The 67,501-nt window shown below is 48.5% G+C and overlaps 1 protein-coding gene across 6 annotated transcripts; it reads right to left on the bottom strand.

Annotated features, from left to right (window-relative positions):
* Nucleotides 1-10,585: 10,585 nt before the first annotated feature.
* On the bottom strand, nt 10,586-57,220 carry NSMF (NMDA receptor synaptonuclear signaling and neuronal migration factor). 6 transcript variants are annotated; one of them, XM_050908077.1, is made up of 16 exons: nt 57,114-57,220; nt 48,146-48,207; nt 36,288-36,767; nt 31,621-31,696; nt 29,407-29,412; nt 28,753-28,821; nt 24,391-24,443; nt 22,245-22,334; nt 20,461-20,582; nt 18,120-18,203; nt 17,011-17,044; nt 16,376-16,446; nt 15,128-15,207; nt 13,340-13,442; nt 12,864-12,939; nt 10,586-11,005 (listed from the first exon to the last, which is right to left on the bottom strand). In XM_050908077.1, exons 1-16 carry the CDS (start codon nt 57,218-57,220, stop codon nt 10,908-10,910), a joined length of 1,611 nt encoding a protein of 536 aa, XP_050764034.1. In that variant the 3' UTR covers nt 10,586-10,907. The 6 variants fall into 6 exon arrangements, with proteins under 6 accessions (XP_050764034.1, XP_050764036.1, XP_050764038.1 ...); XM_050908079.1 differs by lacking the exon at nt 28,753-28,821; XM_050908081.1 differs by lacking the exon at nt 22,245-22,334 and having other exon boundaries at nt 57,114-57,212.
* Between the last annotated feature and the right edge of the window lie 10,281 nt (nt 57,221-67,501).

Here is a 67,501-nt window from a genome sequence, read left to right as displayed (position 1 = left end):
GACATGGCTGCGGGCAGGCCCTGCGGGGCCTCCAGCCTGCCAGGAGCCACCGTGACCGACCCTGCCCAAAAACCCCTCATCTGCTCTTTCCCCTCATCCTGGACTGGCCCGCGTGGTGCCAGCCAAGGAGGACAGGAGCGAAAAACACCTTTCAGGGTCACCCAACGTTAGCTCGACCGCAGTCCGAGGAAGAGCAGGTGTCCGGGCGTGAGTAGCCATGGCAAGCAAGGAACAAGCCATTGGCACTGGACGAGTGTCTTATCGGGCCCGTCAGAGGTGCGTTTTAAGGAGACCTCTGGAGGAGACAAGTGGGGGTTTCCACGGCACATGGCAGTGAAGTGGAAAAGCAATTTTCCTGCCGGCTTCACTCTTTGGCGACGGCTGCTTGTTGGGCACAAATGCACGGGGAAAAGTGCCGCCGCAGCGTTATTTCCAGGCAGTGCCTGTTATCAAACACTGGCAGGTTTCTTTGGGAAGTCTGTGCAATCAGGAAACGATCGCACAACAGCTCAGGACTTTCCACGCCTCTGATAACGCTGTGTGCCGAAATCCTCAGCCCGGGAGGCGCGGGGGACGTGGCACGCCGTGATGTAAGTAACCTTTGGCCAGAACTTGCCATGGTCCCGGCCTGCCCGGGAGCTGTGGAACCGCGCCCCGGCATGCTGGGCTGCTTCGATGTGAGCGACTTCACCCCGCTCCAGCCGGGCTGCTGAAAACACAGGTGTGTTTACAGGAAGGAGCACCGTTTCCTGCTGATAAGGCTCTTACCTTTGCACTCCCGTGCCAGGACAGAGCAACTGCACCTTCTTCAAATGATACCTGGAAACGGTACTACTGAAAATAGTATTTTGTTGCCAAAGCTGCCCGCGTGCCAGGAGCTGTGCGATGCCCAGATGTGCTGTGCGCCCCGAGGAGCTGCTCGGCTGCGAGCCGGCAAACCAGAGCTAAATGGAAGGAGGCAGCTCTTTGTGATTCGGCTTAAATAACACGGGTGATTTAAGGTTTACACATGACCCGCTCTACTCGGCTGAAGCACAGGTCCACAATGCACCGTCCCGGATCGTCGCCCTCACTGGGGCCCGCAGCGGGTGCCCGGGGTTGAGGATAAAGACTGGGCAAGCGGGTAGTGACATTTCCCCGCCTCTGGTGACTCATGGCTCAGGCACGTACAGAGCCAACAATGGGCCTTTGTACTCAGGAGATCTCAATGGATTTCTCTTTCATGGTCTTGTCTGGTTGGCTTTTGAGCCCGTGGAAAGCCCATAAATCCTGAAATAACGAATCCCACAGTTTTATCTGCACCTGGTGCAAAGAAAACGCCTCCCTTTGTGGGGATTGAACCTGACATCTGCTAGTTTCGCTGCATGCCCGCCTGCCTTTATAACAAAAGAATAAATCCAGCCATTATTCATCTCCTCCCCTGCCAGTCAAGATTTGAGAGCCTTCTATCGTTTCTGTCAACTATTTCTTTCCTAGGCTGAGTCAGTGAAACAGCGTTAAGGACTGGACAGTGAAGCTTGGCTGGCAAGTGGGCACTTCAGAGCTAATCGCCTGCGTCGCTGTATTTACACCCATGGTTAATCCCAGAGTAGTGCCCGAGTGCTGTTGCTAAGAGGCTCCCGGGAATGCCGCTCAGCGCTCATATTTTGGCACAAAACCGAATGCTCGATTACAAAACCCAGGTGTGACAATGGCAGGGGACAGGACCCGGAAGGTGTGATGGCAGAGTGCCACCGTGTAGCACAGGCAGGAGTTCCCAGTGTCCCAGCAGCGCCAGGGCACAGCTGATGTGGCTGCGGAGCTGGCAACGGGGTGCGGCGTATACGACATGTCAGTACCAGACGTGGCACATACCGCTTGCGAGGGAGGTAGGGCTGGCAACGGTAGGGTCTGCTGGGAACCCCAAGTACAGCCAGGTGACAAGGGAACAGGGAAAAAGCAGGGCCCAGCAGGACTTGGAGATGCATAGTTTCACCTTAAACCCCCGTGAGACATCTCAGTTCCTCGCCCCTTTTACAGGGTAGGGCAAAACTCCGCCTGCACAGCTCCCGCTCTGGGTTTGTGTCCATCACACCACCATGTGTAACAGAGCCCAAAGACAGAGGGAAGAAGGCGATAGGTAAAAATAATCCGTTGTAACTGGGCTTCTGCAGCAAATTTGACTTTGTACCCTACAACTCTGATTTAAAAACAGGACAGTGCCAACATGGAATGGTTCCAGGATAAAGAACAAAGACCGTCTTTCCGGCCACCAGGTACTCCAGGCATCAATGATGCTGCAAAGGCCTTAGGGAGAACAGTGGCCAGGTCTCTGGCCAGAAGCTGGCTGTGCAGTTGGTGGTAAGGGATTAAAAGCGATTTCTGTCATCTGTCACACTGCTCAGATGGATACGGCATGTCCCACCCCGCTGTGGTGGTGGCACATGGAGAAGAATGTCTCCAAACAGGGAGGATGCAGAAATAAAGGCTGAGAGATCCCAGTGCTGAAGAAAAATGCCTTAAATGACAGAGTTGTCCAGCCTGTTTATCTCTGCCTCTGCTCAGAGGGGCTGCAGTTACCACATTTAACAGAAGATGAACACGCAGGTGACTGTCAGCATTGCAGATAAAGGGGAAAATTGCAGCTGGGAGTTCAAGCCAGACCTGCTCACTTTGGCAATTAAGTCAAACAGACCTACGACAAAGCAAGCGGCTTACCGGAATTCGATGCCTTCTGCCCTCCTGGGGATGTGCTTTATTTTGGAGCTGACCTGTTTTCCCCGGAGGGATTATCAAGCCTTTAGCCTCCCTTGAATTTCTCCAGGGCTCCGTTTCTCAGTGTCTAGGATGCTGCTCAGAGATCGGCCTTCCTCCCAGGAAAAGGAACGATGCTTAATGCTCTGTAAGTTCCTTAGCGATCCGGTCCATGCTCGCTAAGCCGCAGATACTGCTGGAACTGTGAATCACTCCGTACTATCCCGGTCACTGGATTTGCACCTCTCAGATGGTCCCTTGTTTAAAGCATCAGGAGTTTTTACCTTCCTCCCCTTTTAACTGCATCTGGGCCTCCTGCACCTCTGGAGCTCTGCTCTTGAGCTTTCAGCATTTCCCTCGCTGCTGCCGTTCAGAGATACCCGGTGCCTGTATTTCCCTCACCTGACAGCACAGCAAAGCATCTGCCAAGTGGCATTGCCTGGGTCTATAAACTCAGCCAGAGAACAACAAAAAAAAAACCAAACGAGAAAACCTGCTTTCCCAGAAACATCTCTTTTTATTAAATCACGTCTTAAAACCTAGAAACATTCATGTATTTGAAACCTGGTTATCATACACGAAGCAGCAGATAGTCTCAGAGAAACATGTTAGCGGCGGCAGCAGAGATGGCAGATGTCTCCTGCCTCTCGGCCAGGTTTGCCCCACGCCTGGGCAGCAGGCAGCCAGCCAGAAACCGCCTCAAAAACCGGGGAGAGTGCTTTGGAGTAACTTTCTTCTGACTTTTCCAAGGAGCCAACCTGCTGGTCCAGGGCCCACCGAGACCTCGGAGCTTACAATCTTTGTTTCCAAAACTCTCCGTTAACTTTAAGACAGTTTTGGCCCCACACCAGCATGTCTGAGGTTGAGCTCTCTAACCCAGAGGCTCTCTTGGGGCCAATGTTTCAAGCTCCTTATGTCCATCTGTTCTGCCTTCAGCTTCCCGCTGAGATGGGATGAGCAGAAGAGGACCCGAGTGCTCCGGCACACCGCGGGCAGGTACATGTGGACCCAGCCTCGCCTGAGCAGCATGGAGCAGCACAGGTGGATGCCGCCATGCTACCCTGCACTTGAGTTTGATTTTGAAAGGAGCAGGATGCTCTCAACTCCCTCTGAACTCAGCGGAGAGTAGAGGCAGAATCAGACCAGAGTGCTTTATCTTCACGTGGTTTGTCAAATGGTCGATTACTACTCACACTTGGGTGGTTTGAGGTTTTTTCCCCCCATTATTTTGACAACTATGCTTCTTTCTTTTTCTCATTTGGATGCAAGTAACTTGCTCAAATATCTCAGAGTTTAGGAACATTACCAGATATAACCTATCCTTCTCCACATTACCAGATCCATTTTCAAAGCCTGCACCGTTACCTTTTCCACTTGGTAACTCACGCGTTTGGTTTTCTTTTCAGAAAACCGATGATGCCCCCCTCACTAGCCGTTCTGCAGTAGCAAAGGGAGGGCTGAGCAAAGGAGCTGGAAATGAAAACTGGTGCCTGAACTCCGAGGGGAAACAGTAAAGATCCCAAAAGCGCATTGACTCCCAGCCCTGAGAACTCAGTTTTTGCTGTTGCTTGGTATCACAACTGAAGTCACCCCAGTTCCAGGAATAGTGTTGTTAAAGAACAACAGGAAACACACAGCGGAAAAACTACAGCCCCTTCTTGCTCATTCGGGTACGACTCCAGCCTGGCTTGCTGGGATGGGGAACACCAAACTCGCTCGGCTTCTTCAGTCATCCCCATCTTTACACCTAGCAAAATAATGTCTCATTTAGCATAGGGGGCATAGCATGTGCAGGGGAGCAGGATCCATACTCAAAGGGCCTGCCTTGGCTGTATGTATTTGTGATGTTTTTAGGGCATTTCAAATGTAAGGGCAAAGATACCCATCCTTGAATTCCCAGCTCTGCACCAGCTCTGAGTTAACAAGACCTTGTAGTGCAGACTATATCACTACAACTGAGTTTTAGCACTAAAAAAATAAATTAAAAAAAAAAAAATCAATCTAATAACCCCACACTTTCTATTGAAGCTGTTTGAATACCACTGACGTGCATCCGTGCTGGTCCTGAGCCAGAGGCCAGGGTGACCGTGGCAGTGCCCAGTCCCTGGCTGGCTGCCGCAGCCTCCTCAGCACCCCTGCAGTTCAGTCTCCCCAGGTAAGAAACATTCCCCAAGTACAACTCAACACATCCCCTGCACAACCACGGGAGGAAAATGCCACTCAACCAACCAGAACCCCCACGGACACCAGGGAGCCGGGCAGGGGCTGTGCCCGTGGGTTATTGCTGTACGTACTCGGTGATCACAGGAGGGGCCACCCCATGACACGGGATGAAAGCTTGGCTCCGTCGGCTGCTTGAGGGTCTCTGCGAATACTTTGCTCAAGGCTTAGCAATGCAGGTGGAGAGGCTCCTCTCGCTGCAGGTTTATAGGGCCATTACTGCTGTGATTAATCACCTGTTTATTTGGATGCTGAGATGAGGAAGAAAGTCTGGAGTGCCCAGTTAACTAACTAAATATAGCCTGCCTCCTCACTATCGTAATGTCAGACAACCCTAGATGGGGCTTCTCTGTCCTGACAGATGTCAGTTTTAAGGATACTCTAAAAGCAATATAATAACGTGAAAAATTATTAGGTTGTATTAGTTCTTTAAAATTTACCAAACGTTTATGGAAAAATGCAACTTAGCTTCCCTTCAGATGGATTCTTTACATTTAATATCCATAATGTTTATTCCTTCCAGTCTTTTAAGTTTTTCACGCTGATTGGCAGTATCTTGGGCTGAATTTATTTCTGAATCAAAGGAGCTACCGGTTCCTGTCACTCTTCGATAGCCACGGATACTCTGTGATCAGTGGGACAAAATACAGGATCACAAACAACTTTTTACAGATGGCATGGAAAATGATATTGCCGCTCGATATCCCTTGGGAGGATATCTACGTGGCATCCTTCAGGAAGGGCTGTCTGTATCATCAGCTCCAGGGACTGTCACAGCAAAACCCAGAGCACAGAGCGATTCAGCTTTACGTGTACCTGCAAATCTGTGTCCTGGTATTGGCAGCGTGGCCCAATCGCTCGAGGAAGGATGACACAACCCAGCACATCCTGATGCGTGGTTCCGGCAACACATGCCAGTTCCCAAGGGCCCTGGAAGGATTTTTTTTAAATCATACAGTAACATACCTTATCCTCGACAAATACACGAATAATATATAAAAGTGTGACTCTTACACTGGGTTTTGATGGGTTGAATGTTTACACTTAGACCAAGAGAGCAGAGCGAGCCTGTCGTTCCACCTCCTGTCTGGGCCGGGATTAAGGACACGCTCCCATTTCCAGATCCCACCAGGCTGACTATTTAAAAATCAGCATTTTCCATTCTTTCAACTAACCCCACTTTTGTTGCCTGGAGGTGACGAAGCGGTGTTTGCAGTCACTCTGCCAGCAGATCCTTGGGAACAGGAACTCCCAGCCACAGGTCACTAACACAGTCACATCCCGAACCAACAGCAGCTATTTGGGAAATGGATGCGTGCCAGGAGCCGGAGAGATGCTCACACAGCATGAACGACAATGATAACGCTGCTGCACACTTTACCGCACATCTCAAAATAAGCAGGGGCAATCAAGGGGGACCATCTCCCCGAGACCACAGGAAAAAGCCTGTGTGTGGAGAGACAACATGAACACACATACACACGCACTCCAGAAGCCCCTGGAGCAGGAAACCTGTGCTGAGCTCCAGGCAACAAGTCCAAGCTGAGAAATGAAGAACAAATTCATTTCCAGAGTCCCCTCCGCAGAGGCAGAGCGGAGCCCTGCCACAGGCTGTGGCTCGGGTGGCTCCAGAGGCACTCGGAGGCAGAAGCAGGTGGGATCCCACGGGTGCACACAGCAGAGTCCTTGCACGGGGCAGGATGAGTTGGCTGGTTGCCTTTTGCAGACAGATGTTTTGCTACAGCTACAAGGATTTTTCTGGTTTTGGTTTTTTTTTTTTTTTTAATGCAGGAAGGGATAATCTGCTAACTCATCCGTTTCCCACCCCAGGCCTGGAGGTCAGCTGCAAAGGGAAGTTGGTGGCTGCAGCATGAGGAGAGGTGCAAAAAGCTGTATCTCAGTTTTCTACATCCCTCAGGTAACTTGAATTTTCTTCTTCCCTTTCCTTCCCAGCCAAATGAGAGGAAAAGAGAAAAGCCTCTCTGGAAAACCCTGTATAAGACAAGTGCCACATCCAAGAAGATGAGCCCCCCCAAGCCTCTACAGCTGAGTGAATACTCTCTGCAGGCACCAGAGAATGTGGTCGGGGGCTGCTCCCAGTGCGCGAGCCAGGCTGAGGAGCAGCAGACTGGACAGCTGATGCACTTGCTGCCCACCCTTCTCCTCTCCTGGAGGTGACAGTCCCAGCCCAGGCCATAACGCAACCAAGCAGACTCTCTGCTGACATTCGTCAGGTCAGGCAAGGGGTTGGAGGTCACATCCAATACTGCCTCATAGCAGGAGCAGCAGAAACTCCCACACATGGCTGGGGTGAACGGCCAGGGTTGACACTCAATTTAGCTATCCCAGTTTAATCTGCTTCTCTCCAGGGTTAACCAAGTGCCCGCATTTCTCCAGCCCTTGCTAAAAGCAAATCCAGACCACACAGGAGCTGCAGCAGCAGTTCCCTGTGGTGGGGCTGAGCGTAACAGTACGAAAGGGCTGCTGATCCTCTAACAGAGCAGGCGGGGATGGGAGCTCAACCGCACCGTAAACTGCTCGCTCCAATTACCCTTATGAGAGGTGAGCTCCACCAAGCTAATTCCGACGGCAATTACGGACTCTGCGCGAACAAAACTGGTTTCAGGGCTTCAGACAGGCACACCCCAAGAGCAGGCAGTTGAAGGCTGGAAGAAGCAGGCAGAAGTGGAACGACAAATTGTCCCGCGTACTCAGCAGCCACAGCTCCCGCAGGCAGAGCGCCCTGCGGCGAGCCGTGCCCCGCGGGCACTGCCCCGGCCTGTCCTCAACACGCCCCGGAGAAGATGCTGCGGAGGCACTCGGGGTGCGAGGAACGGGCGCTCAGCCTCTGTGGAGGGGACGTCCTGGCTGTGACCATGCCGTGCGCTGGCGGCGAGCGCACACCCAGAGGTCATCCTTTACAGCCTGGTCCAACTGAGGAAGTTACAGGCTCTATTTTTAACTCTAAAGTTTAAATAATCACAATTTTTTTTTTTCATCCTATCCTCTGCTGATCCCTTCCTTTCCCAGCAGCCACTTGAAAAATTCAACCAGTTAAAAAGTGGAAGAAATTTGTTTTCCTCTCTCAGAAATGGTTAACCAATGACGCTGTTTGCACAAAGGACTTTAAACATCAAAATTCTATTGTCTTTCCAGTCACAGCTTTTAGAGTATTTCATCTCTTTAGTCAAATGAACGCTACAAAGGAAATAATATGCTCATGTCGTAAACATCACAAACTATGAGGAATATAGATCTTTGGAAAAGAGAGAAACGCATTCATTGTTTATCATTATACTATACTATAGTCAACTGCACCAGTAAAACAGTCCGTAATGTTCATTCAAACATACATCTTCCTATAGAAGTTATGCAACTGTACAACCTACCTTTCTACTTTGCACCCCTAGTTCTACGAGTGGTCAATGAGGATAGATATACAATAGTTCTACAGAGAAATCACTGAAGTGGATACATAAACGGGCCCTTTCGGAGTTAAATAAGATTTTCAATAGTTCCACAATGCTACATTCATGCTACCAAGTTCACTGAATTGGGATTTTACTTTAGAAAAGAGAAAGGAAGAACAGTTTGTCTGTCTCCGGTTAGGAGCACAACCACAGGAGGTAAAAGGGTCAGAAAGGGAGAGAGTTTTGTGTCAGCATTTTAATCCTGCTACTACCATTTCCTTCTCCCAATAACACGTGACTTGGTGCTTTCATCGCACCTACAGCTCCCACCTCTCACAAGCACAGCTGGCGGAAGCTACCATGCTAAATAATAGAGAATTGGCATAATTTTTGTTTTCTTTTTTATATCTGGCATTTTCTTCCAAAAGCTACAGACCAGCACCTATTATCCCCTTCACTACGAGTCTGGAAAACATGACTGAGTCAAGAGGATAAGAGTCCAGCCAGGAGTGAGACGTAGCCACCAAACCTCCCGAGGTCAGGCCAGCTCAGCAGGGCGGCTTCCCGACAGCTCTGAACCAGAGGGGAAGGCAACAGCCCACACCTATTTGGTTCAATATGTTGCTTTCAACGACTTTAAACCATCTCTCTCCACCTATTCCTCTCCTTACTTACTATATGTACATTATTTCTTCAAAAGTTTTGCTATAAAACTGCTATAAATGTACAGGGTTCAGCAGTTCTAGCCAGAGGCCTGCTCCCCAAAACTACGACGACAGGTATGTCACGGGGGAAGGAGTACTCTACAGATCAGAACAACTAGTTCTTTTTGTAAGTATTTAAAAGAAGATTTGTACATATATTTTCCTTCACTTCACAATCAACTAATTTTAGATACCAGGAAATCAGGAAACCAAGGTAATCCTTCCCAGTTATTCTCCAGTATATTTTACTTATAAAAGAAATAACTTGTATCACCTCCCAGAATTGCCAGAGTGACCCACGCAGACTGTAAGTAGTATTTATCCTTTGAACAGGAGAGTAGAAGATAAAAAAAAAAAAACCTTCCCAAAACAAAAAGCAACCCCCTGACCTAAACAAAAAAAAAGTAAATATATTCCAAAATATATCCTCAAATATCAAGTACAAATCTGGGTTCTCAAACCACAGCTGCTCTGACAAAGCTCTGGGTTTACTCTGTCCTACACAGGAAGGGACGTGAGCAGCTCAGACCAATAAACAGGTCTTTTTAGCAGGGGAAAAAGAGGTGGTTTATGCACAAACAACTGGCAATCAAGTGAACATAGGGAAGATTCAAACTCATGCTACAAACCCGTGCTGCACTCCTCCAGAAGCATTTCTTCCAAATGCCTCAGTGAACAGTCTCCTTGGAGGGTTTCTGATGGTCGTGTAACCGCGCTGCTCCACACAGCAGACTAGAAAGAGAACTCTTCTCTCAACACATAGCAAAACACTGGCATGAACAAGTAATTACCATGGCTATTAATTTCTAATTCATTTTTATACCATAGTGAACCTGACGGAGAGTTCTCAGCCAGGTACCATATTTCTAACCTAAAGTATTTCAGCAAAACTAAAGTCCCATAGTTTTGCAAGCAGCAAAATAGAAAATAACAAAGTTGTGTCTAATTGGAGGAGAAATATACATTCGTGAGAGCACATACAATTAGTGCAACACAGCTACTCTGAAAGTATCGAACCAAACCGGATTAATCAATCAATGCAGCAGACATGCAGGGTCTGCTAAGTTATGTTAAAACCATGTTTGCTGGTGATTAAATATGTCTACAGAAGATATATTACCATTTTGAATATATTTTCAAGCAGACCAAAAATACCTCATCTATTGGTTACTGGTGTGTTATTTTTAACTAATTAAATATTGGGAGGGATTTTACCCCTCTCGCTATAAAAATTGCACTTATTTTCTATTAAACAAAACAAAAAAAAGTTAGATTTCAATTCTATATTCCAGTATATATTCACATTGAAACTGGATCGTCTTGATCTAAGCTTGCAGGAGTAGGTGTAGCAGTCCTTGCTCTCCGAGATTCCCCAGCACAGAAGGTCCCATCAGTACAAATCCCTCCTTCCTCTGTGCTCTGGTCACTTCTTCATTGTAGTGCATGGGTAATTGATTTTATTTTTTTTTTTTTTTTTTAAGAAAACCTGAGCTTCAAAAGTCTTTAAAAGGACCTGGAATCAAATCTGGCCCATTCTGACCCAAAACAGCTCAGTTCTGCAAGGAACTCCATCCTGTCCTCGTTTCACACAGCTCCTCCTGAGACACCACGGCTCTGACCTGAGGCGAGTGAGGTGTCAAACCCTTTCCCTCCAGTCTCTCTTGACCCAGGAGACTTTCCTCCCAACACACTTCCGAGGGCTCCTTCTTCCCTCCCTTTAGCACTGCTGCCTCCTATAGGGCTTTGAAGGGCTCCCTGTGCCAATAAAAAAGTCTCTCTGCAATAAGCATGACTTCTTGGACACCGGTGATCAACTTCCTCTTGCAAAGTCTTCTCCAGCTCATAAAATGTCATCGTAATCCAATAGTTTAGAGTGCTGGCGGGTCTTCCAGAGGCGGTAAAGGCGGAAGTCAAAGTAAGTCTCAATCATTTGCTTACCTAGGAGAAGTGAAACGAAGCAGAGGGGTTACATCCTGCAGCACAACGGAGAGATGCGAGAGGCCGCAGCAGCAGGAAGACCCCAACCCACCTATAGGAAGGGGCACAGGAGAACCCGTCCGTATGCTTCATTTGGAGAATACTGACATTCAGCACCCACCCAGAGCACGTGAAGGTGCCCGTGAGAAGCAAACGTCTTTTTAGATCTCAAACCATGAAAGGCTCCTTAATAATCCCCTGGCAGGGCTTGTCCATGGGGGCAGGAACTGAGCACAACGTCTGTCTCCAGACTTTGACCTCTCTGCACCGACTGCAGAAGCGGGGGCCGGGGGCTGTAGAGTATCAGACAACAGCTCCAACAGCCTGCATGAGGCAGCCCGGCACAGGGGCTTCAGCAAATTACAAATCAAGAGTTAACTCATTGTAAAGATTTGTGGGAAACATTAAAAATAATTAACATTGAAAACTGAAAATGCAATTTTTTTTTTTTTTCTTTGAAAATTAATTCTAACAGGCTGTCTCTGTCCTGCAGAGCTGTCTCCTCTCACAGCAGTGAGCTCAACAGGACACACTAACACCAAGTTCTGCACCACTGGCACCTCTGACTGAAGGTGGGGGGGGTCTCACAAGGCAGTCACAGACTGAAAACCATGCACAGGGCTGGCGCTGGAAGCAGCGACTACATTTGAAAACACAAGGGCAAACAACCCTGGGCTCTCAGACAGGGCTCAAGGAGGGGATTTTCGCTTCTGAGGCCTGATTAAGATTAGTTTCAGATGACATTGCAAAGGATTAGAGAGGGTACACTATTAGCGCGTCCCAGATTGATCGAGGGGATAAATTCAGACGTATTCTTCAGCTCAGCCTCCTGAAAGATCAACTGCTTAAATGCATGCGCACAGAACCCACTGCCTTGCCTGCCAAGCTGCATATAAACCCAGGAATTTCCCTGCAAGTTGCTTCTTGGCACACATGTCCGAGCACGTTCGCTGTGGGATCTGTGCAAGCACTGTATAAAGCTGGGTCCACACCTCGACAGGACATGCACAGAGAACTCTGCGCAGCACGAATGTACTCAACCTCTGTACATTCCTATGACAGGAAGTGGGAGTTAAGAATAACCACCCCATCAGTGCTGATGCCAGCTGTGAGCAGCAGAGGAAGTATCCACAGTGCTTATAGCCTAATACTGCGTGTTTTTATCTTCCAAGAGAACAAAGTACCAAGGACTACAGCAAAGATAAAATAACGAGGGCAAATTCAGAATAGGTCGCTTATGAAACTGCACCCATAATTACTTACATTGACCAAAGAACAGGAAGAATTCTATAGCCCCTTGAAATATTTTGAGCTACAGGCAAAACAAAAAAAAAAGCAAAGCAGACTGAGATGTAGAATGGCTCTAATGGGCTATATCCCAGTTGCTTGTTGATGACACAACTCACTCTGTACCAGTGGTTTGAGTCCTGGAGAAGAGACCCCTGCACACCTGGATACAGAAGAGGTTCTGCTGCCATGTGCATTTCTCCCACAGACTTCACATACCCTAGCAATATGACGAATCTCCTAAACTCAGCCTGGACAGCTGCCTACTCTTTAGGCTACTTTGCCACTGCCAGTGGCCTGGGAGAGGGCTCTGCAGCTTCAGGCACAACAAACGGGACAGAGGAAATGTGAATATGGAGGAATTGCAAGGGGAAAACCAGGTTCAGCAACTGAACTACACAAGGTGGTTACAAGCAAAATGAAGACGATGGCAGGACTTAAGGGAGCTCAGAATTGCTTTTTCAGGAAGATGCTCACTGAATGAGGCAGGCTGATTAGGAAAGTGTACGTCTTTGTACAGAAAATAAATTACCTTGAGCTGATAGTTCAAGTGGAGACTCAAAGGCAACCCTATAAGGATTCATTAAGTTTTTCAGATTCTGAAATAGCTGAAAGGAAAACATATCAAGAGTTAGCAGCTGAAAACAAAGATGAACTCCAGGGCACCCAGAATTGCCCATCCTTGTTCCCTACCTCTAGAAAACCTTCCACTACGTGTCCTTTAAAACATCTAGCTCATCAGTAAATAGTGCTTTGAATGACTGTTCTCCGCAAAGCCTTCAGTATCTGTCCCTTCCTGCATGTCACTTATCATTCCTCCCCTGCCCTCTGGGAAAGGCACAATCCATGGGGTGGTTCGCCCTTTCACAGCCACTCACGGGACAGGATGGCAGCACGTTTCCACACAACAGAAGAGAAAGGTTTAGACTTGACAGCGTGACTATTGCCTCCCTGGGCTCGGCGCTACTCAGCAGACATTCCCAGAGAGGCGACCCAGGAAGCTCTTACCTTCTCCCCATTGGGGTTTCCAAGAACATAGCAGCCCATGATGTGAATGATATTTGGTTCAGGATTGACTTTACTCATCAGCCGGCTCAACCTCTTCCAGAAGCTGGAAGAAACAGGAAAAAACAGAATACATAATTAAAAAAAAAAAAAAAAAAAAAAAAAAAAAAAAAATCGATCTCCCCATATGCATGAGTAATCACAAGGATGTGTGTGCACACATGCTCGGAAGGGGCCCGAGGCTTGTAGCCTGCGGAGCAAGCTGCTCAGGAAGAGCCATTGGTTCCTAGACAAGGAAGAGCAGGGGCAGAGCAAGGGCCTGAGGAGCAGGTCCAAGTCATGTGGTAGAGAAGGAAGAGCAGCCCATTGAGCCAAGGAAGCTCCAAGGTGAAGGGAAGGGAGCAAAGTCCACCAGGAGTGCTTTTAGACTGACAGTTTTACTAAGCATCCTCTTCTTGTAGCAGTTCCCTCCAATTTCCTCTCTCCCACTTCTGTCAACAATCGCCCTTTCTAAATCTGAGCGTTATCAGTGCACTGGTTCATTTCCAGGGCATGAAATCAGCAGAGAAGAGCTGGAGAGGTGGTTGTTCTACACAGCTAGAGAGAGAACACCAAACCAGGCTGTTCCATGTTAGCCAGTGCTTGGTGCGGCTCACCAGTCAGACCCACTTTACATTTTGTGACTACTGACCAGGCACGCTGTGCCTAAGGGACGTGACATCCAACCACCTGCCCTGTGCAGCGGGTTAGAGCAGACTTCTGGTGGGCTCTAAAGCCCAGCAGTTCCTCTGTGGGGCCTGCGATCAGATTGCAGCCTAAGCTTTTCTCACGACTGCCTCCCAGGGACATACAGGTTGAATGGAGACATGCACTTCCAAGCATCCAAGTTTTCAGCTGTGTGTTCACAGCTTTCTGAAGGTCCCTGAATTACCAATTTCGGACCAGCTATACCTGGAATGTGTTCAGAAGCATGTACGCGCACACGTGCTGAAGAATTTTACAGACAGTGTTTGTGCCAGAGCATGAGCGCACTGAACAGATGTTGATTTTTAATACTCAGTTCTCATGCCAACAAAAAGTTGTGTAGGAGCAGGTTGGTATACATCCTCTCCCCTACAACAAAGCACTTGTTAGCCAAGTAAGTTTGAGCCAGCACAAGTGAGCAGGCAGCAAACCAGGCAAAGCTTAACTCTCTGCAAGGAGAAGCAAAATTGCCTCAGCAACCCCGGGTGACAGGCTGGCATGTTAGTGAAAATCCTCCTCAGTAACGTGCTGGACTTTGAGCAGGCTTTGCAGAGACAAATTCCATCTCCCCCTGCAGTTAAGAGGGCAGTTACCGGAGACAGCTGTGGGGGGAACAGTTTGGATTTCTGCCACTAGTCGCCTGCTTAGAAATGCTCTCTCAGCCGCTTCTGAGCAACAGAGGCACGAGGTGCATGTTCCGGTTTCTGGTCAGCAAAACCTTTGTTAGGAGAGGAAATACCTCCCCCCCCCCCCCCCCCCCTTTTGATAGTTTCTAGTCCAGAGAGACACTAAACAGCAGATAAAAGCATAAATCTTCTGGTGACCTGTCCCAGGGCTGCACCACCCCAGGGACGAGCTCAGCTCGGTCCTCTTTGCAACTCCCCCTGAAGGAGCTGTAAGCTGCTATTAGGTCCCCCTCAGCCTCTCTTCCCCTGACCAAACCACACCAGCCTCCTTCACCTCTCCGGCTAGGGCACGTACTACAAACATTGAGCAAACCCAGCAGAAAAATGCTATGCAAGTCCAGAACATAAGGCAGCCACTCACAGGATCATATCTTCCTCCTTCTCCACTTTGGCGAAAGTGGCAACTTTGTTCTTTAACAAGTACAAGTGACCGGGACCTCCCTGCAAGAGAGAGAGACAGATGCAAACCACTTTGCACAGGCCCTGAAGAAACAAACCCTGGATATGTTTCTTGTCCTGCACAGCCATACCCAGAAGTGCCACAAGGGAGCAGAGCAGACACGCCAGGCTGGCACGGCTGCTACAACCTCCACAGCAGACACTGCAGGCACTTGCTCAGGAAATATTCACATATGGGGAGCGTGTTGGGGGTTGGATTCTCCGGTTTTTACTGTTATATGCCCACCTCACTCTAGAAAGGCACAATAATAGACAAAAATCTTCATTGTGGGTGGCTGGAGAGTAATAGGGAAGACAAGAAAGTCCCTTTCCTTTGGGGATGCTAGGGGACTTGCCGTGGTAGGCAGACGAGAAGCTGAGCAAAGCAGGAATAAGCAGGCAAGACATCCCTGTAGAAGAACTGCACTTTGGCAGTAGCAGGCATAAAAAGACTGAGCACAACATCAGGAAAATTAAGAGTCGCAATCTCCAGGTCAGTGTGCTGCAAACCCTGCTATTTTGCAGCATTAGGCACGTGCGAGGGAGTTCACGTTAGGTTACCTTCCTAACTTCTCATTTCAAGGTTCCTTGCACAGCTGCCGGGGAAGTCCGAAGCTGACCACCCTGAGGAACAAGAGACTTGGGAAGGAAATCCCCGGCAAGCCCCAGATCCAGCAGGGCCCGAATCTGTCCCACCCACAGCTCGGCAGGCCTGTACCCTGACCCCTCTCCCGCGCACGCTGGCCTCCAGCTCCGAGCTGTGCCATCCGCTGGTCTGATTCACAACACGCACCACTGTCATACTGAAGCTGTATGAAAACTATAACCATCACATCGCAAATGCTTGTTCCTTTCTCCGTAATCCTCCTTTTGAGGTCTGCGCTAGTGCTAGATTGCCCGAGTTTCCTTGAAAGCAGCTGAGAAGCAGCCCTTGAAAGCAGCTGAGAAGCAGCCCGGCTCTAGACTTGGCCACACTAAATCACATTTTATTTCCTGCTGTCACAGCAACTTGAGACTGCTCGGTGTCTGGGAAATGAGAAGTGAAAGCCGTACACATGCAGTTACTTTTACAGAACCTGACTTTGGAATATTGGTTCCTCTATGTAATTTTCCCTGTAGAAAAAACCAAATTTGTAACAAACCAGCCAAGCGCTTAACAACTTTCATGTACCTGGCAAAATATCAGCATCTTCCAGATTTTGCAGCCTTTCCGATAAATGTTAAGCTTCTTCTCTATTTCCTCTGCAAAAAAACATGTTGGAAAAGATGAACCATGGAGGAAGTTAAAAATTAATCTTATTTCTTCTCACTTTAGTCCTGAAGGCAGAAGGCTGAGCTGTGAGAGGTGCTCAGCACCTACATTCCCACTGATGTCAAAGCAAACCCTTTGCTTTCATGCTGTGGAAAGCAGGAAACCCCAGCACATCACAAGGCAGAGAAGGGCCGGTGCAGCACCAGACACTGCTCTGCAGTGACCACGGCACCGTGCCGGACTCAGCTGTCCTGACCCTCCGTCAATGCTCCTACTCACCTACAAGGGTACAATGAACAGGTATCTTTGCTGCCCTGCGCCTCAGCTTCCCTTTCATAAACCGAGAGCTTGGCATAGAAAATGGGCCACAGAAGTGACGTTTTGTTACTGCAGCACATCCAACAGCAGCTGGCTGACTGTCAGGTGTCACTGGGGTGATAAAAACACCTTTATGAGTGGCAGCTGAGGCACAGGGCAGTGGAGTGACTTTAACATATTGATGTGGTGTATTTGCCATGGGCAGGAGTTAAGAAAAGGAAAGAACACTCACGTACCTAGAATGTCATCAAAGGTGGCATGTTCATGGTCCTGGAAACCAAGAGAGAAGACATATCAAGGTTCACTGTCACTACACCAGCTCCCATGACGTTATTATAGTCTAATATTGCACACAATCCCATTCCCAGGCAAATGGATGCTCTAAGAGCACAATTATACCAACTGATGGCTTCTAGTCACATCACAGTAATTACCACCCTAAAACACGTCTCAGCAATGAAGCCGAAGACTGAATGGTCCATGAAGACCAAGTCCATCCAAAGGCTTGAAGATGAATCCTGCAGACAAGTCCAAAGCACATACCATCCATCAGATGTAGTCAGCATCAGCAATGTGTATTTGCCTCTCGGCCCTTGTTTTGTAGCCAGCCTCTGGCTTTACACGTGTCCAAGCTGGCTAACAAACGGCCACACTCTCAACACATCTGCCTCTGGCATAGCAGGGTCATCAGGACAACCATACAACTCTCAAAGGAAGAGAGAGGCAGCAAAGCTAAACCCCCCAGCAGCACTGCCTGCTGCACATGGAGACTGAGTTTTCTGGGCTGTCAGTCCCCCCCTTCCCTTTCAAATTAAGTGAATATAAAGCGATTAGGAAAAAGACTCCTGACTCCTTGCTGGTGTTTCAGACACCTGCTCAGGCAGGACTCCTAGCGAAAAATCAAGATTAAATTAATGACTGACAAGGATGCACCACCGTACATAGGGTGATGGGGTTCACGGTCCACAGCAGAGCTCTGAGGTCCTGCTCATCCTGTCTAAGGAGGAGCCCTAAGCCTGGCAGCACACAGCTCTGCTTGTGTGCTCAGGCCTGCCCTGCCTTCCCTTGTTAATCTTCCCATGCTGCCTGGCTGTGCCTGCAGTCTGGCAGCCCACATGTGCAATTTTCACTCCACCTTACTCTTTCCCCTAGACCTAAGCCCCCACAAAGCTACCCCAGACCCCAAATCTGGGTTCAGCACACCCCAGCCCTCCCCTGACAGCTTTTCAGAATCACCATAACAGGAACTAGGGATAGGGACAAAAAAAAAAAAAAAAAAAAAAAAGAATTCTCTGTATGAAGCCTGCTCCCACACCTCCAGACATAGCAGAAGTGATATACTTACGTAGAGAATGGGGATGATAGAGGGATCGTCCCTGCGGATAATTGTCGGGACATACTCTGCTTTGGGCACCTTGGAAGAAATGAGCTGGAAGGGGAAAAAAGAAGTGCAACAGCATGAGGAGAAGCCAGTAGAGTCTGGACAGAAGCACAAAGGCCATGATAACAGTGCCCTGTTCAGTTGCTCTCAGGTGTTACCCAAACTAGCAGCTAATCCAGCCTATCTGCATCCCTGTGGAAGGTCCTCCAAGACTTTGGTCTACTACAGAGCACCCCCAGGCCTGCCGAGTACCCCCATGTGTCACAGTCTCCTCGACCCCCAACAAATGAGCACACAGCTCTGCCTAAAAGGCAGGTCTGAGTCCGAGATAACAGTTTGTAAAGGGGAGACCAGTGTGCACAGAGGATGAAGAAGCTTGTGCGTCACCATGAATGGCTGTATCCCAGTAAAGATCGCTTCTGTACAGCCTTCCTCCGTGCGAGGGTCTGCGCTCCTGGCTGTAGAGGATTGTTCAAACTGGCACGAGTAGCTGGCTGGTGGTGGGACAGCTGCATGCCTGAACAGGAACCAGCCAAGGGATGAAATGGCATCAGGCAGAGGCAGGCACACAGCCGCAGGATGTCAGGCAGATGCAGGCTGCCTGGGAACTCTGGCTGAAGCTTCAGCTGGCTCCATCAGCATGACAGCCTGAGAGGACGGGCCTGCCATCAGCACAAGCCAAAGGGCTATGGGAACACGGGCAATTTGACTGTGCTGTGATTTCAGGCACCTCTGTTTATCGCTGTGAATGGAGCAGCCAGCAGTGCTGGTGGGCTTGTAAGTGCAGCCTGGCTTCCAGCTTGGGCTGGCTTCAAAGCCTTCCCTCCTGGCAGGCAGCACATCACTGCTTCAGCCACGTGGGAGTTAATGTAAAGTTTCTGAAAAGGCACAATATACAGAGCCCAGGGATGGACAACCATCACGTACACCACCTGGGGAGACACACTGGAGGTGTCAAGGGCTGAACAAACCCAAGTGCTGGGTCCCTAGTGTTTGTGTCTCACCTGGTCACTTTGCCGGGAGGGTGCTTTACAGCCGAGTCTGCACAGACAGCCTGGGAACACATATAAAAGCAGACTGTCTCCATGTCCTTCACTCTTCCCAAGTTTTAGCAGGACCCATTCAAACACAGTACTGCTGCGCTGGACTGGCAATGCTGCCCTGAGAACAAGCTGGACGCTTGAGACCCCATTTTGCCTAAGTACTTGTGCATGTGGCCAAAGAAGTGATGTGTCAGAACCTGGTCCTGTCTGCCAAACCCCACAGAGCAGAGCAGGGGGGAGCACAGGGGGAAGCCTAGCATCAAGGAATGATAAAAGAGCAGAAAGCATCTCAAGGGATGACATATGGCTCCAAAGCAAATCAGGCAAGTAACAACAGGAGGGAGGGACTGCTGGGACTGGGGACTCAGGTCTCTATTGGCAGGGTTACCGAGACTCAGGCTAACTCAATTCAGTGTTGGTGACAGTCCTGCTCTGATTTGGAGTTGGACTACAAGTCCTTCCACTTCTAGCTTTCTTTTGACACATTATCCCCAGCAATAACAGATGCTGAATACCATGTCATGTCTTGGCTGATCTCCGAGTGACTCTGTCCTGGTTTTGGCTGGGATAGAGTAAATTTTCTTCATAGTAGCTGGTACAGTGCTGTGTTTTGGATTTAGTGTGAGAATAATGTTGATAACACGCTGATGGTTTTAGTTGTTGCCAAGCAGTGCTTATCCTTAAGTTAAGGATTTTTCAGTTTCCCATGCTCTGCCCGCGAGCAGGTGCACAAGAAGCTGGGATGCAGAAGAAGCACGGCCAGGGCAGCTGACCCCAACTAGCCAAAGGGCTATTCCATACCATGGAACGTCATGCCCAGTATATAAACTGGGGGGAGTTGGCCGGGAGGGGCGGATCGCTGCTTGGTGACTGGCTGGGAATTGGTCAGCAGGTGCTGAGCAATTGCATTGTGCACCACTTGTCTTTCTTGGGTTATATTTCACTCTCTTTTTGTTATCTTCCTTTTCATTACTATTATTATATTTTATTTTTTATTTCAATTATTAAACTGTTTTTATCTCAACCCATGAGTTTTACTTGTTTCTGATTCTCCTCCCCATCCCACGGGGGGCGTGGAGTGAGTGAGCGGCTGCGTGGTGCTAGTTGCTGGCTGGGGTTAAACCACGACAGACCCTCATACACACCTGAAGAGCTGCCTATACAAAAGACTTGCCTCTTCCCATGAAGATCCTAAACTTAGCAGCTCTGAAACGATAGACAGAGCCTGAGTAGATACAGGTAGCTGAGTTGGAAACCCTCACCATTATTTTTGGTGGAATAAAGTCTTCTCCGTCACATGCCATGGCTTCAAGTTCCTTTTCTGCTTCCCAGTTCAAGTCAAAGTCGCCATCCAAAGTGCCGCAGGAATCCTGAAGGTCATGGCCTGCCAGAACACAGTGTGCATTACAAGGGCAGAACAGCTTGCCTTCCCCACTCGATCCTGTCTGGCAGCTACCTCCCAAGAGGTACCACAAGCCATGAGACTTGTGTCCTCCTTTCTTCCACAGAACGACAGACACCACACTTTGGGGCTGGCGCCTCTAAACAAACACTTAACAAATGAAGAGTGCACACACAGAGCCCGATACCACATATCACATAACTTTTCATCACTCTCACAGTCACCAAGCTTAGCTTTCAAATGCTAATTCACAACAGTCACCCTGTCATTTCAGAAATGGAGAAGGAGACAGAACGCAGACAGACTCTCTACACTGTAACATTGCCAAGCTGATGAGCAAAAGTCCAAAGACTTCAAAGCTGGTCTCCTTGTAATAATTACTGCTCTGACTACGTCTTCTGAGTGATTATAGAGAAACTCTGCCTTGTTGGTCAAACTGATCCTGGCAGAGAAGTCCCAGAGCGTGAGGACAGCCGTAGCAAACACAGTAGTATTGCAACAGTATACTTGAATTTGCTCTCCAAATTGACCTTACCTGTTGGCCTTCAATGCCTCCTGGGGAAAAAAACATCTGGAAAGAATATAATTGACCATTAAAGGTTAAAAATAGAGATGGTTCCCTGAAGCCAGGGACTGAGGAAAGAGAACAGAGATGCCTCTATTTGTGCCTTTTGGGATGTCCGAGTGTCACTGGGCAGTGCCTGGAGCCTGTCTGAACCATGTCTTTTCCATTCGCCTCTGAGTTAGCTGAGGGAGCGGGGAGGAATCAGGCTGCAAAGGAACAATCGGGTCATGTTTTGAACCTGGCCTTTCATACACCTCCCCCTACAACCTGGTACAGTGTCTTCTACAGCTAGGAGGGCTGGATCTCGTGCTTACCTGGTAGGTCAGTTCATTTCATTAGTGAAATTCATTTACAACACAACCCATTTCAACATGGGCAAACTCATATCCACCAAGTCCCTTGCCTACAGGATTTCAATGAAATCTGGGTAAAACAGCCATTCCCTTTATAAAAAGACAGTGGGAAGATGCTGGCATTTCCTCCTGTAAATTAACACAACAGCATCTCGGTCCCCACAAGCAGAACATCGCAGCATTACTGGGGATTCCCAGAGGAATTCCTGGCAGCCCAAAGGAAGATCAGATTGCCCCAAGCTATCATCTGTGCAGCCAGCACGGCCAGGAAATCAAAGCTACATCTCATGGAGCGCTGCAGCTGCGCTCTTGAGCTATTCTAGCCTAGGAAAGAGCTCAGAAGGGGCTCTTGCACGGGAAGCCAGGCAGGTTAGCCCCACTATGGTGAATGTAGCCCTGGACTGGTGTGCTTCCAGGTAGGTTGTTTTGGTCCCAAGCGAATAAGGGATGATGGGAACAGAGGGCTGTAAGAGAGCTGTACCACTGGGTATCCTTTGACAACCGCACAGTAACATGAGGTTAGATGCGCCGTGCTCTACAAATAAATATAGGTAGACACAGATGAGCAGGTGCATATACCTGGAGTGTTATCTGCTCAGATCTCATGAAACTAAAAGGATCACAGATGGGACAAAAGGGCACAGAGGAGTTACTCCAGTGGGACTCCAGTCAACACCTCAGCTGGAGGGTTTGGCCACAGGAGGAAGCTCAAAGGACTCAACTCACTTTCTCGAGAGTCATGGAAGGAATCAGCTTTGATGGGAGTCGGGTCACTCCAGGACCTGCTGAAGCTCCTCTCACGCCGTTCGGCAAATGCTAGGATAAAACCAAAGCATGACATTAACAGACTCCAAAGCCACCTCTGTTGCTGCCAGCAAAACAAAACATCCAGTAGATTTCCACCAAAGCCACACATCACGGACTCCCCTGTGCTTGTTCTTCCACTTGCCAAACGCGAGTCCTTTCCACACAGCAAAACAAGGGTCTATCTTCTAGACAGCAGAAGACAAAGCGCCCACTTTCTGAGCAGGACCATTATGGGGTATGTAACACAGAAAAAGGAGGACACTTGATGGTCTCTCCTTAAATGCACACGGCTCAAACCTCAATTTAATCAAGGCTATTCCAGCGTCCCAGTGTAAATGCTCTGACTCAAAGGCCTCACAGGAAGATGTACTCAACAGCTAATGACACATACATGACCAGAAGAAGGCAGTAGTTCTCCAGTCAGTTCTCCCTTCACATTCTAGTGACATCCCAATCAGAGCTGGACCAAACAGAGGAGGGGGCCTCTGGAAAGTTCACGCTTTCTAAATTTTGTTGCAAAAGAGGAAATCTTTCAGTTTTTGCTTGCCTGCACTCTTGTGAGCACTCCCCCCTGGCTTCTTCCCCCCCACCCCCCCGCCGCCCCCCGAGGGGCATTATATTGTTTGTACCGGCATTTCCCAAGCAGAATCCAGGAAGCTTGGCCCAGCTGGCTGCACCGCAAGCAAATTCCTGGGAACTGCCAACCACAATGTCTGACTTGGCAAGCCCATGTGAGAGCCATTATGCCTAGATTAACAGCCACTTATAGCCACTAATACCTATTTCTGGTAGCAGACAGAGCAAGTGTGCTGCAGTGTATCTAGTAACAGCATCTCATGTCAGCAGCACAGGAATTCACTGCAGATCTGCATTACAAGAGCTGAGAAGCAACCTGTCCTCTGCTGCAGTGTGTCCAAGTGTGGGTGTCCAGGGAGACAAATCACATAGTGAGTTCTTCAGGTGATCTCCATTCTCAGCTTTCATTTAAAACCAGGCATTTAGCTATTGTGCACATGAAGAAAGCTTTGAAAACATGACCCGAGAGTTACCAAGGCAGAGAGGCATGCCTGAACTTCCAGACAGCTCTACGGGGAGGTGAGCCCTGTTCATTTCAGGCAGTGCTAACTCAGATGCCAATAAAGACACTTTAAAGGGCAATGCTCTTTGCTGTTCACTTCCCACAGCATATGAGAAAGGAGAGGAAAGAATGCAAATTCAACTCAGCAACGCTTTGCTGTGGGCAGTCTGTACACGATGCCTGGCCAGGGGGTGAGAAGAACAAGCTGTTGCCTCTTCTGGAGCAATCCTCAGCTCTCGGGAGCCGGTTACACCATTCTCAGCCCATTTCACAGCCATAAGGGACCTGCCCCAACCAAGTTATGGAGGAGTGCTGACTTCCTCAGGGAAAGGGAACTGCCGTTTCCCAGGCCTAAGAGGTGATTTCTTCCGCAGTGAGGCATAACACTCCCTTATTTCCCCCTTGCTCCAAACTCTTCCCTGTTCCTCTTCTTTCTCCCTTCCACCGTCCTCTCAGCTCCCACCAGGCAATTTTCGCCCAGGTCCTGCTGCAGAGATGGCAGTGGGACATGGGAGGAGAAAAGAGAAAGCCACCAGTCCGCATGGCACATGAAGCACCGGCTGTCCCCAGGGAGCCACAGTTGGTCCGCAGCTTCAGTAAGAGGCCAGGCAGCCCTCGCCAGCTCTGCTCTGGTTCTCCTCGCAAGCATCTATGCCGGTGATCACCCAAAGCCACACACACATGGGACAAGGACACTGCAGCTCTCCTTCCACTCCTTGCTCTGAGGCCACAGAGATCTCCCACAGCCAAGGCAGAGGGTCCTCGGAAATAGCTTACAGGCTGCTTGCAGACATCCACGTGTCCTGGAGACTTGCAACAATCTGGCCTTCTTTTTTGTAGGGTAAAATGGCACCAGCAGGTCAAATCCTTTCTCCGGCCCAATGCTAGGTCCTTTCTACCCACATCTGTGTGCAACACGGAGTTCCCCGTGTCCCACCGGCACAAACCCCAACTCCTCACAGCCACATCTTACAGGTGCTCACTTACTTTGTGCTTTAACCCTTCGGCTCCCCACCATGCGGAGGTGCTTCCGAAAATTCCTGAAAGAAAGTCCAAACACAACCTCTGAGAAAGGTAATACAAAGCAATATCTGGGCCCAGCAGGACTGAAAAAAAATGGGAGGAAAAAAAAAATAAAATCGGGAAGACAGTGTATTTCCTTCTGGGCATTCAAAAGCTGGAGACCAGGTTCCCAGTCTGCACCTATTCAGTACTGGGGATAGTTATGTTTGTCAAGAGTGTGGCTGTTTCTTCTGAACTCCCTGGGCTGGTGGTACGGGGCAAGTGAGGTCCTACATGGCAGTCCCCTTCTCATGGCCTGCTTTCACTTTCCTATGACTAAGGCACATCTGTGCTGTGACCTTGCTGAAGACACTGCCACAGCCCGTGCTGGCAATGCTCCCTCTTCTCCTGGTAAAGAGCAGTAACTGCTCCCCTCTCTCCTTTCCTCCATACAAGGTTCAGCAGGAAAGTGGGGTGCCCAGGCTCTGCCCTGCTAGGCAGCATGCACACACCATGCTCGTGGCTGTGCTCACTCCCAAACACACTCACAACAGCTGCTAAAATCCCACCTGTGCTGTTAGCAACCATGCCGCCCGTACTGCTCTCCAGGGCAAAGAGCTGGGAAAGACTGAAGCAGCTTCTTCCTTCTCGGATAGCACCGTTCAGCAAGGCTGACTGTCCTCATGGGCCTGCTCTCTGCTAATGCTGCCTTCCTAACCACGTACTTCCCTGCCCAGGACTCACAAGCAGAGTTCAGTGGGGCTGCAGAGTACATGGCTCCAGGGGAAAGTCCACCAGAGAGTAAGCCCTGGGGAGCAGCTACACCCCATAGTCAGGTCTGTGTAAAACAGACTGTCCTGGCCACTCCTGAGAGACCATGGCAAAGGGACTCTTCGCCCAGCCCCTCCAAGTGCAAGGGACTTGTTTCCCTTAGTTTCTCATCACTCACCTAGACAGGAACCAAACAGGACAGGAACCAAACAGGACACCAGAAGAGACACAGGGAAGAAGCAGCGTGTGGACTATCAAGAAAAGTGTCACCCCTCCATGAACTCTACTTAGTCAGGGTGACTTCACCCTGCAGCGCAGCTCCCATCGCCCCCAGGGATGTCAGTGAGCCCGTGTACCAGCAGCCTGCACAGAGTGGGGGAGCCTTTCTAGATTCCCTTCTACCCCACCAACATACACCGCAGACATCACGCCACAGAGACTACTGCCGGTGAAATGGTTAAAATGACAAGTCGTCTGGCTCACACACAAGTTAGTGGGATGAGTAAGGACATGTTACAACCATGCAGATGCTTTAGCAAACTAATTGGACTAGAAGACACTTCCAGCACCGACATGAAGTTGTTCAGAGAAAGTCAGATATGTCTACTCCTATACAGAGAGATCAACACAAACACAGCCCTCGTGGGAGAGCACTTAACCCACGCCACCTTCTGCACTGTCCCCCACTTTGGCCTTGGATCCCATGTTGTCATCAGGATCCAAATTCAGCAGCTCAAGAAGGAAAACTAGCAGCTAGGTAGTGAAGCTGGGAGCAACATTATTCCATGACAGATTTCCGTCTGCACTTGGGCTATTAATGTTATTTTACAAAGATTTATTTTAGCTCTACTTGGGTACGTGAAGATTCACTGCTGTGGATCAGACAACTGCCCCCTTCAGACAAGTAACTAAAACAATTCGCTTCACTAACACATGCTGGACTGGCTCTATGTACAAAGCCTTCCGGGGTGCGTGATGACTGATAACATGGGCTGTCTTACTGCGCATTAGATTCAAATCCAAATAAACACAATATTTTAAGGGAACTAGGGTTGTTTGGTACACAGAAAGGTCTTAGACATACGTTGTAACTCATCAGAATGAAAATCTTTATGGTTCATTGTGAGACCAAGATCATACCAGACACTGAGCACCAATGTTAATTGCCAAGGCCACTGTTACATCCTTTGGGCTTTTGGCATTTTGGAGTAAAATCCATTTTTCTGTTAAATGCTCAGTTGTCCTCTCCGCAGAGGAGCTTCTTCAGACCCTGGGGGGAAGGGGGTTAAAGCAGTCTTTGCCACAGAAGAGTGCTGCTCCCAGCTGCCTAGACAGCTTGGTCTCTCCCATGAGTGCGGGTTGAGGGCAGCTGTCTAGATCCATCTCCTAAACACTGCTGAGAGCAGCTCCAGGGAGAATCCAGCTGCTCAAGGTTAACTATCGCACTAAATACTCGGAGAATGGGACAAAGGCCTTTTTTCCCCTCCTCATCTCTGCTAGAAAAAAAAGCACTTTGGAAAGGAGGTGCAAGCCTGGGACTGCCTCTTAACGTGGGCATCCTGTGGTCATCTAGATCCTTCTGAGGGTTTTTTGCAGCTGTATTGGTCCTCAGGCCCCTCTGTGCTTGCACGTTAGCACGAAAGGACTGGCACAGCACCCCTGGGGGAGCCACAATCTGCTCTGTGAGCAGTGGGGCTACATAAACCTGCCCCGTCTTCTTGCCTGGCTCCTGCAATTGCACCCAGAAAGCCCAGTGTTATTTGATCACTAGCAAGATCTCTTCACCCATCAAAATTCAACAAGCATCCCTCAAATTACAGTGATAAAATCTCCTTATTACTCCCTTTCTTGAACAGTTCTCCTCCTGACAGACTCCAGCTTGCCACGTGGTCTGCACGACCCTAAGCCACCTCTGCAGTATCCATCCCAGCCAAAGGGCCACCAAGACACAGCAGCCCCACTCCACACGCTCTGCAGCTCTGCCTGCAGTGGTTCATTCGCACTCTGCAGAGAAGCCTTTTCATTACCCGAACAGAGGTCAGCAACAGAATTACTGACATAGATCAGCGCTCTGCAAAACTCCCGACAGCACCTCTCACGTTCTCCTCCTCAGCTCCTCCTTGCAGCGGTCACAAGGTTCAGCAAACCACGGGGCATCACTCACTCTCGAGGCAACATCCATTGCGTGCCATGCCACGCAAACCAGCCTCCCTGTGCACCAGACACACAGGGCCAAGCACTGAAGGGGCTGTGCGGTAACAACTGAACTTCCGAAACACCCGAGGCCGTGAAGGGCTGCACAACAAGCATCCGAAACAGCGGTGGGGCTGGGGTCATCCTCACTCCCTGGAGAAGAGAGCTGAACACTAACTCCCAGCAATCCTTACAGCTGGCCAGGGTCTGCTTGCATGGCACAGCCAAAAACCCATCATTGCTATCCTGTCTTCTCTTTTATGACGAGATAAATGCAGACGGGCTCCCACTATACAATCCTGCCTAGACCTTCAGCATCCACAGGAGGTGAAGGGACATCCTGGCCACTCAACACAAGGATGACATGACTCCATCCTCTATCCTGACTACACAGCATCACCGAGGTATACAACTCCTACTCCTGTACTCGCAAGCCACATGAACGAGCCATTTTCTAACAAAGACTTGCCTCTGTCTAACTAATTCTGAGAAATCTCTTTCTTTTTAAAGATACACTGTCTATTTATTTACAGCGTCTTTAGTTTTGATTCTTACTTCTCTTCGTTATTGATGAAAAAGAACACCACCCTTAAGTTGCTAAAAAAAAAAAAAAAAAATCTTCCTGGCAATTTCCCAGTTAAGAAAATCTGATGTTTTTCTCCCACTTTGTTTTGAACAGTGCTGAAGTGATCACGGCAGTTTTTAACCAATGACACAAATGCTGTGTTATCCTTCTTAGTAGGCTGCCAAAATACACGAGCCTTGGCACATTTGAAAAAACAGAACAGTTCTGATTACCACAGTGGCTAAGTGATGTGCCCTGTGAAGCCAACAGGGAAAACCAGGGCCCTTCTGTAATACCCAGACCAGGAATCGGTCCCCATCCCCTTTTCTTTCCTTTCTGTTCTTTAAAAAAAGGTTAAAAAAAAAAAAAAAAATAGACCTCTAGTCACTAGAAATGTTAATTTTGCCTAGGTCTCAGATTTTTGAGGTGCATTTGTAGATGCAACAACAGCACATAAAAGTATTCAGCTAACCTCAAACAAATTCCAATTATTTGGGAGAGGGCTGGGGAAATTGCATCTTTGATTTTTTTATGCATATGTAATATATTTTTCTGCCAGAGACACAAATCCTATATATTATATTTGGAAGCTTAAAAGAAACTTGACAGTGTTCCTTTAAGAAGATGGAGATCCGCTATCTTGAGCACTGCAGCATCATTCACCTCCACATTTCCAACACAGCCACTGCTAGTGTCCCTACAAACAGCAACACAGACAGGGACACCCACGTTCAATATCATCAAGCGTCACTAATGACACCCGAAGGGCCCATGCAACACCAGGCAGGGTTACAGCTATGGGAGAAAACGGGCCCTACCTCTGTATAACAGCTGCAGAATCATTCTCTCGTTTCCGTCTCTTCCTCTCTGCGTAGCCCCTGAACGCCCTGGGAAACCATTTTAAGCCATTAACCAACTACACAGCTTTGAACTGGGGAGGACATGAAACACAGACAGGAAAGCTCTCACCAGACAACAGAGAGAGATTAGGCTGACCGAGGAAGACAGCCAGCCCCTGCAGGACTGCGTGCGAGTCAGGGGCCAGGCAAAAGACTCACCAAACCAAAGGTCCTCACTCTCTAGGGTAGGTGGCTGGACAAGCAGTTGTTCCTAAAGCAAACATAAGAGTGGCCAGAGCACGGCCCAAAGAATGGAGGTGAGCAGCCATCATCCCTGCTACGGAGGAGCGGACCTAGGAGACCGCAGACACAAAACCTCTGTACACCAGGATCAAGAGGGACACAAGCATGCTAGCAACTGTAGTCTCCCTTTCGAAGACGAGGATGGTTGCAGTGTGATCCATGTAGGCCTACGAGGTGTAGCCATCTAACCTCTTGCCAGCTGACAAACAGCCCTAGCATAGGGAAAGCACGAGTGAATATGATGGACAGGAGAGGAGAGGAGAGGAGAGAAGAGGACTTTATCCAGGACACCAACAGACAAGGAAATTAAAAAATGAAGATTATACTTACGAGATGCTAGAGATTCCAGGAGACGCAGGGAAAAAGAAAGAGAAGAGGAATTCATTAGTGCTCAGCCTCGGCCAGCGTTCTGAGGGAATTCTCACTCCAGAAGGAATATTTCTTGTTAGGTGGAAGGAAATTGCTTTTTAAATTAAACATTTCTCAGTGGTGAGACTCCTACTTGACCGAGCTAAATCCTCCTTGGGGCAGCGTTGGCATGTGGCTTGGATGCAAATTAAGCTCCACGTAGACCCAGAGAACATGCAGATGTACAACTGACAGCTGAACGTGGCCTGTCAGGCTACGACGGGAGCTCAGCATCATGGGCTTCAGGAGCAGGGAGACCTTCTCCCACAGTGGCAAAGACTCGTGACGTCAGCTCACGCTGTCTGGTCTATGAAGGAAGCAAGCACGGTGGGCTGAAAACACTAGAGCAGAGGCCAGGAGGACAGGGGCACCTTGGGGAGCCACCCCAATCAGCTTAGGGAGGTGCCCTGAACTTTTGGAGATGTTTCTATGCAATTTCTAGAAGCAGCACAGAATCTCCAGAACCGTTAATCGAGGAGCTACGTTAACCAAGGGAGCTGTGCTCCTCAAGGGTTTCCTTAGGGCACCATTCCCCAAACCAACCTCACTTTGGCCTTCAAGCCCTGTAAGCCCTGCCATGGGCCGTCACCCTGCAACAAACCTTGTGCCCAGCAAAGATGACTTCAGATAGCAAAGGATGTGCCCAAAGGCAAAGGAAACGTGCTGATTTTGTGCATGGTTTGGTGTGTCAGATCAGAACTGTAAAATACCATTCATTGTTTCCAGCCAACATTTTTAAAGAGCAAAGCAAGTATCTGTCAAATTGCCCTCGGACTGCCCCCAGGCCCTGTCAGCCTGGTGCCCGGGAGTGTCAACCAGCTGCGATGCCAGCAGATTTACAGTCTCTGAAAAGGAGGTGGGGGGACACGGGGGTCAGGTAAGAGAAGCAGCGCTAGGACAATACAGAGAGAACAGAAGCCCACGGAGGCTCCTCACTCCCGTTGTCAGGGTGGGATTAGCACCCCACCACCATGCATCAGATTCCGCAGACTGGCACCAGGCAAATGCCTCCCCTGTGCTGTTCCCCATGCTGGGAGGGTGGGTCACATCTCCAGCTGAGCTGGAGGGGAAGGGCATGAAGATAAGTTTTTTTCTGGGGGATGCAGATCCTTTCCAATACCTCAGCACCTACTCCTCTCCCCAATGCCGGATCCAGCCCTCCCTGCATCAATCCTTACAGGTCTGATCCAGTCTGGGTTATCCCGAGATCAACAATCAGCCTCTTTTCGGGATTTGGGAAGGGAAAGGTACAAGGGAAAGAAGAAATGGCAGAGAAACAGATTACAAAAAGGACACCAGATTAGACAAGGAGAAATAAAGAGAGCAGTAGAGCTGAGGGTGACACAGACATTGGAAGGACAACACAGGAAAAAGGTGACAAGGCTGGAGAAGGGCCTTAGAAGGCAGAACAGTGTCTCATTTCCCTCATTGCTTGCCTTGGCTTTCCAGCCAGGTAGGAAATACTTGAAACCAGGAAGATGGCATTTCCTGACAAGCTGGGTACAACCTGGAAATGAGGCTTCCCTTATTCTCTTCAGTCCTTCGAGAACTGCCTCCTCCCAACACACAGCAACCAGGGGCACCAAAACCGGCGTGGAGTGTGGAGGGAAAGGCTGTTCCTAACTCAGATCCGTTCACACTTTGCAGAGATTTTAGTGACACCTTCTTCAAATGACCAGACCAGCGCAGAAGCTGTAGGGCTACACCTCATCCTACAGAGACGCACTCCTCTGGAGTGATGGATGCAGGGCAAGCCTAGAATAATGTTCCCTCGGGGCAGTAGCTGCAGCAGAAGCACGTCGGGGAGGGTCTCAGCTGGTGCTCCCACAGGACCCTCGCTCTGCAGAGGCAGCAAGGGACAGGGCACAGTGTCACAGAGAAAATAAGGGAAGCAGAGAAGAGCTGGGTAGCCCAAGGAGTTAAAGAAGGCAAAACCAAACAGGTGGGAGTAGTAGGAAAGAGAACTAATAAGTGCAGAAAAGAAATTAGCAAGAGACAAGGTTCTCTCTCTCTCTCTCACCCCTGGACTGCGGTGCCAAACATACAACTCAATTGCTCCAGGCTCTCAGATACAGCTTTGAGTGGGCCACAAACTTTAAGATACACAATAAAAGCTATGGCAGTAGTTTCACTTACGCTTGCATAGTTGTAGTAGCAGTTTGAAAACTGAAGAGGTTCTCTTTTGGGAACCAGGTTCGTATGGGTACATCATCTGGAAGAGAGAGAGCAAAACCTGAGAATCCAGTGGGCAGAGACATCGTTTAGACAGCAAGACTTTCCAAGCTCTTTCTCTTAGTACTTTTCTTCAGCATCCTGCCCTGTACTAAACAGGAGAGTCTCATCCTCCTCATATATATGCACACTACCACTGAGTGTTTTGTAAATTTGTGCTAAACCTGTCTATCAGGCTACTAAATGAAGAATGAAAGCTCTATCCTAAGATAGAGTGGAAGATTAGAATAATCCAGGAATTACAGAAGAGACATTTGAACAAGATAAAAAACGGGGGAAAGAAACATTTTTCATTAAAAGCATTTCCCAGCCTCTGCCTCTTCCTTAGTACCATTGATTTGAAATGTCCCATTCATCCAGTTCTTTCTGATACAGCCTCCCATGGAAGACGAAAAACATTCACCTTCCTCTCTTCAGAACTGTAAGCCTGAGATATACTCTCTTTTTCTACCATTGAAGTTTCAATAAACCCCTCACACACCTGCTCCTGATGACCTAGCCTTCATGAGTTTTTCTGGTTTTAGAAGTCAAACCCCACATCAGCTATACAATCTGTAGGTAACGCTGTGCTTATTTGGTCCCCTGTGTTTGTAAACTGCCCTGCCTGAACCAACTGTGGATTATTTCCTAATTCCATTGCATGAGGACACCGCATCGTCTTCACGTAATGACCACTGAGACAAAAAGCAGGCAGCAAAATAAGTCACTAATTACGCGTGTGGGATGGTGGTGACCAGAAGAAGGAATTTGACCAAGAAGCAGCTCCTACTGAGAACTCTCAGGCGGAAGTCGGTGAGGCAGGGAATCAGAGGTGTATTAAAATCCACTGACACAAGATGTGCGAGATCTCAGTGGATTGGATCCCTGGGATTTGGGGCCACCTGATTTTTCATCTTGCTTCACTTCCAGTTTGTGGCTTCCTTGCTTAATGCCTTGCCACATGTTGCTGATCATGCGTCTTGCTTCACTCATTCAAGTTTTAAGATCATTAGCAACTATGGTATCTTAGTCATTAATATTCTGGCATTGTCAAGAGTATTTTTTCTATTCACTTTCATTGGCCAAAACCCAATCAAACCCTGCATGTGTACTGCAGACATAATTACTACAGACCAAACATCTTACCAAATGTTTTGTACAGATCATCATCTACTACAGACTGATCCTGCTGTTCCCTGAAAGTACAAAAAGTGGCTGCAATTGCAGATGCAAAAAATGCTAAATGCAACTGGGGAGGCTTCCTTTGAAGTGAAGCTTCCAAGAAAGCACACAGAAAGCTGTAACAGACACTCCTTCTCAGCTAACAGTTTATGTCAAGCCTTGTATAAAGGCACCCTGAGGAAATGTATGTTACATGAAAACTGCATTCTAGTATGCTAAATACTTATTATGAAGTTCCTATGTCTGCTCTCCTCCAAAAAACAGATCGAGAAGAAATGCAAAACAGCTCAGACTGTAAATGAATTACTTGTTTGAAGTCCTGAACCCACAAAAGTGGTGAAGGAGGAGAAGCTGTACAAATTCCTTTTCAGCCAACAATTCTGTACAGGCTTCTCAGGGACTACGCATCTCAAAGGACTGACAATCTCTTAATATATTTTACAGCTTTTAAGCCAGTAGGTTTGATTCAAAGCAGAGCTTATGAACAACAGCTAATATCCTCATGAGGCTTTGCCTGGACAATTGCTGGAAGCCTCCCCTCCTTTTCTGATAGACAGGAGTCAACGTAGGAAAGATATCACTCCCCTACCCACAGCACGCAATGGAGAATAAAGGATTTGTGACCTTTCAGAGGCGCCTCTTTACCAGCCAGAGGTAGAACAGTAGCAGAGAAGCATGCAGCTGGGGACTAGGGAGCACAGCTCAGCTCCAGAACTCACCCAGCTAATTAAAATTCAGATTATGAGTATGGCTATTTTGCTTCCAGAAGCAGGTAGCACGATCCTCTTTGGCCAGGCAGAGCATCTTGTTCTCCTTTCTTGTTACCATCAACTGCGATGAAACAGTCAAGGAACCATGGGCCTGGCTGGAGGAACACCACCACCACGTTCAGCATCTCCAGCCACTTGCCAGGCTGCATGAAAATCTCAGCACCTCTGTCCATGAGTGGATGTGTTTGTATCAGATGCTGGGAGCAGCACAGGAGACAACAGCTTGTGCTTCTCTGAAATAGTGTTAGGCATCATAAACTCAGCATAAAAATCCATACTAAATTATGCCAATCTGGCCTAACTGCCATGAGTGTTGGTTTGCAGCAATAACGTGTCATGTAAATCCAAACAGAGAAAGCAGCACTGTAAAGTGAACCTCTGGGGAAATTAGTCTCTCTCTCGTCTCCGTTCATCTCTGCTCTGTTTTCTCTGCTAGCCATGCATGGAGGACATTCCAAGAAATACTTCTTGCAACCTGCGACAGTTTGTGCCATTCAATTCTCAGTTTTTCTCCCAGTAACAACACTTGGATAGAGAGCGCAAACGAGACCAAGCCGAGAAAACTTTCATTCCATGATGCCAGTGCTATGATGGGATTTGGTCTCAGAGGCACAGCGCTGCCTGTGCAGCCACACGTGCAAGCACTCAGAAGCTTGAGACAAGCACCGAGGGTAGCTGCTGCCTGCTTGTATGAAGCATGAAACACTCATGGAGGCATCTGCAGGTTCAGTGCTGTCCACTTTGTTCCCATTTAAGTAACTATTCTGATACATTTTCAGAAAGGCAAATCTCCATTTCACATTGATAACTGGCCCTAACAAAAATTGGTGCCTAGTTGAAAATACATATTATAAATCCCAAGGCGCAGAAATGGAACATGGCATCTCTCTATAGCATGTGCTAGGACATGTTTTCCAGCAAACAGAGGCGTTTAGCTCCAGCTATGAGGAGTTAAACTCTTCCATTAGTAATCTGGAGCTTTCCTTTGGTTCCGTACCAAGTAACCTGCTTCAGTCCCACAGTGCATAGTACAATTTTGATTTGTTCAGGAAAGCTTTCAACATAAATCCATCAGCACTAGAACAGGAGATCTTCACTTTCTTAACTCGGTATACATCATGAAGCTGGAACCGATTCAACTCAGCACCCTGATCTCCAGAACACCAAGCCCCGGGGGTTGTGATCTCCTTCTCTGAAACAGCTTTCTTTTTCTAGCCTCACACAAGCTTTCTGGCTGTGTCATCACATGCAGAGCCATCTTTTAACAGGTAAAACACATATGATCATAAAACCATAAAAGGTTTCCGTACAGGAAAACTCTTCTCACTCCTTTTCTTGCACTTAAGCAATAAAAATAATAAAGTCTAAACTTGCACATGTAGTATCTGATGTGCAGCCCAAAAATCACAGGGAACAAACAGAGGAACGATGCTTAAAAACTACGCACAGGAGTTAGTGGGACTGTAGGTGTCCTGCACATATGACAATCAGTTCTTTTTTTATTATTATTATTCAGTATTAGGCCACGTATTAATTTAGTCACATAATTTCAAGCATCTAGGTATGAAAATATGGTCCAGAACCCAAACTTCCAGTGATTTTACCTGCAGTAAATATCACTGTGATATTTACTAGAAAACTATGAACCCAGGAAAGATGGACAGTTTGATCTCCGCAGTCCTTATACTCAATTTCTTTTCAAGGAAAAAGCCTTGACCTTTCCTGGCTGGACACTCCGCTCTAAAAGCCTTGAGATGTGTGTTTACAAAAAAAATCAGACAAATTAGGTCAGACTCTTTGCCAGCCACATATAGAGCTGACAGGCAAAGATGGACTGCATACTAGCTTATAATTCAAAGCACATAGATTGTGACATATATTTGATTAATGGTTTAGTTTTTAAAGACAATCAGGGATTTTTTTAATGTAACTGAATAATTACAAGCCCTATTCCCTGTGAACATTGAGCAAATGGATAGTGAGTGGGGAAGAAAGGCGAATATTGTGTTATTTGCTAGTATTTATGGAAAGCCCATGAGCTGGCACTACATGAGGGACCCTGCTAAACTGCTTCCAGCCAGGCAGATGAGCATTTTGGGGAGGCACCAAAGTCCAGACCACCATACCTGAGCTGAGCTGATGCTCCCACTGAGCACCCTGGCACGTTCACAAAGATTTCATCTGTCTCAGCCCCACAATGAGGCAGAGGAGAGAGGGTCCTGCTCTGAACTGCCTCCTGGATGAGCATAAATGCAGGTGCTTTGACAGAGCCCCTCCTCTCTTGCTCTTCCTTCAACAGAAAGGGAGCCCACAGAGATCATCCTCACTAAGCTACATGAAGCTGTCTGAAAATCACCCAGGTCATCTGCTGCTTACCAGCTAGAAGCAGAGACAACAGAGCTTGGACAAGCCGGCCTCAAACTGAGCTCAGCTTATTTCAAACTCCTCCTTTGACAATCCCTTTCCGCGAATGCCGGTGCAAGGTACCAGCAAGGTGCCGAAGGGGAAACACTACAGGGCCCAACTTGAGGCACATGGCAATGAAACCTCCATGCTGGGATGAGATGGGTGTCACCCTCCACCTCTGTGTCGGTGAGTCCCTTTGTGTCCTTCCAGCACCCAGCACTCACCCTTACTTACCAGACACTCGATCGACACTATACATCCTCTCCAGCCTTTTTCTGTGCCATCCAGTCTCGCTGGATTGATGCTGCTCCAGGTCAAAGGAATGCTGGGAAGGGGCAGCCAGCCGGGTGCAGTTGGAGCACTCCTTGGAGCCCTGTCGGCTGCCTGGCCAGCCCTTGCAATGCCTGCTAACGCCGTGAGAGCCGCCAGCGCTGTGCACTTGGTGGCCATGGTGGCATTCCTCTTGGGCGGTCCCCTTCATCACCACCAGTTCCATGCTTTCATTCTCATGGTCCGACAGCATCGGCCTCTCGCCGGAGATCGTGTAGACTCGTGGCTTCGGTCCCTCGCTCGGCATCTTCTCTGCCTGCTCTTCGGAGAAGCTCCTCTCAAACTTGCCGTCTGAGATGACGGAGAGCCTGCGCTTGTTCTGTGCCGCCTGCTGCATCTCAGGGGAGTCCTCCTGTCCGATGTAAGAGTCTGCTAACAGGTGATCTGAAACAAATGGCACACTGTCCTTAAAACCAAAGCACCCCAGACACTGACAAATTCAGGAGGCTCTTTGTTACTGTTACAGAAAGGGGAAGGGGGAGAGACATATGGTAGGTTCCCCCAGGAACCTTTTCAGATGAACATGTGCCCATAGCCTTCTAAACCTCCAGAGCTGGTACTGAAATGAGAGACATTTCTCACAAGTACACCCAATATTTTAAGTGTATGTGGCCACCAAACAGGGCTAGAAGCAAACGCAGGTCTCATTGCACAGCCTGAAAAGGCTTACGTGCAAGACAGCCCCTGCTCAGCTGTGCAGTCCTGTCTGCTTCAGCGGGTTTAGCCATGCAAGGGCTACTGCGCTGGTGAAAGTTTGCAGGGCAACGACCAGCATCAACTTCTCTAAGAAGTGACAAACTCTGAGTGTTTTGTGCACCAAGTTATTATTTTTTAGAACTAAAGGAAAGGGGCAAACCACTAGGGTTTGTTTTTTTCCCCCCCTGATTTTCTGCCAATTGGTTTGACATGAAAGAAATACAAAAAGACTTCAGCCGACAGCTGCAACACAGCGTCCCGCTCTCTGCGGCACCCCTGGTTAGCAGGCCTCATCGTGTGTGCAGATGGCGACGGCACAGCCTGCGGAAGCTGTCCTGAAGGAAAATACAGCCGCTCCCTTTGTAGGGTAGGAAGATCGAAAGGAGAGAGGCCCATGAGTGCAACTATCTTTGGAGCCCACACACGGGATGAAGTGCCAGGAAATCTCAGCATTTCCATGGCAATTCCATGCATGAACCCAACAGTAGCTCCCACCCACCTGCTAATCCTTTTTTCAAGTGGCTGTTAATTACCTCTTACACTTCCCTTCAGATGGGAAGCAGCTAGGGGATTGTTAAAAAGGCTCAGCAGGGAATGCGTTATTCATGTGACTACTACCCCAGAAAAAATAAAATCATTAGTGTCCAGCACAGACAGCAGCATTGTGAACAGAGGCAGAAAGCAAACCCTAGCCTTTACTTCATTAGATATTTAATGAACATCTTTCCTTTAGCTACTGAGTCACGACCTGGAAGAACTCGGCAACAATCTGAGGCTTGGCTACCTTGTAGCTGGCCATGAAGAGATGAAGGAGGAAGAGACCTATCTCAGGACAAGTCTGATGTTGTATGTGTGCAACATGGACCTTTCACTGCTGCCACATTCTGCTTCCTATGAAGTGCTCTTGTGCCCCTCTGAAAAGAGCCCTCCCAAGCTGAGGACGTACACTTTCAGCTTTTGAATCCGAAGCCCATCTTGGATTGTGCTCACGTTGCCCAGGGCCTCTCCCCCTGCTCTGTTTGCAACCGAGACTGAACCGAATGGAGCTGGTACTGGTACAGTGTGTCACCCTCACCTCATTTTTCTGCTTGAGCTACAACTTCCTCCAGCATCACTAGGAGATAAATACGTCTCTGGCCACTCTGCTCAAGAAGTGACTGTCAGGATTGTTCAGGCTGACACAACTCAGGTTCGTTTCATTTCTCTCCTAGTGAGACCTCACACTCTCCAGATACTGTAGCTGGCAGCTGTGTGACTCCTTGAGCTGACCAGAAGGAGCCGCCTGTAGGAGTCCTAAAGAAAGAGCTATGCCTCTTGAATCTATAGTTGATGCTGTCTTTCCAGACTTCACATGAAGTCCAAAACACATGCCTAGGCGTAGTGAGAAGTCATGCACCTCACTGATACTGTCCAGGTAAAATATGAAAGGCAGGCAGTGATCTACTTCATCCATGGTCTCCTGCACAGAGACAGCATGGACAACTGCACCTCCTCCAGGAGGAGAGCCTAACGGACAACAAGGGCCATCACCAGAAGAATTGCAAGCCATTCAAGTGGAAGAAGCTGCTCCACCAGCTGTCATTCAACAGCTTGTCCACCGAGTCCTATCAGCTGCAGGATACAGTGTCATGGACCAACCAGTGCAGAAGTGTTCACAGGCTCCAAAGTCTCTCCAACCACTTGTCACCCCTCAAGAGGCAGCAGGCCACCACATTTGTTCTCCAGCAACTCAGATCCTCTCCAGTTCCAAGACTGACTGTGCTCAACAGTGGGCATGTCTTGGGAAAACACCACCAAATGACTCTTCAAGATCTGCCAAGATCTGTGCTGGCTAATAGTGCCAAGCACACCATTTTTTAAATTAAAAACAAAGGCCAGTTCTAAGTACTCATCTCAACTTGTCAAACTTACTAATCTGTGTGGGCACAATGACGCTACATATTTCTTAAGACACCACAAAATAGTGGCTGACAGCTGCCCCTGTTCCTCCTGAAATGAATACTTCTATGGAAGACGTATAGCGTCATTAGAGCAAACATACAGGACTGTGCACCTTTACTCACACACCGGCAGCACCGCAATTCAGAGATCCAAGAATTTCTGAACTCTGGTATCTGTGGGTAAATGGAAAAATGAAGTGCCCAAAGGATAGCATGTCTGAAAATGCTGATGATCACAAGTGCAGAGAAACCAATTCCAGTCTTTGTTTTATAAGCATCGGGGTCTATTCAGCCCCATAAAATTTACAGACATGTAAGTGGGACATGACTGGTTTCAAGTAAGAGTCAATTTTTTACTGAAATCATGGCAGGGTTACAATTCCTGACTGGATATATTTGACATAAACGACCTGTCTGATCTAGCATGCAAAATGCGAGGATAATCCTTTCTTCCTACCTCACTTGTCCCTTACTCAAGGTGTTTTCACTTGTACTTATCTAGGAGTTTTCATGGTCTACCCTACAAAGGCCTGCCACCACACCAATATGCTTTCTCTTTGTCAAACAACTGGATAATTATTTCTTTTCATTTAATTCAGCACCTTCAGTAACTACACATTGGAGAAGCAACTTCATATGCAAAGGGAATGTGAAGTTTTATTCAAGACTTCCAGTTAATAAAGAATTTATCTACAGAAAAAAAATAGTATGGAAGGAAGAGAGATTCAAACATCCATCATGATGAACTACTGGCTTCTAAAAATGAACCCGCACCATTTCAGGGAGCGGGTCTGCTCTAGCATTCACACACACGCGCGTTCACATACACCAGCAGCCCCAAGACATTACCAGTGACTGGTTCCCTTGCCTATGCTTGCAGTGAACTGGATTCAGGTGCCAAAGCACTGCACCTGCTTCCACTATGGCATTTTAGGTTAATAGTTTGCTTCTGATAGGAAAGAAGTCGAGCTGGTCCAGAAATTAATGCCGAATTAAATCTGAGCCACAGGGATGTTCACTGAAGAGAACCGAGAAACAGTAACAGAGGACTTCGGCAATAACTGGAATTGCCTTCTAAGAGTCAGCTGAAGCAGACTGCTGTTAACACCCTCTGCCTGGTTACTGCTGCTCCGTTTCATTTCATTTTCACATTGCTCTTGCCACTTCTCCCACAACCAGCTGCTCCATCAAACTGCCACGTCAGCCCAGGACAGCGTGACTCGGGAAGCCTGGCACAGCGCCCTCTTCTCCAGCCACTCCGATGAAGCTGACCCGCTAACAACTCTGCTCTCCCACTTGCTTTCGTCAGCAACACCTTTGTCTCACGCAGCTGCAAAGCCACCTTGGAGAAGACAAATCAGGTTCCTCCAACGGATTTCTTATCATCTAGATTTGTGCTCTACATCGATTTATTGTGCCTGAGATACTTAACAGCAAGATGAAGGGAAGAGGACCAACGTGCTTTATCTGTAGATCATGTGTCTATTGGTAACAGAAACATCCAAATCATTTTCATCACTTCCCTGTCTACCTGAGCTAAGTCTAACAGCCTGTCCAGAGCCTGGGGGCTCGACACTGCAGTCCCGAGGGCCAATCCACTTCTCACCCCCCTTCTTATTTACTTGAACACATCTCTGGCTTCACTTGCTCCTCTCTGATATTTCTGTCTTCACCTTCCACACAGCACTGCCCACTGCAGTCATTACGGCATGTGTATCACCAAAGACATGACCACCAACAGCAATGATGATCTGTACTGGTTAATTCGCGGTATCTTGGGAAAGAAAGAATCCACATTCTCGGTACACGTAGTTCCTGATAATTAGGGACTTATTACTATTAGATACTTATAATACATCTGTTCTCATTCAGTAACTCTAACTTGAGCACTTGCTCTGACCCAGGTAACTAACCGTGAAAGGACTTCCACATTTTCTTTCGCTGTCACAATGCTTCTCAAGAGGAGGTAACATGCTGGGATAAGCCTCAGCTGACTGACGCCCATTCACAACAGTGGAGGGACTCACCGAGCCAAACTCGTATCTGATGCAGACTGCCTTGTAACCCCATGGGATGAGAAGTTTATAAATCAAGGCAAAATATAGTCACAAGGCATAGACGGAAGCTTAAAAAAAGAAGTCCCAAATTTATTACTGTATTTAGCAGCCAAACTGATGATTAAAGCACCTTAGATTTAAAACCTCAGCTCCAGCATCAGAAGCAAAGTGGCAAAGGGGAGTCCAGATAAACCCTATTAAAAAACCATCTGTCATCTCAGAAAAATAAATTTCAGAGAAAGAGTTCTCTCTTCCCTGCTCCACCTCAGCTGGACCTCTCTGGACCTGATGTTTATGGTACCAACTTTAAATGAAAGAACTGTCTCGGCCACTGAAGATGAATGGAAAGATTTTAGATTTACAGTATATGGACTTGCAGCATTGTTCGTAGTAGTAGGAATGAAATTAATGCTTTTTTTATTTTACACCATTAGGAGTCCAGGTGATACCCTCAATAAGGAGGGCAGATGGGTGCACTGGCTAGAGGCCAGGGCATTGCAAAAACAGTAACATCTTTTCAAACAGCACAGCTGAGCAGTTTCTCTTGCAATTTCAGTTCTGAGACCTCCCCTATGCCTGCCACTGCCCCTCAGGTGTGCTAAGAGCCTGTCAGGTCCTGTTCTCCTCTGCTCCCCCTCCGAGCATGCATCAGAGCCATAATGCAAAGCTCCCTACCATGTCAGTTCTGTCCTTCCCAACACTAACGTACCACAACGTGACCCCACCAGCACAGGGCTCCTGCCTCCAGAGACAGGCTGGCAGCCGACCTCGCTGGCCTGCAGGGTTGAAATGTAGTCAAGAAATAGGCATGGTAAAAACCAGGAAATTTGTTCAAAATACTGAAGCATGAGGCAGGGATATAAAAACGGAGATACAACAATTAAAAAAAAGGTCACAGTGGCATTTCAGCCGTGCAGTAGCTTCAGAGTCAAGTGAGCTTAACGACATGCACAATGTTTGCTATGGGATTACCCGAAGCCTGACCAAGCCAGCCCCGCCGTGACTTTATCAGGCATGCTGACCCCACCGCTCCTGAGGAAGGAACGTCACACGCTTCTCTGCAAAGCCACAGAGAAAAGGCAAGGGCCGCTTCAGTAAGGGAGCTGCTCTGAGAAAACAGAAGGTCACTTAACTATGACAAAATGGTTCCAATTAGTGTTCTGCGCTGAAATGGACCTAGAAAACAAACAAACTGAAGACGCTGTTGACATTGTGCCTCACAGATGAGTAACCTTTTAGTCTGGCCTGTAACATTAATGTGAATAGATGAAATTGTTACTCTGAGACACGACCCAAAGGAACAAGTGGCAGCTCCACCACCGGCCTTAGCATTTCCATGGTAACACTGTGACTTACGTTTTTATTCACTTTATAAGCAAACATCATATTCCACAGCAAGTTTTAGGATACACCCACACCATACCTGTGCTGACCGATCCTGGAAGCAGCCCAAAACCCTCAGAGAGGAGATTTCACATCCCTGCTCTGCCCTGAACTCAGGCTGCCTACAAACCCCTCTGGAGCACGGGCTCTTTCTAGAAAGGCCACCTCCATTGCTCACGGCCAGCCACACTACGTCAGCACAGGGATACACCAAGAGAGCTGGGCCAGAAGCACTGCTGGGGTCCGTCCTGGGGACAGGGAAACATCCTCTAGGGAAAAAGGCAGACCCGGCGCTTGCCCTGAATCAGGCTCCACTGGCAGCTTCACAGTCTGAACATCAGCAAATTCAAGGTCCCTCTTAGAGCCTTGTATAGCTGCAGCCTGACTTCATAAAAAACACAGCTCGCAGGTCACTTGCTTGGACTGAAGCACCTGCAAAGCCTCACACTGGAGTTTCTCAAGCCCCTTGTCAGTTCCTAGCAGTGTCAGGAACCTCCTCTGTTGCATGGCTGCTGCCCCTCCACACACACTCACACCCTCTCTTCTGAAGCTGCAGAAGCCCAGGGTGCAAACACAAGTGGTTGCTTCAGTGCAGTTTCTGTTTCAGCCTCAGCAAACACATTTTTCTCCTGCCACCACTACCCATTGCTATTTGGCTTGGGGAAGCTCACAGATGCCCTCTTTTCCTTACACACTCAGTGTTTTCACTGATGGCTGAAACATTATGCAAAAACAAAGGAAAGAAGCAAAGATGACTTCTTTTGAGCTTAAAAAGAAGCTTCTTCCACTTTCAGGTAACTATCCCCTTTGGTTTGTACTGGTGCAAACCAGTCAGAGTAGCCATGCTGTTTCTGCAATAACCACTGCGAATTTGGGTCAAGACCTGCTAGGTAGCTCTGGCGCAAGGCCCGTCATCTCTGCAGCACCAAGCACACCTTATACTTGCTGGGATCTTTCCCTCTCTCTTGCTTCCAAGGCCTTTCACGCGCAGCTTGCCCAGAGCAGTCAGCCTGCAGCAGGCAGACCAGCACTGCATCCTACAGTGACAGCCCCAGCACTCCAGCAGCAGCAGTAGCTGCCCTCCAAATAACCTAACCAAGCAAAATAGAAACTGCCTGATAAAGAAGTATCAGGGAAAAACCCAGCATAACCCCCTCCCTTTCCTCAGCAAAGGATCCTTCTGTCTGAATCCCGTCTCACCAGGATGCATCACTGCTCCCCCAGAGAGGAGGAAGTTTCTCAAATGCTCCACTTGCTGTCGTTTTTAATTTCACTGCCCCATGCCCTTGGTATCTTTTTCCTCTCATAGTTCCAGTACACGGAGATAAAGGAATCTAAAGCAGTATCTCTGTGTGGGCCTCTGACATCTAAGCTGGGAAAAGGGGACTCTGGGAATGTTCAAAACTCTTTATCCCACAAGCACTGGTGAGACTCTGAGTGATTATTTCTTCTACATTTTGCTCTCTGCAGCCTTTTTACACTTCCCTTTCACAACATTTCAATCCTTTTCCCTGTCTTTCTTCTAGGTCTGTCCCAAGGGACACCCACTCCTACACTAAAACCATACCACAGACAAGACGGGAAGCCTTTGGAAGGCACCAGAAAGCTACGAGAGTCAGCAAGGGCTCTGGCAACAGCCTGGTAGTCAGAATGAACACTGAACATGGGAGAGTGCTCTTCTTGGGAATCTTCCCAGACCTTCAGCCTGCATGAATAAGCCAGCAATGAACAGAGGCAGGAAGAGAGCAGGAGATGTATTACCACCTGAGCACCAGCTCCCTTAACAGATCTGTGTCCTGCCAGCTGCAGCAGAGTCCAACCCTCCCTTTTTTCTAATTCCTCAGAATATCTTAAAGATCAGGAGAAAAAAATCTGAGTGATCCCAAGGGGACAATCCCTTCATCCTCTGCCAACAACTCATACTGCTTCACCAGGCAGCTTCCCTGATCCAAAAGGGAAACAAAGAGAAGAAAAATCTGTATTGCCATCATCCCTGCTGTAACCGCACAGAACACGGTCAGAGCACTCTGAGCCAAGTAATAGAGGAGAGGTAAATGTACCTCCCAAGTCACCTGGAAAAACCTCCTCCAGAATAAGACATCGAAGACTTGCGTAGGGATAGTCACACAATATTTCTGAGCCATGAAATTCTCAGGCCTCACATCAGGAAGAATCAGAAGTTGTAACCAACAACAAATACCCTCCCTCACCTCACCTTTTTCTCACTACATATACACCCTGCAGTACCCTGCAATCCTCTTTACCTCCTGCTGATGTTCAATTCCATACCCACTGCCCTAGTGAAGGAAGCAGAGCGTGGACAGACTGCAATTTTATTGGAAACAGAAGGTAAACAAAGCCTTGCAAATAACTCACCCCACATTAAAATGCTTGGACATGGCAGCTGGCCCATCCTGCTGATACACAATCCCTCTGTAGTTCTTCATTACCACTCCCCAATTTCTCAAAGCCATTCTGCCACACACATACACACAAGCTCTCCAGAGGAGCTACCAGAAACAGATTCTGGTGCGTAAAAGTTACCACCAAAGAATAAGCTCCTTGATCAGTTGTGGAATGTGAAGTAAGAGGTGGGATGCAAAAGCCATTTATACCACCTCCTTTCCTTGGAGTCAAGGGACTCTAAAGATAAAAAAAGTCAAACCAAAATGGATGATCCTCAGAGAACGAAGTGCAGCAGAAATTGAGTAAGTTGGGGCGGTCTCTGCACACTTGGCATCTCCCTCCAGATGGTGGGTCTCCTGTGCCTGCCTGGGGAGTTGCAGAGCTCCACCCTCTGCTGAGGAGTTGAATTAGCAGGTAAAGCAGCAAAAGAACTGCCATCCCAAAGATTCACACCCACCTCATTTTCTGCATGAGGATTGTCCTCTGCACGGAGAGAGGAGGGTTCTAGCTCCTGGATCCCCAGAAGAGGAGGATCCTGCCCTTCCCTCCTCCATTTAGGCCTCCACTGTCCCACTGATGGCTCTGCCACCTTCCTGCTCCTCAAAGATCACAATCCTTTTCCCTCACTGCATTCATCAATGACTTTAAACCTTTCTTAAACCTTTTTTTTCTGGACCATAAACTACTGAAGTCAAGGCCTCCCTCCTTCCATTCACATTTAGGCTAGAGCCTTAATCCCAGCTGCAGTCTGCTGGCAGTGCAGGGAGCATCCCCATATACAGCTAGGGTTATTACAGCGGAAAGCAGGCCTGTCCCACCAGGTAAAGACATTCACGGTGAAAGCCCAGAGTGCTAGGAACAGAGACATACATGCACCGAGGACTCAATTTTTCAGTCTGCTGAGCTTTCTGGACCTAAGCCACCAAAACATTCAAGTAGGAATTAAACTAGAGGATATTGGTGGGCTTGTACAGCCGTAACACTGCCTCTCCCTGCTCTCTTCAGCCAAGCTGATGAGTTGGAGCAGATTCAGGTACTTCTATATATGTGCTACATCTTCAGCTTATGTAGTAGAGGTCCCTCCTTTGTTTCACTGGAGTCACTGGATGAAAGCTAATCATACAGCTTAAGTGCTCTCTTGAGCCAAAGGTGAAGCATTTAGAAACCTGCAAAAGCAATACTGAGATATATAAAATTTCTGCAGGAAGGAAAGAGTTGACTTCTCTGTTATTGGACTACTGGGACAAACAAAAGGGAGCCAAATTTTCTACTCTCAACATTTTGATAGGATAGCAACCTTCCTACCATGGTTATTTATAAAGAAATGTTACAGACTGTGTGAAATTATACACTGCAGAATTTCAAAAGATGACTTAAAAATGATGATTCTTTTTTTTCTTCTTCTATAAACATTTAGAGTCATTTCTAGGGAACTTTATTTATTTCCAAGTCAATACTTAAGGATCCCATAAGGACTGTGGTATTTCCATGTGTACCTCTCGCTGCTTGATTCTTATCTGTACCAACTAAATTCACTTGGATTCAAATACGATCTCAAGCCTGATACACCAAGGGGGCAGTGGGTATGAGAAGGCTTCCCTGGAGAGCTTACGGATATGTTACAAGCACAGAGAGGGTTTAAGCGCTGGTCTGGGGAGCCCGACAGCGGCGCATTATCCAGGAGTCACATCAGCTCCATTTCCATTTCAGTCAGAGAGGAACGAGCAACTAGGAGCACCCATAAGGCTGAGTAAAACAACAGCTTTGTAAGTGCGCATCAGGGAGGCTCCTACTCCTTGGCTTTGACCAGGGTTCCCCAGGTCTCGGGCACCTGAACAGATCTGCCATTTCCCTTACCTCCATCAGAGATTCTCTATCTGGCCTGAACGTGACCCCACAGGTACTACGAGGGCATTACAAAGTGAGCAGGAAACAACACATCCTCCCTGTTGGAAACTGGGGTGGAGGACTGCAGAAAAGGACCAGCAAAGAGTCCAGTTGACAGGAGCAGCTGCAAAAATGGGCATGATAAAGGATGCTTTTGCCATTCTGGGAAGCCTCCTCAGACCTGCCCAGCCTGTCTCTGCACTGTCTGTCCAACCCCTTCCTTCCCTCTGCCTCACAGACGCTTCATCTCAGCTGCATTAAACACCAGCCTGTTTCTACCTTTCCCTTCCTACCACCATGGATTGTTCTTAGACCAAATATTCTACGTAATGTGTCACTGGAGTTTCTCATGCCTGAAAAAAAAAAATCAAAGAAAACTGCAGTCCATTGTTTTAAAGCCCTTCCATTCACACAGTTAGCACAATTCAGTCAAGGACAACTTGAAGGTCATTAGAACAGATCCAAGAAAAAAGGCAGGGACTCATTCAGCTGGCTGTCAAAGACTAGTGTGATTGGGCTTGCTCTTTTAGCAAAAGGCATTTCCTGCCTGTAGAGGTTTAAACACACACACTTACAGTTCATGTAAAATTATAACATCACTTTATGTTCTATTTAATAACTTTATCCCCTGCAAAACAGTTCAATGCTACAGAACAATCTGCTACTTGTTCACACAGGATTTTCCATGGATTCCACAGGATTTTCTATAGGTTTTGTAGTGAATTTAGTCTGCAAAATGTTTTCTTTCCTCACAGAGGAGACAGCCCTGTTAGAAGTCGAGTAAGTTTCTCTTGTGCTCTCTTGGCCATCAAGCAGAACTCATCATAAGCTGACAGGGACAATATCTGTGTCTGAAAAATTAACACATTAGCTAGCACATGCTGGTGTCCTCAACTAGACAAGGCAAATCTCATTTTAACCCCTGTTGAAGCAAACCCTGTGAATAAGTCCAGATGTTACCTCTGCCAGCAAAGACAGATTGCTGCACAGACACTAAGCACATCAGTTAACACACTATAACTCACCTTTTTTTACTCCCCAGTGAAAGCAAGACCTAGGAGTGACAAACCAGTGCAGAAGCCTTGTGCAGCGCAGTCTTTCACTTCCCAGCTGAAACTTCTTCCAAGGACATCAGCTCTAGGGGTGAATTTATGACAGGGCACTTGTCCACTAAAACTGAACTTGTCCCCACAGCCCACCCAACCCTTGTGTCACCAAACTGCCTTTTCTCCTCAAGGGCTTCACAGATCTACAGGGCAACTCCTCCTGCCTCTCTGCTGCTGAGATCTCACACTAACCCTTTATGATAAATGAATGCACTTTCATTTTAAGGCCTATTAATAATTAGGTGCATGCACACATGGATATAAACAAGGCATGTCAATTCTCTTACCTGAGCCGTTTCTACCTTCGGGATGGTTTTGTGAAAGATATTCTCCAAAAGCCCTTGCCGCTCTGCATATCCAAGCATCACAGAAGGCAGCAAAGGAGAGAAAGAAAGAGATGGGCAATGGTTAAAGGCCAAGGAAAGAAGGAACAGTTCAATATCAGTATACTGCCTGCAGCTGCCTTTCCCTCAGCTTCAGGTGACACCAATTTAAACGTGCTGCAGTAGCAGTGGGGGCTTCCTGGTTAACACACCTCAGTTTTCCCCTGGCCAAAGGGGAAAACAGAGTTGGACTACAAGCCCAGGACTATTTTAGTCTTTAGCTTCTCTGTTAAAACCAAAAAAAATTGAAATGCACCTGCATTAAACTTGGCCTTGTTTCTGTGATTCACATAGGAACTGGATCTCTGTCTCTAACCACCCTAAGTTAAACCCTTTCTGGCGGCCCAGGGAAGAAGGTATCTCCACCCCAGTCCCAACCATCACCCCAGCCTTCTACTCTGGTTCTGAATGCTCCTATCTGTGAGTTATCACAGCTTAGACGTTAATGCTCATACCCATTTTACCTACCTTAACCCTAAGCTCTCGAGCACCAGCTATGTCAGTATTTGGATTACTGGACAACCTTATCTGAGAGACCCCCACACCACCTCACAAAAGCAGTTCCTGGTTCTCTGACAGATTCAGGTCTCGTGGATGACTGAGATTTCACTGAAATATATTAAGACTCAACCAGGCAGGGTGAGCTCAACCCTTATCACACATCAAGGCCTACATAAGAGAGCAAACCTATGAATATTCCAACCTGGGAAAAGCTTTCTGCTTGCAACCCACACAAGAAAGGAATCCTTGGTCAAGGCATACATTCCCTGGTATACGGTAAATACAATCTCCAGTCTCCTATCGCCAGGACATTTGTAACATCCTGCTGCTGTGCTTGTTCTCCTGAACCCAACAGACCTGTGACTCAAGAGAGCTAATACCAGCTTTTCGCCAGTCATCCATTTTCCCCAGGTTTGTAGAACAATCTCTCCAAGGTCTGCAGCATCACGATCAGGCTGATATTTGCCAACGGACAGTCCAGGGTGGAAGCTCACAAACAGCGAGACGAAGCAGCCACCCACCTCCTTGGCAAGGCAAGCCAACAAAACCCAGCAGCCAAGCACTCTCAGCCTGCAAGCACACCAGCATCTCTCGGGGGAGGAGACGAAGACTTGCCGCAACAGGGAAGACTCTCCATACCAAGGCATCACGTCCACTGTCCTCTTCCTTCAGAGGTGCTCAACCCCAGAACATCCCTCTCCAGTTCAAGCTGCCACAAAAGGCTACGCTCATAACAGCCATTATACACCTAAGTAGAAAATGGCTTTGACCTCCAAAACAACCTTCTGCTTTGCTACCCGATGCAGCAGCACATCCCAACTTGTGTAGCCAGGATTTTCCCCCACTGCTTTTATACACCTCCTCCCAAAGGGGAAAAGATTAACAAAGCTACAATGTACCTCCCAGAGTGACTAGAGCTGGAAGGAGTGGGAAGTCCATTTGTCATCCACAGCCAGCAACAGGGGATCGATATGAACGATGAAGAAAGAGTAATTTAATCTCCCTGGGACTAAATTTCAGCACAGCCAAATGCAAAATGCTTTGCAGCAGCGCAGCTGGAGCTGTGCAAGAAGCAAGGTTTAACCTTCTGCGTCATTACAGGCTAACATACAGTGCTGAGGTTTTTTCTGTTTCCAGATTCTTGCCTGTCTAGTACCAGGCTGTACCTTTAGACACTAGCCTGGGGTGGCAGTTGCCCAAACTGTCTTCCTCAATACCTAAGCAGCCCCAGAGATGATCATGCAGAGGCTCTGTCACATGGGGGAGCTGTACAATTAGCACACAATCCCCACTACGAAGAACAAAGAGATGACCATCATGGTTCACCCAGACAGGACAAGCACCTCACGGATGTCCCTTGCACCCACTACCTTTCTGTCTGGGCAAAAAGCAGGACTTGGTCCTGGGGCAACACACAAATGTAAAGTTGGGAGCTGGAGTGTGGCAACTTCAGGGAAGCAGTTGAGTCACCATCCCTGGAGGTACTGAAAAGATGTGCAGATGTGGCCCTTAGGGACATGGTTTAGTGGTGGACTGGGCAGTATTAGGTTTACTGTTGGACTCTATGATCTTAAATAAAGATCTTAAATAATAAATCTTTCCAACATAAATGATTCTATGATTCTGTGATTCTAACATCAGGCTATGCAGCTGCAAGAGCACTCCTGAGCTACTCCTGCACATCTTAGAGGTGGTTAAGGCTCAGCCAAAGCCATGGCTGATCTCACATAGCACTGACACAGCTCCGCTTTCAGCAGATGGCTAGGCTCGAGACTTACAAGATCTCTTCCACCAAGACTTCTGGGACTCCAAGGCTTCCCATGGAAATGTCTGTCCTTGCAAGGCATCATCAACACCATTCACAAACAGGGCACTTACACACTTGGGAAAGACTTTGAAGCTTCTCTTGTGCATCAGCAGTCATTCCACGTAGAAAAAAAACAACGAGCAAGTTCTCAGGTGAATTATCAGTGAGAGAACATGGTGATTTACACAAAAAATGCTGAAATATGATGATAAAGTTTAGTCTGTAACTAATTCAAAAGCTCAAGAGCATGTTAGTTCATCTATCATTCTCTCCATTCATCTCTCTGCCAATGTCCGAAGCTGATCTGTCTGCCTTAAAATCTGAACCAATGCTTCACCCTTAGCTTGCAAACCACAGGCTCAAAAAAATCAGTACCAAGCACTTCCTAAGACCCAAACCGCAAATGGCTAACACGGAGCCAGAGAGAAGCACTGCCGCCCTCCATCCCACCTTGTTCCATGGTGAAAATAGTGCACTCAGAGTAAGAGCCAGAGTTTGAAGGTGCTGCAGTGTCCCTAACCTCACTCTCCTGTTTCCCCAAGCAGATCAGGTAGGAAGGTAGAATCCCAAGTGCCAGAGCTCTCAGAGAACAGGCAATCTCCTTGCAGGTCAGAAGCACACTTGAGGAGCACAGAGCTACTCAAAAACGTTGCTGCCCGGCCCAGGCTGAACCTGCAGTTCTGTCACTACTGCTCCACCTCCACTGCTCTCAGACACTGCAGGCCAACCTAAGAGCAAACAAATGTGGACGCCTGATCACAGTTATCTAGCGACAGCTAATAAGGCAATGATGCCTGCACAGTACAATGTGCGATGGGGGTTTTCCAGCCAATTACACTGCAAACTTCAGACTAATTTTTTTGCCTATTATCTCAGTGGTTCCCTTCTACACTCCTGCTTCCCAAGTGCCATCGGCTTCTCCTTGGCTGTGCCTCAGCTCATCTCCCACAGATGTCCACATGTGCCCTTTGCCAAGGGGACTCTGCTGGCCACGCTAGCTCCTTATGCCTAGTCTCCCCTTGCCAAGCCTTTTGTGTTCCTTCTCTGCCCTCACTGTGCTCAGTCACCCCAGTTTACCAGCATCTGCCCTGTCGTTAACGTGCCATTTACCCCCTCACCTTCGCTACCCACTGACTTGATCAAAATAAAGTCAGAGCAAAATTCAAACAGATGGTAGCTGCTCTATTCATCCCATTTTTTTCTATTTCTTTTATCAACACACTGTATTAATACAAGTCACACAATTGTACTTTTCTCTCAGCTCACTTTTGCCTCCACTATCACAGCCAATGTAGTTCAAGTCCCATCAAGCTGCCTGATGGCATTGGACAGAAAACCCTTCAACTGGGCTCAGAGCAGAGACACCTCAGGATAATTTAACTGGTAAGAGATAAAAAAGAAAACTTGTTCCACATAAATGGGATGAAGTACAAGGTGCCTTACAGATACACAGGCCGATGAGCTATAACCCTGAGTGTGTGACACTGCAAAAGCTGCATACAAATTAGCAGGTAGTACTGAGAGGTAATCAGCTGATGACATGACAAGTTTAGTCCTGACTCATCTAGAGAGAGGTTTTCATTTTAGTGGCAGATCAGACCTGCATGTTACACAGTCAGCACAGCTTGATTTAACAAAAGGACATCAACCAGGGACCATAGCCTTGGTAGGCTGCGCTACTGAGTCTAACCGTAAAAGCAAGACTGCCATTGCCTCAAAGAAAACACCACCATCTTCTCCGGCTTCTTCTCCATCAGAATGACTTCAAGAGTGCAGAGGGTGGGATGGTGTAGCACAACACAGGCAGCAAAGGCAGCTGCCCTTCTGAGGGCATTTTTCAGTACTCACTGTGCATTAGATATCAAAGCTGGACTCAGGTCTGGAAGAGAAACTGAAATTTTGCGAAGAAGCACAGACGGTCTAGACATACATTTGCTAGAAGGAGGAAAGCCGCCAAATAACAAAGATCTCAATTACAACGTGATGAGCATGGAATAGCCTTCATGTCTCTGAAATAATCACATCAACAGGATAAAAGGGGCCTTGATGCATACTAGCAGCTATGAGAAATTGATGCACACAAATTTATGCAATCCACCAAACTGACACTGAACTGAGTGAAGAAATGTGTATTGAAACACTCAGAGATACACGAAAGACCTGAGAACTGCATTTAGAGCACAGCAGCAAGCTAAGCAAAACCTGGACTATTCAGGAGTATTACATGGAAAAATAAAGAACACCCACCACCTTCGCATGTTCCTTCAGAAGTACTGCCCAGAGGAGTTGCAGCAGGAATCTGTTGTGACAGCATCTGACAGTGCTGCATCTCAGGAAAACAGGAGAGAAGAGACCTCCTGCATCATCAGGACCTACGTCCTCCTACAGCAGCAATCCTGCTCTTGTCACTAAGCAGAGAGGGGAACACCACCAGCATATCCATAGTTAACAGCTCAGTCCTTAAAGACTGTTGACACCTACGTTGTTTAAACCTAATAATAACAATACCCTGACAAAAATTACTTTTCTGAAATATCTATATAGGGAGATGGTAGCTGGAAAATTTTAAATTCTAAAATTCTAAATTCTCACTCTCAAGAAAGGGAAATTGGATGTCAGCAATGGATCTTAAAGTCTAAGACCCCACAGTCTTGTAGGAATTTATAGTCACAAAGCTTGGACAGGAGGAGAGAGGACAGAGCAGGAAGAAGTTAAAAGAACAAGGTAAACAAAGCATGAGAGAGTTCATACCACTCACAGGAAAATTCACAAGCAGAAAAAAGGAATCTAGGCTCCACGAAGAACCCCAATCGAAGCCAAAAATTGCTCACACAGTAAGAAACCTGGGATAAGGAACACATTCAAGTACCTCGGCATTTCGTCAGGGCAAGATTTATCCTTTCACAGCAATTAACACTTCGTGGCCTTGTTTAAACCCACTCTCTAGCCTTCTCTAGTCAGTAGAGAGGGAGCAAGACCAAATTCTTATCTCTCTGTGGGGTATCTTGGACTAGACGCCAAAGTCCTGAAATGGCGTAAGATGAACCACACTCTCAACTCAAATATTTCTTGTGCTAACTATAGCAAGGAGAGATAGTTCTGGAACACCCAGCAAAAGCCTCATGGCTTTTTGCTCGCACTATCACACGCTCCCAAAGAAAAGCTGTAGGCCAGAGTAATACAAAGCAAGAGCTGCAGGAAAAGACTTACTTTATTGCCACATTTGGGGTACCAGTATTGTTCTGTAGGCATCAAGGCAGAAAGGACAAAGAGAGCCCATTTCTAAAGGCTTTGGTTCATCTGTGCCCTTGAAAGCATGCTAAGGAAGCCAAGGACCATGTGTCAGACACCACGCAGGCCAGGACCCCAAAGAGAACCTGCACAAGCCCAAACCGCAGCAGCCTGGGAGCTGTCAGCGGAGGGGCAGCACTCAAGGACAACTGCGTCATCCCTGCCTTCAGCACTTGTGCCCAGGAGCTGCAAGGCAAAAAAGCATACATAGGAAGGAAACACAGTACGACAGTGAGATCTTGCATACAAGCACTTCAGATTTGATCAAAGCAACAGCACCAAGCCACAGTTGCTTCCCGGGTGCCGTACACAGAATCAGCGCACAGTTCGCTGCAACTCTCTCAGGAGAAGACAAGACTACAGAGACCAAAGTTGGCAGCATCATGCATGCTCTCAACAATGCTAGCACAGAGCAACTATGCCATTATTTTGTAAGAAGCTATTTAAAAGACTTAGCACACAACAAACTGCATGGAGCGTAATTAATTCTCCTGGGACAGGAGACTCCCCTGAGTTGCTCTGCAGAGATTTTAATTTAAGAATCTAGGGAGCTTGCACCTTCTGCTTAGATCACATTACTCACGATAGAAAACAAATGATGCTCCCTGCTCAGTAAGACAGTCAAATGCACACACGCACTCCAGCCACGCGCAATAAATATACATCAGTGGCCACTTGGACTTGCAGCGAATTTCAGGAGATGATTTTTCTCTCTAAAAGAAAAGTCAGGAGAAATAGGAACAGGGCAGAGCTCAGGAGGTGCAGAGAAACAATCCCAGGGCATCTCCTCCTGCAGCACGAGAACAGGATCCCACAGCTGCCTACATGAAACCGCAGGGGACCTCATCATTGCAGCAGTGCTACCCACACAGGTGATCCAAGTCTCTAACCCTCTTGGGAAGGACAGAATAGTCTATCTCTGTAGCCTTATCTACTGTCCTGCAGATTCCTCGCTGTAGATAAGGAAGATAAGGACACGGGGGATACATGGAGGAGGACCCAGGGCAGAGCAGAGGAGCTGTGTGTGATGTGCTCCAGGAAGCCCGGAGAAAACCTTTCAGCAGGTGGGTCATCACCGCTGTAGAAATTCTGAAGGTGGCAGAGACCTCACGAGGCAGGGACTGAGACGTGCCTGGAGTGGCAGGATGGAGGCACACCGGCAGCGTTTGTCCCCACCAGCACCTTCTCCACGCAAAGAGGCAATGCAAGGAGCTCCTCTGCAAGTTCTCTGCCTTCCCCAAAGGCTTTTTCGATTAGGCATTTCTAGCACAGGGCGTGAACAGGGAGACACATAAGAGCACCTGTCCTGTGCCATGGTCTACGTGACCAGACACTCCTCCAGGACTTCATGTTCCCCAGCCCAAGTCCACTCAGTTCACTTTTCTGGTCAAACCACCACAATTCACACCACCAAGAGACACCTCAGAGCTCCCACATAACAGTAGCAGCAGCTTATCAGTAGTTACAGCAGGTATGTAGCAAACCAGAACCTCATAGGCACCTCCTGGACTCTACACAGTTGACACTACTTCAGTAGCATCTGCCCATCCTGGTGTAGGCTAACAAAACACGTTAGTCGCTCCCAAACACCCACACTACCATTTGAAATCTTACCAATTACCGAATATGTTGTTTGTGTGACTGGCTGTCTAATCCTACTCCCAGAATCCCATTACAACAGCTATGGTGCATTTTGTGTCATTTCTGTATATCCACTTGGCCGACATCTGCCAAAAAGAATCCCACTTCCAGATTTCTGAACACCATTGAAAGCGCTCGTGTTTTTGTTACTGGTTATGAACAGGGTGCATCATAACATGGGGAAAAGTTCCAGGCTCTGCCCAGACAGCTTTCTCCAGAGGCACTCTAGACTTTGAAGGATGGATTTCTTTACAACATAAACAGACAGCAATATATAGAAATCTTTGGATGTCTTCACTTCAAGCCATAAGATTATCTTTCCTCCCGGTACAGTAGAGATGCCGTAATGCTGAGTTACAGTCACAGAGGTGACTGAGATCTCTCAGCAGCACGGATTGAGTCCTACACATGACTCCAGGTTATTCTAATGCAATTTCGTCTAACACAAAGGAGATGTTATATAATGCAACTGAAAAGTTTATTTCTTCCCATTTTTTTCAGCAGCAAAGAGCTAGTCTAGATGTAGCAGAGACACTGACAGACCTACCCCTTTACACAACTGTGCTGTAGGAGCAGCTAAAAAGCTGCGCCAATGCCCCCAAATAGTCACCGGATGATTGCCGTGACACTTGCACTGCAGCGTGGGAGAAGGGTCGTTTCCATCTCTCTGGGCAAAGGGCACTGTAGCAAAGCTCATCTGCGATAGCTTTTTAAACCTAAGTACAATCAAGCAGCAAATACCTTTTCTAGGATCTCCCATGTTTGATACTAAAAAGCCTGGGACCAGACAGTAAGTGAAATGCTACACTGTAGGACAAGCAATATAAAAACATAACAGGCACAATATAGAACCCAAATCTTTTAACTGGTCAATGTAGTGGCTTGGGACACTGCCGGAGAGGGCAGATGCGGTGGGTCCAGATTCTCACGCAGTAGGTTTTCCATTCAAAGGAGCGAGACCCCTTGAAGAAAGCTGCTGACTTTGCCCTCGGACATGCAGATGGCATTTCAGCTGATGAGAAGCCACCAAGCAAACTGACCGCGCTTCCAGTTCCTGAAGATTAGAAAGATCCAGCCCTGACAAATCCACTTCTGACCTGCTCCTTGCCAACCTAGCAAATAAAACCTGCGGATGATATTAGCCAGGCCGGCAGCAAGAAGCAGGGACACCTTTGGAGACGAATCACCTCTCCCAAGGCTGAGGGTCCACCGTGTGCGGGGGGAGCACGGTCGCCCACAGCCACTAGCTGGCTGCAAGCGGGCGGCTGCTTTCGGGGGGCACCGCAGCAGCCAGCGAAGGAGGACTCACCGGCGGTGTCCTGTGGGTGCATGCCGGGGTCTCTCCAAGCTCTCCGACCCCAGGCTGCCACTCCCGAGCCCCGGGGGGAGAGCACCCTGCCCCGATGGCCCTGCACAGCCGCCACTCCGGCCGTGGGCGACAAGACCGGGGGTCGTGCCCGCAGCCGGCCACCTTGCCTCATCCTGAGGGGGCTCGGGGCCTTCCCCCCAGCCCGGCGCCCCGCGGGCTGAGCCCCCGACAGGACCGGGGGCGGGCAGGGTGCCCGGCACCGCGGGGCTCCCTGAGGCGCCGCCGGCGGGGCCGGCCCGCCCGCCCGCGCCCCCGGCACCCACCTCACTTTGGCCGCCACCGACGACATGGCCTCGTTCCTCAGCGTCTTCCTTTTGGACACGGCTGTGCCCATATTCGCGCGGGGGGGAGCCGCCGGGGGAGCGCTCATCGCACGACCCCGCAGCTGCCCATGCCGCGGCGGGGCCGGGTGCCGGGGCGCGCCGCCGCCCCTCGCTGCCGCGCTCCCTCAGCGCCCCGCCATGCCGCGGCGCCCCCCGCCCCGCCCCGCCGCGCTGCCCCCGGCGAGTGCGGCGCTCCGCCGCGGCCGCTGCCTCCTCATTGACTGCGGCAGGAGGGAGGGCCCGGGCGCGGCCCGCCGCCCAGGAAGCGCCGCTATATTTGGCCGGCGGCTCCCTCCTCCGCCCCCGCCTCCTCCCGGCTGACATCATGGCGGGCCGGCCGGGAGCGGGGCGCCGGCCCCGCCTGAGGGGCCGCGGCGGGCGGTTGCCTGGGGCCGGCGACCCCGGGGAAGGGCAGTTGTCCCCCGCCCCCGCGGCGCAGCCGTCGGGCAAGTCCCGCGTTCGCCGCGGTCCTGCCCTCCTCGGGTTGTGCCCACACCTGAGGTGAACGTCCAGCCTTCTGCCGGCAGGCGCGGCCGGTGGCGAGGGGAGGCCCGGGGGGATGCTCCCTCCAGGCTCCCGTCAGGAAACGGACCTGCAACCTGCAAAAAAAGCAGTCATTTTGACATAAAACTATAGCCTGCCTTTCACGGAACCTGTGAAAGGTTTTATGCACGGTTTATTTTCCACAGCTGGGTGCTCTGTTGACAGCAGGGTGGTGGGTGGGTGCACTGGGGTCCCACTGCTCGTGGGGTGGACACGGTCACGAAGGTTGGGCCATCAGGTTTTGAACACGACGTCTCTGAAGGACTGACACAAATGCCCCTTCTCCTCCACTGGCTTTGTCTCCTCAGCCCGTCACTGCTCACCACCATTGTCCCAGAGCGGGCCCCAGGGCAGCATGGCAGTTCCCAGAGGCGACTGGAGGCAGCAGAGCCATGAGGCAGACACCTCCTCATCCCGTGTCACCTGCCAGAGCAAACACCTTCCTCAAGGTCATCAAATGCTTGAAAACAAACCCAGCGCCAGGAGCTGATCGGCCCCTCAGTCAGCCAAACCTCAGAGGATTTTCAATTCATAGAATCACAGAATGGTTGGGGTTGGAAGGGACCTTAAACACCATCTAGTTCCAACCCCCTGCCATGGGCAGGGACACCTTCCACTAGACCAGGTTGCTCAAAGCCCCATCCAGCCTGGCCTTCAACACTTCCAGGGATGGGGCATCCACAGCCTCTCTGGGCAACCTGTGCCAGTGCCTCACCACCCTCACAGTGAAGAATTTCCTCCTTATATCCAATCTAAACCTACCCTCTTTCAGTTTAAAGCCATTACCCTTGTCCTATCACTACATGCCCTTGTAACAAGTCCCTCTCCAGCTTTCTTGCAGGCCCCTTTAGGTACTGGAAGGCTGCTAGAAGGTCTCCCCGGAGCCTTCTCTTCTCCAGGCTGAACAACCCCAGCTCTCTCAGCCTGTCTTCACAGGAGAGGTGCTCCAGCCCTCTGATCATCTTTGTGGCCTCCTCTGGACTTGCTCCAACAGGTCCATGTCCTTCTGATGTTGGGGGTCCCAGAGCTGAAGGCAGGACTCCGGGGGGGGTCTCACCAGAGCGGAGCAGAGGGGCAGAATCCCCTCCCTCGACCTGCTGGCCACGCTTCTTTTGATGCAGCCCAGGATACGGTTGGCTTTCTGGGCTGCAAGCGCACATTGCCGGGTCATGCTGAGCTTCTCGTCAACCAACACCCCCAAGTTCTTCTCCTCAGGGCTGCTCTCAATCCATTCTCCCCTCAGCCTGTATTTGTGCCTGGGATTGCCCCGACCCATGTGCAGGACCTTGCACTTGGCCTTGTTGAACTTCATGAGGTTCACACAGGCCCACCTCTGAAACCTGTCAAGGTTATCCCAACTTCTTCAGCCTTTCTTCACAGCAGAGGGGTTCTAGCCCTCAGATCAGTTTCATGGATGTAGGTTTTGATTCCCTAGGAGGGTTTGGAAAAGTGCTTTTCCTTGAGAAAGTATTTTATAAATCTGCTTTCAGGGCACCTGAGTGAGTGGGGCAACAAGTTTTTAAATATTATTCACAACATGTACAGAAAAAGTACTTGGGCGGTGCCCCTGGCTCTGTAAGCGAGTGCACGAATCCCAGGAATTCCGAGCCAACTCATTCAACAATATTTGACAGAGGGGCAGAATTTTTATAGATAATTAAACTTCCTACAAGCTTTGTGCAAAGAGGCAGCCGAAGGAGGGAGTGACAGACAAACAGACACACCTTGTTTTGTCTTTACCTTGGGAAAAGCTGCAGCATAAGTTTCACTGTCCTTCAGAGACCCTGCATGGAAGAGACCGAAAGTTTGGGAAAAGCTTCAGTCCTCTCTCTCCAGAGACTCCAAAGTCAAATCTGCAAGAAAACATATGAGGTTTTGAATAAATTAAGTCTAACTATTTGGTCTATTAATCTACAAATTGAAAAATAAAGTAATTCATGTAGAGAGCGGAAAAAAAGATGAATAAGGTACCCAACTACCCTGGTGCATGTGGACACAAGGAGCGGGATGTAAACACCTCATTCGCTGGAATTTTATCATATGCTGGGGAATTCACTGGGGAATTTCCAGCTGTGAGCGGAAAAAGTGCCATGTGTGCAAAATAAAGACGTCACCCTGCTTTTTAGCTTAGACCAGCTGACCGAAGGAGAGGTGCTAAGTGACATCGGCTGCTCCACCACTGCCACCGAGTGAGCTGCCTCTGTGTCCCGCTCGCTCCGCAGAGCTGCTCTTGCGGATGAGAGACGCTCCTCTTCCCGTGGGGTTTTGTATCTCAAGCAGGATGAACACAGCTCTGCTGTTACACAGCGCTGAACTGAGTGATAAGACTTCTTTAAACATTATGGTCTCGATCCCATGTGCTAATATTGGTGAAGAGATTTTTCGGGCAGGTACGCCTCACTCCTGTGTGTTGGAAGCAAGTGTGGCAGAGCCGATGCATGCTCATCTAATTCGGTGCCTAGCCTTGCTTCATGCCACTAGAAACACAGAGACACAGAGATCTGAAGGTGCACAAACAAGTCAAAACAAGGGAGAAAAGAGAAATACATGGGAATACTTTAAAAATAAGGTCAGCCCAAGCCTTTTGACTGTGCTTCCTCCCTTTTTTTCCTGTGTAATTAGAGGGGAAAAATGCTCTTTATTTCTATGTTTAAACATTTTGTCAGTTGTGGCAAATGCTATTCTTTAAAAATGCAAACAAAAAAACCCCAAAACTAACAGACAGGTCTACTCTATCCCCGACATAATCCCCACCTGGAAGCACCCCGAAGTTGCTCACAGTGACATTTTTCAGGTACAAAACAGAACCCAGTGCCAGTGCGTTGGATTTCTTCCCACAGAAGATGACTCCCATTAAACTTCTACTCATGACTGTCCCCCCGCCCCCGCCCCGGTTTTTGTTGCACAGTCATGTCACCAAAGAGTTTCTACAACAGAAAATGAGAGAAAATTCATCTGTTTTTAGGGAGCACCTTAAAAAAACTGTAGAGAACTTGAGCCATGCAAGCAGTTACAGGCTCAGTGAAGCAGTGTCCAGTACTGTCAATTGCCAAAATTAAAAAGCAGGGATGCCTCCACCTTCATCCTGTTTTCAGACCACTCTCTGCCACATTTGTGCCTCTTGGAGCTCTCAAACTCTCCCTTTGTCCATTCCCCAGCAAGGGCTCGCTCTTTGAGGCTGAGGAGGGTCCAGCCCAGTGTAGGGCTCACTTCAAAGGCACATTGGTTGCTCAGGGCTTAGCCAGATGGGTTTTGCAGATCTCCAAGGATGAAGGTGCCACCACCGCTCCGGTCCATGTCCCAGGGCTGCACCACGCTCACAGGGAAAGATTTTTTCCATATATCTAATGGGAATTTCCCTTGTTGCAACAGGTGTCCACTGCCTGTTGGTCTGTCTGCCCTCGAGAAGCGCCCGGCTCCATCGCTCCATAGCACCCCACGAGCACTGGCCCATCTCCCTGCAGTTTCCCTTCTTGCTCTCTGCTCCTTCCCTACCTTCATTTAGGGTTTTCTTCCTGCCTTTAGGTTTCTCCCAGGTATTTGGGGGTCTGGGTTACCCCAGTGTGGCACAGAAGAGGAGGCAGCAGGCCTCTGGCTCGTTGCAGCTGGAGAGACGCCTTTGCTTCGTGCTAGGAAAAAAGTCAGGCGAGCCAAGCAGACTGTTCCCCATTGCTTCTCCATGGCAACAGGCCTTCCAGACGCACGCACATAGGCAAACAGGCCGAGGAGGCAGGGAGCACCACGGTCCCTCCGCCCGAGCCCCAAACCTCCACTCATGGGGCTCTCTCTGCTGAGCTCACGTCGTCGTAGGGGAGCACACCCCAAAACAGCTTCCAAAATAATCATAGCCGGTCAGAGAAATGCTTCCCTCCTTCCACCGGTGAAGGTGCAATATCCTGAAGCCCAAGCCAGGCAAAATTCATCCTGGCCAGTGATGATTTTTGTCCATATAAATGTATCACACTTGAAAAATCTGATATCTATCTCAGCATCCTGTCAAACCAAACAGCACATCTCCGTCCAGTGGGAAACCCAGAGCCCTAAACCTGGTTAGGTCTAGGCTGAAATGAGATGGCCTGATGATTCTCAGACTTTAAGGATCTAGTCTTTTTATGTTTAGAAAAGGCATTTTTGTCTAAACAAGAAAAAAAGTGTGTATCCTGACAATTTAAATGCAAAAAGGAGAAAGAAGGCAAGCCAAAACCAGTCACAGGAACAACCTGCAAAAGGCAAAGGCAAACAATAATAAATACTTCTTCAAACACATCAAGTACAGGAAGCCTGTTGGAGAGTCTGGAGAGCCAGAAGTTGGCCACAGTGCAAGAGGAACATTCGTAGGAGATAAGGTCAGAACAGAAAAACATTGAATGTTTTGCATCTGTAGTCAGTGAGGAAAAGCTCAGAGAAGTTCCTGTGCCAAAAGTCACCTTTATATGGATGTGGCATTGGATTTGGCTCATATTCAAGTGTCAGCAGAAAAAGTTGAGGAATAAATAGTCAAACCAAAGAGTGCAAATTCACCAGGCTGAGATGGTTCACCTAAGTGCTCAGGAACTCAGAGATGAAACAGTTTAATTACTTAATTGTAGCGTGTAATCACTGTAAGATAGCCTCGGTGTCCGAGAGCTTCAAGGTGACAGATGGGAAGGGTTTGGGGTTATTACAGACCATGAAGTCTGAGGTTCCTCCTGGGCAAACTGATAGAAATTGTAACAAAGAATACGATTAGTGCGTAGTTGGATACATCTGAAATACTGGGAAGAAAAAGAAGGTGGTTTTCCTTGAATAAAGGAATGCTTCATAAATCTATTACAGTTCTTTAGAGGAGTCGATAAGCATGTGGTATAGTCTGCCTGGATTCCCAAAAGGTCTGTCGCGGCAGTTTCTTACAGAAATGCAGCTACCATGGGATTAACAGAAAAGGCTTGAAATAGATAAATAACTGGTTAAAGGATTCTCAAAGAGGAGCTATCAATAGGCAGGCTCCTGAATGGAGGGAGGACTTGAATGGAGCCCCACAGGGACCTGTGTTGGGGTCTGCTCACTTCAGCATATTCAGAAATAAACTTGAAAAGGAATTGAAGAAAGGGGGGACAAAGCTTGCTGATAATGCTAAGGTATTCAGGGTCATAAATACATGAGACGCTGTAAAGAATTATACAAGGACTTCATGATAGTGAATAACTAGGTAATAAAATGGCTCAGGACATCCAGAGCAGATAATTACAAAGATAGGCACACAGGAGAAAAACAATCCCAACTTCAGTGGCACAGTACTGGGCTCTGCACTGATCCTTATCCTCAGAAATGGCCTCTTTTTCTCCCAGGTTCATCTGAATATCATCCCCACCCAAGCTGCGCCTGTGCCTCACACACGGGTCGCTGGCTTTGGAGGGAGGACAAACCCGGCAGGTAAAGGGAAGGGACTCAGCAGTACGGTAAGCATAAAAACAGGACAAAGCAGGATGTTTAACGGGCCATGTGAGATGACTGTAGTTTCTTTGGTCCAAATTGAGACCAGGATTGTTTGTGGTCCCTGCAGATAACACAGTTATTTAGTTACTGGGAAGGGCAGAATAACAGGGTTAGCAGTGCCGAGGGAGGTGTGGGACCCCCCTCCCCAGGGACATTTCCCAGGGCTGTACATCACCGCAGTGCGAGCTGAGGTGCGGGTGCCTCCCAGGCACATGATGTGCTGAGACCCCAGAAGGGGTACGGAGAGGACTGGCTCAGGCAGGGATGTTTTTAGCCCCCTGCCCTCTGCTCCCATTGCTGCGCACAAAACAGCTGGCCCCAGTGTGGTGGTAATGGAGGGGTGAAGCACCAGAAGAAAAAGAGAAGACAAAACTGATGTGCCCACTGTCTGTAAACACGGCGTCCCAATTCAGCTCTTCTGACAAGCCACAACAGCCCTGAGAGATGGCGATAAACCCAAGACGGTGGGGGAGCTGGAGGAGCTGTCGGGGTTTATCTGCATAGCACTGTTTGGAAAGAGTCTGAGGACAACAGTTACGGCCAACTGCACTGGGAAGCTCAAGGTCTCCCAGGTACCAGGAGGTCACTCAAATACCATCTAGCCACCTTCCCACTTGGCCGATTTAGTCACTTCAAGATGTTGCTGTTGAATTCATCGATTAGAAACTTCACTCTAATGAGGCACTGCAAGAAAATAACTTTCCCAACACTGGCATAATTAAAATTAGGCAATACATCACAGAAGCAATATCAATAGCTAACAAGTTGGAGTTAGCCAAGAATTATGGTTTTGCTTTGAGCGGATTCATTTGGACAGAGCTGCTCTTAAATGGCCAAGCATTTGACATCAGAAAATGAGAGCTTGTTCAACTGCAGTCCCAAAGATAGTCCTGATCACTGGATGAACAGTTCTTCTGAACCAGCTGGGATATGGAGTACTCAGACCCAATGTCAGGCCAGCTCACTCCCAGCTATTTTTAGTAAAAGACCTAATCAGTGACTATCAGGGCTGGATACAGCCTCTCAGCCTTGCTTTCTGCTACGTGACATGTCCCAGCCCCGACGTGCTAATGAGTGCAACGTTGGCGGGAGGGAAATTCAGACCCCTTAGACCCTGATCATGGGGTTACCTGTGCTCAAAGATTAAACCCTCTCCTCCACCCTCCTAAGTCACTGCACTTTCCCAAATCTTCTAATTTTGCCAGCATTATGAAGAAGCCAAATATTATTTTATATTATCTGTCTGCTCCTGCGCAAGGCAGCAAGGTCCCTGGCAGGGCAAGCCAGAAGCAGCCCTGGTCCAGACTGGAGATTTGGAAGGGAGGATCTGTGCTTAGCTGGGGGTGGAGGACGTGGAAAAGCAGAGCCTGTCTATCCCAAATTTGGAAAAAAACAACGTTGGAAAAGGCCTTGGAGCTTTACTTCCCATGCATAGCCATAGTTTGGGGGGGATTGGAGGGCTGGTGCACTCTCCTGGGATGAGTGCAGCAGCCCGTTAACAGCACGTACCGCCAACGCTCAGGGCAAAGCCCAGCACTTGCACTGGCTGAGCGTGGCTCGGAGGGCGCAGTGCGCTGCCGCTCCCTGGGCTGGGCTTCTCGCACGAGGGGGTTTCCCGGGCACAGAGAGCCGGGCTGCGTTTCCCTCGAACCTCAGCCGCAGAGCCGCTTCGTCAGCCCCTGCTGAGCTTCCAAGCTGGATCAGACAATGACTCAGAGCAGGAGCTCCTCCAAGTTGGGTTCAGTGGCAGCAGCCTGGCTTCCCACTTGGAGACTCCCACAGTAGCACTGAGTTGGCCTGGGTCTGTCCGGCTCTGCAAGCGCAACCTGAACAGACTTTGCTGTGGCTGCCGTTCAGAGAGATGGGAAGGTGATGAGGCTGCAGGATTTATTTTGCCACCTTCTTGCCGAGAGCAGTGCAGGAGCCTTAGGAGCTTTCTCTAAGCAGACCTTAGAGATGGGGAGGATGGGCTTCAGCTTCACACCATCACACAACTGCCCCTCTGGCTGGGCAATGTCTTTCCCTGCTCCCACTGCACTGCAGCACCAGCACTGGCCCAGCCCGTCCCTAGTGGGAGGCATCACACTACTTAAAGAAAATTATGTTGCTGGCCTTTTCATTATGTTGCCCAGCAAATGTTCCCATGAAATATAGGCCTAATTATCTACCCACATTCAGATTACTCTAAGATGCAATTTCCTTCTACTCTGTGGAGTTTGCTTTCCTTCTGTGGATCTCATGATTGAAATACACTCAATTAGCTATTACTCTGCTGGCTGAAATCTTGAGCTGCCTTCCTGACAAGGCTGCTCCGTCCAGGTCTCGCTGGCATTACAACAGCCAGGTGACAGAAGCTCACATGCAAGCCACAAAGATGTCTCACCACTCAGCCATGCCTGTTATTAGATTTGTATTGCAAATGGGAAGCCTAGTCAGGACTGAGGGCTTGAAACGTGAAGCATTGCACAAACCTGCCTTAAAACGTGGCCCCAGAAGGCTAAAATAATTTTCTAAATGCAAGCCATGCCTTGTGCAAGGTAGATTGGAGCCAGGCAGACTCAGTCCCGTGCGTACCCTTGTTAATATGCATGCACACCAATTCATAAAGTAATAACAGTAATAATAATGATAATAATGATAATATAGTTCAGGCACTTCAGGGAGGACAAGAGCATGTCCGACCCCGTGAACCATATAAACCCTTCCGTCCTTTCTCAACTCCTTCTGTCCTTTCCTAAACTCCATCTTGAACACAGCCAGAGCGTTTCCCATCGCTCCCTCCCACCCCCTGCATTCCCGGCCTTGCAGTCCTGCTCTCCATCTCATGCCAGCAGAAAGCCTTTGCTCCTTGCTACCAAGTCAGTTTTCTGGCCATTTACTGAGCCCAAGAGCGCCTGAGTACCAATGTTGGGCAACTGCACAAAGCCTGTCATGTTCAAAACCAATACAGGCAAGCGGAGCTGCCAAAGAGCCCACAGAAAGGAAACAGCGCCAGCATGGGAGATTGCTGTGGTCTGTGTCCGTCCCTTGGGTGGGATCATTTCAAAAGCGTGCTCCTAAATCCCTGTGAGGGAACTCACTCTGCCCGGGAGAGGAAGACTCTGGATGAGACACCACGTTTCTGAGTCAGGAGAGCTGACAGGAGAGCGGGCATTTCAAGAGCAGCATAATATTATATACCTCTTTTTTTCTTAAAATGATACAGCAGGTGGAGAGAAACAAAAGAAACGAGCATTGGCTATAGCAGGAGGGAGGATTGGAGCAGGGTGGTAACATCATTTCATTCCTATTGGCTAAATTAGTGGCATCAAATTGACATAAGCCAGTTCCTCAGAATAAACTACAATAAATAAAACCAACTGATATAACAAAGGAAACAACAACGTGGATATTTCATACAGGGATAAGATTCCTTAACTTCTCTGCAGAAATGTGAAAGCTTTCTGCTTTCACACCTCCTGGTGCGAAGGCTCCCTGGAGGTCTCCTGTCCTGCTGCCTGCTCAAAGCAGGGCTGTCGCCTACACTAGAGCAACTTTGCTTGGCCAAGTTGCGACACTCTCGCTGGACGGTGATCCCCCTCCCCAGCGTGACGTGTTCCCATGCTGCGCCACCCTCCTGGTGAAGGGAAACTGATTCTGCACCTACCAGAGACAGGTTTTACTCCCAGGGTCCCCAGCACCGGCAGGGACCGTTCAGCAGCTGTGGAGGTGCAGGACCTTGCCCTTACAATGGAGGTTCCTCAAGGCTGGGATTCCCGAAACAGCTCCAGGAACAGATCTGATGGTAATTGATTGCTCAATGATTCAGTGATTACTCAGTTTTTCCTCCATCCACCTCTCAGTATTTCATTGTTTGGCAAAACAACAGTCTGACTTTGTCCTGACATTGGTACCATGCAGCAGAAGAAAAGCTGAAGTTTGAAGAGGATGTGTTATGTTTAAGATGGAAGAAAAAATGTTGCTACTAAAGGAGAGTTTGTGTGAACGTGTCCCTATAAACATCTCATTCCTGAAGCTCCACTCCAGCCCTACCCCGCACCATGTCCAACCCTTGCTGTATCTAAGGGTGCTGGGCACAGAAATGAAACCATTTCCAGCTGTCCCGCACATTTACCATCACTGTTGGCAAAAGGGCTCAGGCAGAGCTGGAAAAGCAGCACCCACGCTCCACGCAGCCCAGGGCACGGCAGGGCCAGCTCCCTCCGACACGGTGCTTCTGCCTGTCACGAGGCCGCACAAGGGAGCGGCAGTCGTGCACGTGGGGACTGATCCTGCGTAGAGCGAGGCCAAGGAGCAAGGAGAGAAGCAGG

Source organism: Gymnogyps californianus, chromosome 18, assembly GCF_018139145.2.
Source record: "Gymnogyps californianus isolate 813 chromosome 18, ASM1813914v2, whole genome shotgun sequence".
NCBI classification, from domain to species: domain Eukaryota; kingdom Metazoa; phylum Chordata; class Aves; order Accipitriformes; family Cathartidae; genus Gymnogyps; species Gymnogyps californianus.
The sequence above is the reverse complement of the archived record's forward strand: the minus strand, read 5'-3'. Positions and strand labels throughout refer to the sequence as shown.

Excerpts from the sequence above, each read along its gene's own strand:
- NSMF (XM_050908077.1), bottom strand. The coding sequence starts at position 57,220 with ATGAGCGCTCCCCCGGCGGCTCCCCCCCGCGCGAATATGGGCACAGCC. Across the intron at positions 36,768-48,145 it reads CGAAGGTAGAAACGGCTCAG|ATCACCTGTTAGCAGACTCT; the intron begins GTAAGAGAATTG and ends CATTTGTTTCAG. Across the intron at positions 20,583-22,244 it reads CTTCCATGACTCTCGAGAAA|GCCATGACCTTCAGGATTCC; the intron begins GTGAGTTGAGTC and ends GTGTTCTGGCAG.